The 71,782-nt window shown below is 46.3% G+C and overlaps 1 protein-coding gene across 2 annotated transcripts; it reads right to left on the bottom strand.

Annotated features, from left to right (window-relative positions):
* Window positions 1-22,373: 22,373 nt before the first annotated feature.
* Window positions 22,374-68,285, bottom strand: EFNB2 (ephrin B2). Of its 2 annotated transcripts, XM_058743096.1 has the most exons (5): window positions 67,510-68,285; window positions 45,298-45,581; window positions 28,252-28,344; window positions 27,395-27,508; window positions 22,374-26,053 (listed from the first exon to the last, which is right to left on the bottom strand). In XM_058743096.1, the coding sequence occupies exons 1-5, from the start codon at window positions 67,629-67,631 to the stop codon at window positions 25,665-25,667; spliced, it is 1,002 nt and encodes a 333-aa protein (XP_058599079.1). In that variant the 5' UTR covers window positions 67,632-68,285; the 3' UTR covers window positions 22,374-25,664. The 2 variants fall into 2 exon arrangements, with proteins under 2 accessions (XP_058599079.1, XP_058599088.1); XM_058743105.1 differs by lacking the exon at window positions 28,252-28,344.
* Window positions 68,286-71,782: the final 3,497 nt, after the last annotated feature.

Below are 71,782 nucleotides of genomic sequence, written 5' to 3'. Positions count from 1 at the left end.
TTCAAGCTCCCCTTTCTCTGGGAAACCGGGAAAGGACTTTTGTCACTTCTTATCAAGCCCACGATGGCAGATACAAGTAATCCTCTCATCCCATAGAGGAAACACCTATTCCCTGCAGGTGTGTGGGCAGAATTCACAGGTGCTTCTGGAAATCCAGTCTGGGCACAGGGCTTTATCTCTGCAAAGCACGGAGCCCTTCACTGAAATCCACCTGCCGGCCACGGTCCAGCCCTTGGCAGCTGCCACAGTTAAGGCATAGCCACAACACGAGATTTTACTGAGGAGGGATCACTTTGATAATAATTACTGATCCCATGTCAGGGCGGAAGCCGGTCCTAGAATAATATACGGAGAAACTCATGTTTCTGACTTGGGGCAAACGGGGCTTTTGAAGCCCAGCATTCAGCTCTCAAGGTGATACCTTCTACAGGCTGCCTGCAGAGACAGAGCCCTGGGGAAGGTAGAGGGATCCGTCCTGTGATGGGCCGCCATGAGTGTGAAGAAGACGCTGGGCACAGGGTGGGCCTTGCACAGATCAAAGCCATGCATGAGTATTCAGGTCTTCATTTTGCCAACAGACTGAAGAATTTAAGGGGCACCTGGGTGGCTCAGTCGATTGAGTGTCCCACTTCAGCTCAGGTCATGATCTTGCAGTTTGTGAGTTCGAGCCCCGCGTCAGGTTCTGTGCTTCAGTAAATAAACATTAAAGAAAATTTTAAAAGAACTGAAGAATTCAAAGGTGGAAAGCAGAAAGTTCAAGAGTAGTAGCGCTTAAGTTTAAGACCGGCGAGCGCTCCGCGTATTTGAGTAAAGGCCAGATTTTCCCTCCAGGTTCTACATACAAACACGGATTTCATGTTTTCCTTCAGAAACCCCCAACATGCAGAAAATAAGTCTCTGTTTGATTGATTGGCTTTGAGGTTTGTTTTTATTCTTTGGAAGAGGACAGTGGCACGAGCCTCGCTGGGGTTTACTGGGCGGTCAGGTGGGGGTGCGGGATAGGTGGGGGGCAGAGGAGCCCAGACAAGCCGGGGAGACAGAACCGGGGCACCCGGCTGAACGGGGAAAGGCAGGAACAGGTTGCCAAGTTTTTAGGACGTCAGACTTGCTAGAACATAGGAAATATCTGAATAAAGGGAAAAATCAAGGAAGAATGTTTTCACTTATTATATGACATTTCATACATATGCAAAGGTAGAATAGTGCAAGGATCCCCCAGAGTCATCACAGAATTTACTAATTATCAAGATTTTGTCATATTTGCTTTGTCTGTACTTTTTTTTTTTCTGTGCTCATGTATTTTATACGAAATCCAGAAAAGCGCATTGCCATACTTTTGAGTCTGACAGGCACGCCGATGCCTTATGGGACAACAATGCCATTACGACACCCCACAAAATAAACAACAGCCTCTTGCGTCATCGACTGCCTCCCTTGTCCATAAACCAGTTTCCGCAACTGTCCCCAAAATGTCCTTTTGAAGTGGGGTGGTTCAAATCAAGACCCAAACAAGGTCACTGCATTACATTTGGCTGTTAGGACTCGTCATCATGGGGTTTTTCGTTTGTTTGCCTGCTTTCTTCAAATTCTTGACTCGTGTGGAAATCCCATCACTTTGCCTGTAGAAGGTCCCACATTTCGGACGCGTGTTTGCTTCCCGGTGCTGGTTTTTTTATTACAGCTTTGAGCCTGGATGATTATAAGAATTTTAAAACCACGGGCAGAAATAAGGAAATTTCAAGGAGAATGTTGCAGGACAAAACAGAAGTTCTATTTTGTTTTGTGCTTTAGAAATTTTTTTTTTAAAGTAGTTTTGGGGCACCTGAGTGTCTCAGTCTGTTAAGCATGTGACTCTTGATTTTGGCTCAGGTCATGATCTCTTGGTTCGTAGTTTCGAGCCCCGAGTCGGGCTCTGTGGCGACAGCGAGGAACCTGCTTGGGAAACTCTTCCTCTCTCTCCACCCCTCCCCTGCTGACGGTGTCTCTGTCTCCCTCTCTGTCTCTCTCTCTCTCAAAATAAATAAATAAATATTTTTTTAAAAAGTAGTTTTAGTTTCAGAGCAAATTTGAGGGCAAGGTGGAGGGACTTCTACAGCGCGGATAACAGTCCATTAGGAGATGTGTCTTTTGCAAAGGTTTGCTCCCAGTCTGTGCCCTGCCTGTTCACGCTCCTGACACTGTCCTTCACATAGCAGAACTTTTCCATTTTAGTGTCATCCCCCTTGTCAGTTCTTTCTGTTATGAATTGTACCCTTGGTTCTGTATCTAAAACATCCTGGACAAACCCAAGGTCGTCCAGGTTTCCTCCTGTTATCTCTTAGCAGTTCATACTTTTGCATTTTACATTGATGTCTGTGACCCATTCCAAGTCATTTTTTTTAAAAAAGGCGTAAGGTCTGTGTCTAGATTCGTTGTTGTGCATGTGAGTGTCCAGCTGTTCTCGTGTTCTTTGGGGAAAGCCTGTCATTTCTCCACCATATTGTCTTTGCTCTGTCAGCGTGCAGTCGGCTGTACTGTATGGGCTGTGTATTCTGTCCCACTGGCCGTTTTGTCTACTCTTTCCCTGACATCCGAGCCTCGATTACTGTGGCTCATAGGGAGCCCTAAAGCCGGGTAGGCTCAGCCCCCCAACTTTGTTCTTGATTACAGCAACAATGAACACAGACAAATAAACAAATAAGGATCCCGCCGCATCTCACCTTTATCTTAACGATGTTGCTGTTCTCAGATGGCTCAGCCCCATGAATATCAGAAAGCAAGAGCTGAGCGGGGCAGGCGCCCCCTCCCCCCGCCCCTTCCAGTTTATTCCCCGCTGTTTGTGCCCAACTTCTTAACATCTGATGAATTGTTTTGAGGAAAGTCCAACGAAAACACTCTTGCTTTGAATATGTTAACGTGAATTTAACAAGAAATGGTTAACGCATTATCTTCACAAGGCTCCTTTTTGCCCCCGTCCCCAGAGCAAACCTTTTCATTGAAAAATAAAATTTCTCCAATTTCCAGGGATGCCCATAGCCACGCGGTTTCCGCTGTGCCCTGCGTTGTTGCGCTCCGCGCCCAAGTGTTTCTGTGCGCTCCCAGGATCCAGGGCCACGCCGGCCCCCTCGGGTCTCTGACATTTACTGGGCGTCCTTCCTCAAACTCTCTGTGTCCTAAAGGCCCCTGACGTGTGCTGATGTCCTCGTTACGAATACTCTGACACGGTTGTTCAGTGCATTTCCGTAGGGCGACCATGGAGGAGTTCAGACAAGCCCCTTCCTTCCAGTCTTGCCCATGTCAGCTCAGTTACCTGCATACAGACAGAGCAGTAAGACCGGATGGGCCTGTAGCATGTGCTCAGTCCTGTGCCCGGTGCCGGGAGGCGTGGCCTCGAACTCTCTGCCGAAGTCTCGCAGGGGTCTGCTATGACAAGAGCAGAAACTGAGGCTGGTGGGCGGGGAGGGGCTCACCTCTGGTCACAGGGAGCGGTGGTCGAGCCGGGATCCCCGCAGCCAGTCTGACCGCAAAGCCCCTACGCGTCACCAAACGACGCGTCCGGGCCACGCTGTCATATTGCCACCCGGTGACTTTCCTCCTCGTAGTTTCTGACTCGGGGACTGGACTGTTGGCCTCTGCTACGTGCATTAGCGGCATCAGTGAAACCTCCCCCCGGAAGCATCATACTACCTTGGGAAAAGCAGGCAAACCCATCGTCTCTCTAGAAGAATGTGTGTCCAGTATTCAGATGACCGTATTTCACGATACTTGGTTTCCCTTGATAACTCAGTTTCAGTATAATTGTTTTTTTTTTTTTTGGTGTCTTGCGTATTTTATTTTATTTTTAATCGTAAGATATTAACTTATTCTATAATTTTACATCATCCTGTTATTTTCAGGTGTACGTCGTGGTGATTCGATATTTTTGTCCTCTGTGTATTTTATGTCATGGGTTTTAAAATACTGTTGTGGGTCAGGCTCCTCAGGCTTCACCGATTGCTGACGGAGTTCTCGGCTCAAAAATTGTTTAGGAATCCCTCCTTCACTGCCTGTCCTGGGCCCAGAACTCATGCCTCCTGGGCTATGAAGCAATCTTCTTGAACACGGGGAAACTAGCTTCCCCCTCATGAAGGCGAGTGCCTGTCACAGAGATGAGGCATGGCTTTGCGGCTGGCAATCAGTCGGGTGTCACCTGGGAAGGCGCCCCGCCCGGCCTGAGTCACTGCGCCCAAGGCCGTGGGAACTGACCAGGTAGGGGCACCCACATCCTTTTACAAAGCCCAGACTCCTGGTGCACTTCTCATTCTGACTTCTGGTTCCCAGACTCCACTGGACTCCCTGGCCTTTGTCCCCATTTCTTATTCTCAACTTTCCCTCCTGCTTTGACTCCTCTCCTGGAGCCTGACTCCTGGCCACCAGAACTCCTGTTACCTGCTCCTTGATGAAGCCATCTCTCTAGAATTCACCTGTCTGACCAAGCCCACCCAATCTGACAGAGAGGGGCGCTAGAATAAAGGCATCCTGCAACCGAAATTTGCATGTGATAATGAGAATGCTTCTATTCACAATGGAAGGAAATGCTAAGTTTCTTTTTTTTTTTTTTACTTGACCCCTTTTACCCATTTCTCCCACCCCCACCCACGGCCTCTGGCAACCCACCAATCTACCCTTTGTATCTATGAACTTGTTTTGTTCTTGCTTTATTTCCCATGTAACAGAGATCAGGTGGTATTTGCCTTTCTTTGACTTATTTCAGGAAATGTAAGTTTCAATTAGACGTTAGTGAAAATAAAGATATAGTTTTTGTTTGGTTTTGTTTTCTTTTTAGGCTCAAGGATCCCCAGATAATATCCATAAAACCACCCATGGGCCCAGGTGTCGAACTCCAGCCGTGGATGATGAGAAAGATAACTCATGTTTCTGGGATCGCTAATCTAGGGCAAACAGGTTCCCCGCTCTGCTCACGACTCCGTATTTCTCTAGCATGGCTACCTCCCTCTCAAGCTTCTTTAAACCCCCTGAGTGAGTGTAGAAGTTCTCCAGGATGGTGTGGTGTGCATTTAACAAATTCCTCCGGACGACCAGAAGGTAGTCACCATTCCCTTCCTTTGCTTCAGCCAATTGTAAGACAGGTTCCCGCTGCTGCTGAGTGACCCAGCGTCCAGCGAGGTCCGTGCCTTGTGACTGTCTTCCCCAGGGTGGGGCCGCTGTGGCTGCTGTCTGGGGTGGGCCCGCTGGTGCTATTGGCCCCCGGCACAGAAGGTTCTACCGCTGGTCCCGGTGGCCATCACAGCAGGTGCCAAAGCTGGGAGAGCCTCACGTGGGACCTGAATTGGAGTGAGGCCTTGTGCTCTCACCAGGCAACAGAGATTTCGGTAAAATCGCTCTTCTAATTTGTACATTGCTTTGATTTTCGTTCCTTGTCCAGGCAGGACTCTGATGGGAGCATGTGAACGCTAGGCCAGGGGACTCCCTGGGGGCAGAGTGCTCTGGCCTGAATCACCCCTCCCTGGCACCTTGGCACATAGCCTGAATCAAATTGGGGAGCCCTGTGTCTTTCTGGTTTTCTGGAAATCCTTTCCCAGGGATTCCTCAGCTCCTCACAGACGCAAGCCTCGGGCAGGCCAGCGCCCAGGTCCAGCCCCGTTCTGCTCCCAACCTTTCTGTGCTGCCACATTCCATCGGCAGCCGTGACCGTGCTTGTGTGTTTAGTTCTGTGTCTAAACGGACTGTCGCTGGGGCCTCTGCGTCCCACCTGGTGCCCCCTTTCCTTCTCCCCTGTCCCGGCCACCCATGGAAGCACCGTCTGGAGTGCATCCTGGGGGGTGGAGTCTGGACACAGGCCTACATCCTACCCCATGCGAGAGCGACAAAGAGCCACCCTGAAACTGAGCTTCTAGCTGTCTTTGAGAGAACAGCATTGACTGAGTCTGTGGGGGAGGTCTTGGTAACAGAGGGGGATCTTGCGGTTTCTACAAAATAAACAAAGCCTTGTCGGTGTTCTCTTCATTGGCTTGTTGTGTTAATAATAGATTAGTCGGAAATGGGGTCAGTTGTAAGTAACCGGTAAAGATTATGAAGACAAACCCTGTGGGGGCTGCTAATTTTCTCTTATGCATTATAATTGCAATTTTTAATGGCTGCCCTAAAATGGCTGAGACTTTTAGTCTCGGGTACGGTTTTTAAGAAAGTAAATTCTTGTTGAAAAAACTGGTGTGGGGGCGCCTGGGTAGCTCAGTCGGTTAAGGAACCATCCGACTTGGGCTCAGGTCATGATCTTACGGTTCGTGGGTTCGAGCCCCCGGTGGGGCTCCGGGCTGACAGCTGGGGGCCTGGAGCCTGCTTCGGATTCTGGGTCTCCCTCTCTCTCTGCTCCTCCCCCACTTGTTCTCTCTCTCTCTCTCTCTCTCTCTCTGAAAAATAAATAAACTTGAAAAAAACTGTTTTGCAATATGTGCAAATGTGGAATCATGACGTTAGATACCCTAAACTGGTTAAATGTTACGTGTCAGTCATACCCCAATTAAAATAAATAAAAACTGTATCTTTACGTACATACAAGCTAACGGTCTTGCCACAGACAGTATTGCTTTATGCGCTTTATTAGCCCTTCGAACCATCACCACGACTCTATGAGATTTTCACTATTAGTTTCCTTGCTTTTACAGATAGGGAAACTGAAGCCAAGACCGTTAGAAAGCTGTACTCATCGCGAGGCGAGATTTAAAGAAGTATCACCACATGGATCCAAGAACATTCTCGCATTGTTAACTGCTTCAAGACCTTAACTTGATGCCCATATGACCTTGAACTCCTTTGGGGAATCATAAAACTCCTCTTTCAGTGACTTTCAGATTGTGGGCTTTGACCCCTAGGAAGTTGGGGGAAAACTGTGAAATAAATGTAATGAGTTAGTTTGTTTCTTTTTTTTTTTTTTTTTTTGAAGTATCCAAAATACCAGAAGACATTGCATACCATGGTGGTAAATGTTGTTTCAGGAAACTCTTGTATCAGTCGCATGGTGGGGGGGCGGCGGGGGAGGGTGCGCTAGGTCACAGTGTGGCACAAAACCGGGTTACATTCAAGAGAACTTGACCAACGGCGTCTCCAGGGTTTGAGCTCTTGCTGCCTTACCTGGACCCTGAAAACTCTCAACAACGTCCTCATCCGGGTCTGAGCTAAGGTGTCCTGTCCCCTTGCCTTTGAAGCACGGTGACAGCTACCTTTCGTGGTGAGAACAAAGGACGTATTATCTTCATGGCATGAGTCAAACACAGACCCCAAGACGTGGAGCCGCAGACACCGTGTGATCCACTTAGGAGGATAATCACAGGGCAGCTATGGCAACATGGCCGCCTGGCCCTCCTCCCTCGATGGTTCTTCCAGAGCAGATCTGCACGGGCGTTTCGCCCAGAGTAACCTTGACTCTCCTGGCCGTGAGACAGCGGCTGTGTGCGAGCCTCGGTAGGAGTCACTCACCGAGCAACAGCCCTAACAGGGTCCCCACTCTACACCCTGCCTTGGGCACCCAAGCAAGCCCACCAAGAAGTTTGAAAGGCTCTTGGTGATTGGCCGAACCACCTGTATCCTGTATCCCTCCTGCTCCTGTATCCCTCCTGCTCCTGGCTTAGTCGTCGGCACAGTTGCAGATCATTGCCTGCTTGCTGAATTTGCTTTTGGTGTGTGCAGACCTTTTTTGGAAACCCAATTTGAACAGAATCATTTAAAAAATAAAATTAAGAATTGCTTCCAAGAGATGCATGCAAAGTGTGTAGGTCTTACCCAGCGTGCTTTGGGACTTGATGCAGAGATCCGAGCTGAGAAATACAGAGCGACCCTCAAGAAGACAAAACTTCTGGCTTCATGAGCTCTATTGTTTCAGCCTGATGTGGTAATCTGACCCTCAGGCTCATTCTGGACTCAGCAGTTTCCCCGGCTGTGCTGGGTGTGCAGAAGATGGCCTGTCCCCATACCCAACACTTGGCGACAATGGCTTCATGACGGGGCGTTTTTGTTTCCAAGTTAGCATAAAATTCGCAAGTATGAATCAGTGGCAGAAAATCTGCAAGGAAATTCCCGGCTCTTATCAGGTTGGGAGATGTGAAAATGTTGGACCTCTGGCCATGGCATCACTTTTCTGCTCAACAGCCCTCTCTAGATACGAGATGCTGTTACCCAGACACATTCCGGGGGAGGGCAAAGCCTTTCCTCGCTTTGTCACATACGCCCGCAAACTCTGTGTGTCTTCATTCTTGTCTCTGTAATGACTGCCTGCATTCACTTAGCTAACGTGTGGGTTAATCATGCTCTTAGAAAGCTGCAAATCTCGGGGTGCCAGGGTGGCTCAGTCGGTTGAGCGACCGACTTCAGCTCAGGTCATGATCTCACGCTCGTGAGTTCAAGCCCCGCATCAGGCTCTGTGCTGACAGCTCAGAGCCTGGAGCCTGCTTCAGCTTCTGTGTCTCCCTCTCTCTCTCTCTCTCTCTCTGCCCCTCTCCCACTCACCCTGTCTCTCTCTCAAAAATAAATTTAAAAGGGGCGCCTGGGTGGCTCAGTCGGTGAAGCGGCCGACTTCGGCTCAGGTCACGATCTCGCGGTCCGTGAGTTCGAGCCCCGCGTCGGGCTCTGGGCTGACGGCTCGGAGCCCGGAGCCTGTTTCGGATTCTGTGTCTCCCTCTCTCTCTGCCCCTCCCCTGTTCATGCTCTGTCTCTCTCTGTCTCAAAAATAAATAAGCGTTAAAAAAAAAAAAAAAAAAAATTAAAAAAAAATAAATAAATAAATTTAAAAAAAAGAAAGTAAGATGCAAATCTTTCGTTGGCATTTCGTTTGATTCCTCTCACACCTCCTGTGGGTACTACCATCATGCCCATTTTCTGGTGGGGAAACTCAGGACTGCAGAGCTCATGGGACACGCCCAAGGTTGACCAACAGTGAAGGTTTCATCTGTCGTGATGGTGGAGGTCTGTTGAGTTCCAGCCGCTTGTGCTAAGCTCTGCATCACTTTGGCTGCCCATTCCCACCCCGGCACCCATCAACCCAAGACAAAGGAACGGCCTGCTCCATCAGAACTGTATTACTCCCTGCCTCATACGCTTGGGCTTCTCCGTGTTTCTGTAGGACAACATCATCAGTGTCTTAATCTGCCTGGATAACGTAATCCCCTCCCCCAGACTTAAAGCACCATTTTCTCAAAATAGGTTGAATCATGACTCTGATTATATGAAATCGGATGAAAATGGACACGCATTAAAGATTGTACTCAAGGGGCACCGGGGTGGCTCAGTCGGTTAAGCGTCCAACTCTTGATTTCGGCTCAGGTCATGATCTCACGGTTCGTGAATTTGAGCCCCGAGTCGGGCTCTGCGCTGTCAACACGGAGCCTGCTTGGGATTCTCAGTCTCTCTCAGTAAATAAATAAATACACTTAAAAAAAAAAAAGAGTGTACTTCTCACTAATAAGGGAACTGGTAGGATGCACAAGATCATACAAAGGACAGACACAGTTTTACATCAGGAACATAACACATGTGCCAACTCCGGCAAAGCCAGCCTCTTCCGCAGCCTAGGAGGAAATTGCACTGAGCACCTACCTCTACCAGACAGAATTTATTTCCACGTCCTCAGACGAGCTTGCAATGGCGTCAGTCGTCTACACCTTATAGAGTTGCACACCAGTCAGAGGCATGGAGAGGCCGGAACGGGCTAAGCTGAACGATGTGCTCTCCTCCAGGAGTCTGCAGACCCCAGTCATGCCTGCTTCTGTAAAGTTTACTGGGAGGGAGCCTCTCCCGTTCATTTACTTGTGGCCCACAGCCACCTTCATGGTACATCGTGAAGAGAGCAGAGAGCTCATGGCCAACAAAGCCGTCATGTTACCTGTCCAGCCCTTCATGGAACACGGCTGCCAGCCCCTGGCCGACACCGTGCCTGGTTTCCTGCTGAAGCGTCTCCCTCCCTCATACTGGCTGAAGTTCACCGCTTGGGATGTTATAGGAAGCAGGTGACGAGCAGTCTAGGAATGTCTTTCAGACCAATAACTAATGGCAGGAGATATTTGGTGTGTTAGTTGGCGAGTGCTGACGTAACAAAATACCAGAGACGGGGCAGTTAAACAACAGATATGTATTTTCTCACCGTTCCGGAGGCTAGAAGACTGAGGTGAAGGTGTTGGTGAGAGTTGGCTCCTTTCTGAGGACTGAGAGGGAAGGGTTTGTTCTCGGCCTCTGTCCCTGACCTGCAGACGGCTCTCTTTTCTCCGCGTCTTCACGTTGTCTTCCCTGCGTGCACGTCTGTGTCCAGATTCCCTCTTCTTATAAGGACCAGTCGTGTTGGATGTGGGCCCGTGCTAATGGCTCCACTTGAAACCGGTCACCTCTGTGAGGACCCTGACTCCAAGTATGGTCACATTCTGTGGTCCTGGGGGTTAGGACTCAACATCCGAATTTGGGCGGGAACACAATTCAGCTGATAGCGTTTAGTTAGAGGGGAATTTGTGCCCTCAGGAAGTATACCGCGGGGATGGTCAGGTCAACTATCTACCAATGTGCGAGAATCACACTCCTGGGATTGCGTCCGGAAGCCGTCACCAGCCCACTCATTCTGGGACTCAGTGGCTGTTCGTGAACACCTCCCCTCACCCCTCACTCTCTTCTCTGGCTGCAGCTCCAAATGTAGAATACTAGCGTATGAGCGGGAACCTCAGCAATGATACATTCGATGCACACCTTTATATTATTATATTTTGACTTAGTGTACAAACCAAGAAGAACAAGATCTTACTTTTGGGTCCGATTCAGTAGCACCTTAATATGAAGCAGATGTTGGCTTAAATAACAGGCATAACCGTGAGGGGCAAAGAAAGTTTGTTCTTTCTTTACTCTGGAAAAACTTTCTAATGGGTTTCCCTGTGTTTAAGAGGCATCTAACGATACTGTATGTATAACGTAACGTTAATATTAACGCTTCACGTGTCCGGTAGGGGGTAAAGATTTTAAAAAATCAGCAACCCAGAAGGGCGCCTGGGTGGCTCAGTCGGTTAAGCGTCTGACTTCGGCTCAGGTCATGATCTCACGGTTTGTGGGTTCGAGCCCCATGTCGGGCTCTGTGCTGACAGCTCGGAGCCTGGAGCCTGCTTTGGATTCTGTGTCTCTCTCTCTCTCTCTGCACCCCTCTCTCTCTCTCAAAAATAAATAAACATTAAAAAAAATTTTTTTTAAATCAGCACCCCAGGATCAAGCGTGGCCATAGTGAAATGTATCACAAAGCCAAGACTTCAGATCAGCTACTTAAAGTACAAAAGCACCGTTCAAAGATCATTATTGAGCGCTTATTATCTTTCAGGACTATTTACGCAGGCTATTTCCACGAAGCTTCACAACAGCTCTTCAAGGTGGGTGTTAATAGATCTCTTTTCATTGATGAAGAAGCAGAGGTTCCAGGAGGTTAATTGGCTTTCTCAAGAACCTGTAGTGAGTAAGCATCAGGAGTGGATTCCCACCACCACCCGTCGCCAACGCAAACGCACAGTGTCCGCTATCTCTCGTGAAAGCTGTGACGTGATAGCACTGCGTTTTTGAAGGACCCCTTTTCCAATCAAACCCTGCGTGCTTTGGATGGAACACGAGGGCCACCGCTTGTCGATTTTGCACAGGGAGCAGGACAGATGTGCTGAGCAACATGGCAGGGAGGTGTGTCCCATTAGACTCCCAACTCAGGGTGGGGATAGCTGGGGCCGGCCAAGCCTGCTCTTCTTGCAATGGGATCTTTCCTAACGTGTTTTGATAATGCTCGGGGGAAACCTTTTGTGGCTCAGATCCACGGAACACAAGCCCCGTGAGCTATTTCCCTGCATGTGGCAATTGGCCAACAAGAAAGGGAAAGAGCCTAACAGGAAACAAGTGGACTCCATCTTCTCTCTTCATGGTCGTCAACCGTTAGCTGTCGATTGTGTCCTTTTGCTGAAATAATTAAAAGCCTCGTCCAGTTTCTCAGTGCCCGTGAGGTGAAAAAAATGAAAGTATTCACGGTGTGAAAAAGAAGAAGGAAGAAAAGAGAAGCCAATCATGTTTGTCCTTACTGCTCCAGAAAACGACAGCCAAAGCCTGTTCTACATCTGGACAGGGAAGGCATAGGTTGAATGTTACAGAGAAGTTTTTATTGCCAAAAAAAAAATAGTTTTGCATTGACTTGCTATAAGCTGACATTTTATTGGGGAAAACAAGAAAAATGGGCAGTGTCTTCAGGAGGCACGAGTTAAATAAACCAGATGTTTCCTGAGCAAAGCCCTCTAACCTCTAGAACCTGTTCGTCAGATGAGACCGCTGAAATTTGGGGTCTACTAACCAGGAAGCCTGCAGCGGGTGCAGTTCATGCCAGTGGGATGGGATGTAGGGGACCAGCCAGGAGAATGTAAGCTCGGGGGGACCCGGGACACGTGGCCTGGAGGGCTGGGAGGGAGGAAGAAGCAGGGGTGCCCAAAACCCATTCAAAAAACAGCTGCACCCTTTTCTTAAGGGCTCAGGCATTCGCCAGCCCCTCTGTGCAACGCCCCTGATCTGTTGGCTGAATCTCTATTTCTTAACCCTCTGTAATATGTGCGGACAAGTGAGGGTCAGATGGGCATCGTGGAGGCTGAGAGAGCGGGTGTCCATCCATAAATGGAGACTTTCTGAGCCCCATCCAAGACCAGGTGGGAAACCATACGTGCTGCCTGACATAGGGAGTCCCAGCCCCAAGTTCTAGTCCCGGCTCTCAGCGTTCTAAATACTTGTCCCAGAAAAACAATGTACTAGAGGCATGTTTCCTCATACCCGTTGCTCCCTGTTATCTGATACATGGAATTATGTTTGAGCGTTTACCTCCTTTAACTGAAGAGACTGAGCCCGTAAGAGAGAAGATGTCAAGCTCTTATCAGCCATGTACTTGTCAGCAATCTTGCGTGCGTGCTGGGAAAAAGGGATTCTTGGGTCACTGTCCAGTCCGCATGAGATCTGGACCTTTGGCTTTGGGTACAGGAAGTGTTATTTTAAAATGGAGAATCGGGTGCTTGGGTGGCTCAGTTGGTTAAGCATCCGACTCTTGAGTTCAGTCACATGGTGATCTCACAGTTCATGAGTTTGAGCCCCGTATCGAGCTCTGTGCTGACAGTGTGTAGTCTGCTTGGGATTCTCTCTCTCTCTCTCTCTCTCTCTCTCTCTCTCTCTTTCTCTCTCTCTCAATAAATAAATAAACATTAAAATGGAGAATCAACATTTATGGAACGGCTTTAGTAGGCAGTCGTAATTCTTAGAACACTTCTTTACCTTCCCTCCAATTTTGTTTTTCTTAAGAAAACAACATTTATTTTCCTAAAAAGAATATGTTCCTTTGGAAAACTAAGATTAAAGTCCCAGGCTGTGGTTGCTACACCAATAGAAGCTTTTTATCTTTGCTGCTTTTCCATTTCTCCTTCTAAGCTTCCAGCACATTTTAGGCAAAATGAGGAGTCATTCGAGGGAGTCGGTCCCTCAGTACCCAAAGCCCATCCCCGGCAATTTTTCCATAGAACGATTAACGCCACCTCTGGCTGTTTCCACGTGCACATAGTAAAAACAAAGACAGGTCACAGAGCACACCAAATTCACGAGGGAATTACTGCCCAAATCTTACTAGTTGAAAGTGATATTAGATCCTGGATACTCAGTACAGTTTGCAAGATAACTGCTAGCAAGTAGCTTATACCACGGTCTGTTCTCTATTGGAAGCAAAATGTAAGTCTGCATCGTGATCTCAGCTCAAGACCATGAGTCTGAATGCACGCACACCCTGGGCCCCGAGTTAGTTTCGAATACACTAATGAGCACTGATGTATATATATACACCATCTCTCCTCCCCTCCCCCTCTCTCTATCTCTATCTCTCTTTCTGACATTTTTAATTCCCAAAGCCTGGCACCAAAGCAATATAGTGGCTTAACAATTGTTACTTAAAGAGATGGTATTTTCTTAAAAAAATTTTTAAAAAATATTTATTCTTGAGAGAGAGCAGGGGAGGGGCAGAGAGGGAGGAAGACTAAGAATCTGAAGCAGTCTCCAGACTCTACACTATCAGCACAGAGCCCGACGTGGGGCTCGAACTCATGAACCGCGAGATCATGACCTGAGCCGAAGTCGGACACTCAACCGGAAGAGGTGGTACTAACCTTTTTCATCGCATTTGCCTCTTGTAGGTTTTAAAGGACATCACAGAGTAAAAAATGCAAACAAACTGGAGAAGAGAGGCCGTGGAGTGGAGCGGTTATATATTTAAACGAGAAAAAAATTAAAAAAGGGGAGAGAGAAAATTGGAAGGTAGTCCAGGTGTACCTATCAAAACTCCAGATGTGCAATCTCTTTTATACAGCAGCTCCACCACTAAAAATGTTCCTTTCTGGGGAAAATACCGTAAGATGTTAAGCACATATAAAGTAGGGTCGTAGGCACGTGCTGGGGCAACAGCCGAGCCTGCAAATCTCCTGTCATAACGTGTGAATTTCAGTTCTCTCGCTAGAGCCCAGAAAGTAGCACAGATCAGTGGGGGCCTCTGCTCCCCTCAGTCATTCTGGACCCAGGCTGACCGAGCTCCCACCGTGTTTGAGCTCTGTCCTCTGGAATTTAACCACAAGTGAGGCTGGGGAAAATAGGAGAGCGCGTAAATTATCTGATGAGCTCCACTGTAAATACTCAAGATGTATTGTGTGTAGGAGCCTAAAAACCAAACTTGGCTAGCGGGTGATGATTTAAATGAACTGTGGTATATTATATGTTTTTTTTTTTTTTTAAATTTTTTTTTTTCAACGTTTTTTATTTATTTTTGGGACAGAGAGAGACAGAGCATGAACGGGGGAGGGGCAGAGAGAGAGGGAGACACAGAAGCGGAAACAGGCTCCAGGCTCTGAGCCATCAGCCCAGAGCCTGACGCGGGGCTCGAACTCACAGACCGCGAGATCGTGACCTGGCTGAAGTCGGACACTCAACCGACTGCGCCACCCAGGCGCCCCTATATGTTTTTTTTTTAATGTAAATTCGAATGTGCCAATGAGGAAAGATTTCCAAGATGTATTATTTATTTTTATTAAAAAAATTTTTTTAATGCTTTTTATTTTTGAGAGAAAGAGAAAGAGAGAGAAAGAGAGTGAGCGGGAAGGGAAAGAGAGAGAAGGAATCACAGAATCCAAAGCAGGCTCCAGGCTCTGAGCTGTCAGCACAGAGCCCGACTCGAACCCACGGACCGCGGGATCATGACCTGAGATGAAGTCGGACGCTTAACCGACTGAGTCACCCAGGCGCCCCAAAGATGTATTATTTATTTTAAAGGCATGATGGAGACTAATGTGTATAGTGTAATCTCTATAGAGATAATTTTTTTAAAACATGTATTTATATGCAAGTACATGCAAACAATGGTTTTCTGAACAGATAGACAAGATTCTGTTTATGACGGTCACTTTGAGGAGTGGAGAAGGGGCTGGGAAAGGAAATAACATTTTTCAATTTTTACTTTATTATTTTTTTCTAGGACACATACTTTTTATCAGATGCAAGTACAGTACCGTTTTCATCCAAAATAAAAAAAAGCTAAAAAAGATACAGGTAACAGACTAGCTGATTATATGATGAAATTCTTGTTAATTGCCCCAAGATCGATAACGGCATTATGGTCACTTGAGGCGGATTCCTTTATCTCAGATGCTAAGATGAGGGAAGGAGGTGTCATGGGGTCTGTGACTCCCTTCAAACGCCTCAGCTAAAGAACCGCATGTGTCAGGGAGTGTGTGCATGTGTCTATGTGTCCACAGAGCATGCCCGCATGTGCAAAACATTGACCGTCGAAACTCCATGGTAGATAAACGGGAGTTGGCTGTTCCGGTCTGTCAACTTTTCCGTGTAGCTTTTCCCAAGTAAAAAGCGAAGGAAAATAAAATGAAGGAAAGCGATAAAAAACATCCCGCCTAAGAACAGGGAGCTTCACAGATCTCCCGTCTTCCTACCTTAGGGCTGATGTAGATGAAGTCCAGAGGTACTCACATTAAAATGTCAGAAATCAGACATCAAAAATCTGAAGTCAAGACACATGACAGAGAACAGCGGTGACAATGGTCTGTCAGAGAACAGGTTCTTGAAAAGGATTTCTGTTCGGGCCTATAAAAAGCCGGGCGACCTTATTAAGCATAACCAGACTCTTTAAACTGCTTGATGACTGTCGTAATCACGGTACCTGCCTGGCTGGCTTAAAAAATTCCGCTGCCACATTTGAAACACTTTTCCAAACTCTGTTCTCCAAGTTAGCGTAAGTGAGGCTCTTAAAAACAATGCACAGGGGGATGCAAAGCCATCTGACTTTAATCCATTCTCTTGCGAGCCTGTGAGGTGGTGGTGACTCAGGGAGAAAGTATGTCCCTACAGGTCATTCTTCAGGAGGTGAGGTATGCTGCCATTTCGGTGGACGGCCGCCTCTCCCTGTGTCGTTAATGGTCACCGCACACAGAGGTTTATGAGTCCTGCTCCCTGCATTATACACAGCCTCCGATCCGTTTCCCACGCTCTGGCAACTGTTTGCAACCAGACCCCAGTCCCCACAGGAGGGGTCAGGGCGCTGGAGAGAAAGGGCCCATCGAGGTGTATTTTCCATTGTGGGACCAGGTAGGTCATAGCTTCTTTGGAAACGGGGAAGGGTGCCTCGGCCACGTCCAGGAGATGCCTTTAACACACCTGTGTCTGTCTGCGACATACACGGCGAACCTCGGACACGCACACTCTCGGCGAATGGCGTGTTCTAGTCTTTTCCTGACCCTTAGGCCACAGTGTGGAGGAATGCCTTGGGTGCGGTGAAGGCGAGACTAGCACCGTCCTTATTTTTCTCGGAAATATTGAAGGGAGCCGGCGGGAGCTTATCTGTCCTCTTCCCTTTGCAAGGGGGACCCTTGAAAGGCAGAGACCCGGGTTCCTGCAGGAGCAGCCCCGCGTCTGCGCGTCTGAACCGCGTACGTATGTTCCATGTACCTTCTAGGTCACTCTGGCAAACATCCCAGATGCTCAGACTTCATTTTTTCCCCCTGCTGCTTCCGCGCTCCGTGCTAACTACCGTTAGCAGACATAAAGCTCCCTGCGATTCTTTCCTCAGAACGAGCTAGAGGAAAACTACCAATTATAGCCAAGAAGCAGTCCTTCAAACACACGTACACATTGCAGTGTGGGCTGGAAACCAATTGGAAATGTTTTGATTTGCCCTTTAAGGCCAGAGGCAGGCACTTAAGGCAAACTCCTGAGATGTTTGGAGGAACAGTTATACTAAATTTAGCATCCTAACCAGCCAGTTGGCATAGATGTAATGAAAGATTTAAAAGGAAAGAAATTTAACCCGCGGGAACATAAAGAAATTTAAGCCGCAGGTGATGAAAGTAAGTCTACTAACAGACTAATACTTTTTTTTTTTTTTTTTTTTTTTTTTAAGAAGATGCTCCAGGAATACAACCTCCAGGGGTTGTAACTGTCACTCCTTCCCTTTGGATGGCGTGTGAGATTCCTAATTGTTATTCGCGGAAGATTTGGGTTGCCAACTGGGCTCTGAGCTCCCCATTGGGAGGGATTTTCTCTTTCATGTTGCCCCTCCTTACGTGAAGATGCGTGTGGGATAAGCAAACAAATTGTGTGTGCGTGTCTGTTCACTGGACAGAAGCTTCTAGAGTAGATGAGCGTGAGTCTGCTTGCCCACGTGGGCTCCCGGGTAGTGTCTTGGGCCAGTCTGATGAAAGGTTGGTCCCACTGAGGCTGGTGGCCCCGGTGCTCTTTCTGTCCCTCCGTCATCATTCTCTCCCAACCTGTGGGTGTTCGTTGCTGATGTGCTCCAGGGATACTGTTTCTTGACCTGTTGTGTTTTATAAGCTGCACTCCCAAACCAGGCATGTATAATTGAGCTGAAGCATGGGCAGTCCCCAACGGCATCCAGAGGAACCCACATCCTGAGGGTCGGCCTCGGTGGAGGAAAGGCTGTGCCTGGGTTCCTGCAGGGAGCCAGGAGTTCCAGACAGAGGCGTCCCAGCGGACACGGCTTTGGGGTCCCATGGCACTTCAGCCAAAGGGTATAACGCAATCCAAACTGCATTAAAACTACACATGGAAGACACAGAAATCGGGAGTTACGTTTACGGGAACCTGTCGCATCTTCCTTAGCAGCTTGAGTAACACACAGACTCACCAGATGGGGAAGAACCGGGAGACCAGATACTTACCCAAGTGGAGGGCGTGGGAAGCCACGACCAGCTCCTTCTGTAGCGTTTTGTTGGCTTTTGTTTCATTTTAGTTTTCTCCCCTTGGTGGATCTTAGAGCCAGACGTTAATTTCCACCACGCTCTCAGGTCTCCCTTTCAGGTTGCATTATTGACGCCCTTGTATACAAATAAATGATATACCTGAAGGGCAGTCTTGTTGGGTTTTGCTTAAGATTTCAGTTGATTTTGGGGCGCCTGGGTGGCTCAGTCGGTTAAGCATCCGACTTCGGCTCAGGCCATGATCTTGCACTCCGTGAGTTCTAGCCCCGCGTCGGGCTCTGTGCTGACAGCTCAGAGCCTGAAGCCTGCTTCATATTCTGTGTCTCCCTCTCTCTGACCCTCCCCTGTTCATGCTCTGTCTCTCCCTGTCTCCAAAATAAATAAACGTTAAAAAAAATTTTTTTTTAAAAAGATTTCAGTTGATTTCAAGCGATTGGCTTTGATGACATTTATCCCCCCCTACTGTCCTTGGACTTTTTAAGATAGAGTCCCCATGGCTCTGAAAACAAAACACACATATAGAAAACTCTTGTCATGTATGAAGTACCAATGGTGCTTGGGAAAGAATGGCTCTATTATCAACTAAAAGATGTTTCTTCAGTCATGCAATTCTTTGCCCTAGATAACAGAAGCAGACGTATAAACAATAGAGGAGGTATACCTAACAGGGATGTGTTCCAGATACCAGCATGGAAAGAATCAAATAGTAAGTGAGTGAGTCTGAAGTCTACAAGGAAATGGAGCAAAGCTGGTGGAAGAGACTGCCACCAACACTGCTGCTTGGCCCGAGGTGGGTCCCCACGAAGTATGCACGTATGTACTTGAAAGTTTATTTATTTTGAGAGAGTGTGCGCACATGCGCGTGAGCGGGGGAGGGGCAGAGAGAGAGAGGATCCCAAGCAGGCTCCACACTCAGCGCAGAGCCCGATGTGGGTCTCCATCCCGTGAAGTGTGAGATCACGACCGGAGCGGAAATCAAGAGTGGACGCTCAACCGACTGAGCTGCCCAGGCGCCCCTCCCACGAAGTATTTAAATAGAAGCTGGGGGGGGGGGGGCCTGCTTGCAGTGACCTGAAAACGTGTGTAAATGAAGAAAAAAAGATCTAGTTAACAATTATGAATAAAAGGCTGCAAACCCAGGAGCATAGCGCCCAGTGTTTACCAGCGTGCATCCACTGGCAGTTAGTGTCTCTATTTGAATTTTCCTTCCTCGCCAGGAAGGGGCAGGGGACAGCAGGGCCCTGAGCCCCGTGTGGGATCTTGTTGGAGGGGGTGGGAGGATGGTCAAGGGCAGCCCAAAGTGGGCGGGGTGCAACTGTGAACCCCCGTAGTTCTTCAGAGCTTTGCCCCAGGGATGCCGGGAGAAGGAGCACTTTACATCAAGGCACTTTTGTTCAGCTGAAAGGCGGGCGGCTTTACTGCAAATCGTGCAAAAGTTACAAGTGACCTTCAGTGCATGGGAGTCCCACCCTCTCCCTTTGCAGGTGAGGCGGCTGCGCACAGAACGTGTTGGGACACTCTGGAAGACCGAGGAAGCATCAGTGGCAGAAACACAGCCGCAAGCGAGGTCTCCCCTTTCCCGCATTTAATGCATGTATCGACCATCTATGATGATTGCTCATAAACTGTGTTGGTATTATTATTTCCCTCATACTGTGTACGTCTATAGATGGGCATTCTTCTCATGAGGGTGTTGGCTGTTTTTTAAAATGTAATTAATGTCAAGAATTGTTTTGAAGAGATTTTGTTAATGTATCACAGCATAATGAAGCACGCATCCTTCGCTTCTGGGGTGCGGTTTAATCACTCAAAACTTGATTCCTCCTCCTGGTATGCTATGTTTTATTACAAATAAATACAGTATTTCAATATCCTCCATCACTGATGAATACTTCTCTACCTAGAAAAATCAGTAGGATAGGCAAGACTCTGCCATTACAATGCTGAAAATTTGCCTTCAAGGGGCGCCTAGGTGACTCAATCGGTTAAGCATCCAAATTCGGTTCAGGTCATGACCTCGCGGTCTGTGGGTTGGAGACCCGCGTCGGGCTCTGTGCTGACAGCTCAGAGCCTGGAGGCTGCTTCAGATTCTGTGTCTCCCTCTTTCTCTGCCCCTCCCCCACTCACGCTCCGTCTCTCAAACATAAAAAAAAAATCGCCTTCAAGTACATCTAGAGCATAAATACCACAAACATTATCCGAAACCAACTGGAAACCAAAACCAGCGGAATACACAGGTTAATGTCCTTTGCACAACAGCAGCAATTATGTTTCCTTTTGAGCCATCTGAAGACGTATTTGCTACCCAAGGAAAGAGTAGGGTGATCATCCTTTTATTACACACTTTAGAGAAATGACTTTTACTTCTCTGGGCTGTTTTTTAACTTTCACTGATTCTTCTCTGGGTTAGGATCAGAGACTGACAGCAAGGTGCACAGCAGTTACCTGGCGACTGATAGTTTGATTTTTTTCTGATTTCCACTGGGCACCTTTATCACAGTGTTCGAAGGGGCAACTGCTGTGCCAAAAAGGAACCTGACAATTGAAGAGTGGGATGGAAAAGTGGCGGGTGTGGAGACAGCAGGGACTTTACAGCAGCCTGCTTACCTTTCAGACAGAACTAAGAGCACCTGATTGTGACAAACTCCGGGAGAAGTTTCTGTAAGTGTCCTTCCCGCCAGTTAGAAAGAATACAAGTGGCTGCATTTCACTTCTTAGTGGAGTTCGGCTTGCCCAATTTGGGAAACACAGTTTCGAAAAGAGGGTGGAAACAATGAGGTGGGGTGTTTGGTAATTTAAACTGTAATCTTGCAAAGGCCACGATGTAAGTTGCAAACGCAGTACTTACTTGGCTGTTGTTCTTTCATTTTACCCAGACCGCTCATTAGTGATACTGGTATGTAGGGTGGAACTTTCTGCTTAGTCACTTGGCTGTAAGTTGTGCCCTGGAACTTGGGTTTGCCGTGAAGGGGCAGGTAGGCGCCGCGGAGGAAAATGACGGAGTGGATGGAACTATTATTCCAGCGCCACCTGAAATCGTGGGCTCCTGGAGAAGCCCGGGGCGGGGAGGAGGGGGAAGGAAAGCATTTATGCCACAAACATTTCTTTAGTACAGGTACGCTAGGAAGATGCTGCTGAGATCGCTGCCTCTAAAACCAGCCTTTCGTTGAGGCGTTCTTGGGGGGAGGGTGGGGCTTTTCAAACACTGGAATTCTTCACTTGGCTGTGGCTGTGATCTGTGGCTAGACAGTCTGGAGCATCGGGCTCCTCTGTGCTGGGGCCTTCCCCATCTGGACGCACCCCCCTCCTAAGGTAAGGAGGGGCCCGAGGTAACGCAGCCAGAAATCTGAGCACTTTCTGATCACGGGTAGCTGCTTCTGCCCTGACTGCTGCTCTGCCCTCCACACCTCTGGGTGAGGAAGGTCTCCCCGGAGGGTGGGGAGTCTGCAGATCAGTCTTAAGACCCCAAGCCCACCGCGCAGGGGAAGACATCCCCAACCCCCCGCCATCTTCCGAAGGAAGGCCAGCATTGAAAACGCGGTTAAAGTCACCACTGGCCTCTGGCTTGCTTCAATCTGGTGTCACAAAGCACGATTTCTTTGTACGACGTTAGCGCTGGTGAACATTGGACGCCTTCCTTCCTTCCGGGATCCTGCTGTGAGGAAAAATGAAGGCTTCGACAGCAAACTGCTTTGCTCGAGTGGAAACTAGATTTGGAATTAGGCGTTGAGATAACTAAAGTCCATTTGCCTGCCTCCCTTTCCTCTGGTCACTTACTTAGGTCACTACTCAAGACTGGGGGATCCAGGGAGACTAGGGAGGTTTTCTGTTCAGGACTTTACAAAACTTTATGATCAGATGATTTGTGAAATATGAGCTCGAGTTTTATGGGGAAACCAATGGGCTCCCTCGTGGCCCTCTGCAAGGTTCGCATTCATGTTATGCGAGTGTCCTGATTGGGAAAAAATGGGCACACAGGTGCCCACGGGCAGAAGGCTCTGGATAACTGTTAATTATAGAGAAACAGAGCAGAAAGCAAATTAAAATAAGCGAAAAAAAGAAAGAAAAAAGAAAAGAAAAAGGAAGGAAAGGAAAATACTTTGAAGGCGCTTTTTCCATAGGAAAAAAATATTTTATTTTTTTAAGAACAAATTCAGTTTGAAACAGACGTGGAATGGGACCTCACGGATTCCGTTTCTGGGGGCTGACTGCAATGTGGAAGGAGGCTGGAAACCTAGGACAGGCCATTAAAATAAAATGAAGAAAGAACAAAAATATTTATAACTCAAGCATAATACTGTGTTACTTACAAATTGGACAACGAAATCTTAAATAAATATCCATGGTACATAATTACGGCACAAATATGCAGCAATTTGGCAACCTTTTATACCGTTTTTCTTTTCCTCATTACAGTGCAAAGGGGGGAAAGACACTGCCGTTTAACAAGCTGTAGCTAAATACATTGCAAAATTCAGATTTTATACAAAACATCTTGCTTAGACTTTATAAAAAACCAACATTGCTCTATGTACACAATCTGGGTAAGAAAAGCCATTTCTGTCTTGTTTTCATGTGTATTTTTATTAAAAAGGCGAATAAGGCTACTGTAACACCCCGAATCCATATACAGTAAAATCTGAACCCTATTTACAGCATCTTCAGTTAAACGTTATGGTGCAAATTCCAAAGTCAGGTGACTAGGGATGAGAATACAAGCAAGGCATTTACAGTAACTTTCCAAAGCGGCACCAACTTCAAATAAAGGGAGAGTTGGTAGATTGTCATATTCTGCACCAGACACAAAACAGACGCACAGAACACTTTTCCATTGGTTGCAGGTAACTCTTCATCAAATTCATCTGATTTTTCACAGTTTAGCATATATGACCAAAAGGTAGCCAACTGATGAGACACACATTTGATTTCATTAAAATCAGACTATTTCCCATGTTTCCCCTTCTTGCCCCTCTCCCCCATCCTAAAGGTAATTTTTGATGGCTTACAAGAAAATCTTGTACGAATGCACGTAAAGGAGAGGGTGGGGTGATGGAAAGAATTACATATGTACTGTGGCTGGTCACCATGGCAACCCTCCACAGAACTATGATATAGATATATATAATATATATTGTAGATATATATTATACATATATGTACACATGTATACCACTCACCCACTCACACACACACACACGCACTTTGGACCAACATCATTTTCAGGTTCAGGAAATAGAGAAGGAATAATTTCTGTGACAACTCATTTTTGCAGGCATTCACTGGAGGTCTGAGAACCTTAAAATGCTGTTGCTACATTTTTTTTTTTCTCCCAATTCAGAAAGCAAAGTGTTACCATAGTAACGGGACTATGTTAAAGATGTCTATTTTGCATAGCACATAAAAAGTAGGTTTCCTGTTTACTCGTTTTGTTTCCCAAAAGGGAGGGGCGGGGAGGGGGTGGGGGAAGGGGGCCGGAGCTAAACTTTCAGCCCTAAGCCCCCTCTGAGGGGACCCGGTGGATTTTAGCGAACACTTCAGCCATAAGGCAAGGGAATACACAACACAGAAATGAAATGCCGGAACATCTTGCCACTGTTAAATATACGATGCGGTAACATCCATTTCCTGGTATGCAGGGCTTGTATTTCCTAGTCTACGGTTACGTGAGATGCCTTCAGAGGACTGGGTTATTTTTGTATTTACTCCCGTTATTGTTATTTTTGGAGTGATGTTGTTTTTCCCAGATGGAGCTGTCCAATTTTTCTTTAAGCACTGAGCGTTGGGACCACGTAATTGCCACAAGTGAATTTCACGTCTTTCTGGTGTGATTTGTGTGCAATCTTAAAATATATATTAGTACAAATCTGTCAGTTTCTATCCCTTGTGTTCTATATACCTGTTATAAATATGTGCCATCTTCCTCCCCCCTCGACATCATGATTTATTTCCGTTTTAAGGACTCAAAGAAGTTCGCAGTACGTGTCACCTGGACACAGCGTGAGGGCTGTGGCCTCGCTCAGTACCTCCGCGTCCGCCCTTGTAGCCGGACAGGACAGCACCGCCATAAACCAAAGTGTCGTGAGGCTCAAGTGGGGGTGCGGGGGGAGGGCACTGGAGGGGGGGTGGGGAATCTGACCTACCTTTCACATAGGAGAATGCCTCAATAACATGGATGATGATGGAATCACAGCCTGTTTGACCTTTGGCTTGTAAACTTCTAGGTCAGATCTGGCTCTCTGCTGTTCTCCTAAATGCTTTCCCTGTGTTTCATAAAATGTGATCAGTATAGCAGCTGAGTCTGCTTCAGACATCATCCAAAGCCGACCGACTCTCCTACAGCGCCGAGGCCGTGCGCCTTATTGCCAGTACGACAACAGTCCTGCCCAGATCTGTCATTGGCGGCCCTCCTGGCCCGCCCCTCTACGACAATGCCCCTTTGTCCTACCCAGCGGAGAGAGACTCTGCTCCTCCTGCGCGTTGCCATTTGATCGGCGGATCCCTTCCAAGGCGCCCCACCCCACCGTGTGCGTGGTGTCTCCTACTTGCCTCTTAAAACCTCAGCCAACCAAAGTGCTGTGCTACCTAATTGGGGTTCCCCCTCGACTTTCTGCTCCCGACACACCAGCAGCAGCATTGAACTGCATTTGCAGACAGCCCTCTCCACCCCCACCCCCCATCCCAGCCCGCCCCCTTCCGTGAGCTCCTGGTCTTTCTGGTCTTCCGCAGCTGAAGGCTCCTTAGTAGCAGACACAATTTCTAGAAGTGTAAGACCCATCGGCTCCAGCTGCCGTGGCGCGGGGGCAGGAGACTCCCAAGGTGAGTGTGCCAGCAGTGATGCGGGGTGTGGAGTGAGGGGCTCGCGCTGCGGGGCCCCGGAGGTCGGCAGGGGTGTGTGCAACGGTGAGGACTGGGCGCGGGACCTCTGAAAGCCTCCCCCAGCCAGAGGTCTGTGTGACAAGTCCGGACGCTCCTCGGGAGGGACGCCCAAGGCAGAAGGCGGTGTTTCCAGGCCCCGCGGCCCCCGGGGGACACCTGCCCGGGATGCTCACGGCTCGCCCAGTCCCCCCGACGCCCGCTACCGCTCTGTCGCCCTCGGCTTCCTGCAGGCCCGGGTGACCGCGGCGCATGGCTTGGAGGTGGAGGGGGGAGGCGGGCGCTGCGGTCCCATCGGGCACCTTCCACGCCAGTCTCCCGGCCGGCGGTGGGCGTCTGTCTTCACCGCGGTCCGGGCGCTACAGACTAGGTAAGCTGTCCAACTCAACAGGGCTCTTCCGAGAAGGAGTGCTCCCTCTCCCCCGCCGTGCTCCGGTCCATTCGAGACACGGGGGGGTCATCAAACCCTCCTCAGGGCGGTGGCGGGACAGTGGGCTTCCTCTGGGAAAGCGAAGGCACCGCCGCGTCTCAGACCTTGTAGTAAATGTTCGCCGGGCTCTGGGGAGGCATCTCCTGGACTATGTACACCGGGTGCCCGTAGTCCCCGCTGACCTTCTCGTAGTGGGGGCAGAACACACTGTCTGCAGTCCTCAGCGGGATGATAATGTCACTGGGCTCCGAGCCGCTGTTGTTGCCGCTGCGCTTGGGGGTGGCCAGCGTGCTGAGTGACAGCGTGGCCGTGTGCTGCGGCGAGTGCTTCCTGTGTCTCCTCCGGTACTTGAGCAGGAGCACCACCAGCGTGATGATGATGACGATGAAGATGATGCATCCTGAAGCAATCCCTGCGAATAAGGCCACTTCGGAACCGAGGATGTTGTTCCCCGAATGCCCGGCACTGCTGCCGTCTGTGCTGGAACCTGCGGTCGGGGACGGAAAGGAGCAGCCCGGTTACTGCTGTCCCTGCTCGGATGGCAGCCCCCCAGCCTCGGTTCCCAGCCGCGCGCACCAGGCAGGACGCGGCGATCGCCCCAAAAGGGGACGTGGGCGGGACCCGGGCTCGCCGGCCGCTCTCAACCACAGGTGTCCCCATCCGTCCACCCTTGGGGACAGGAGGGGACAGGCTCCCACGCTTCCGCCCCAGGTCCTAAACCGCCGCCAGCCACAGCAGGTGGACACAAAGGAAGCGGCCACCTCTGGGGCCAGGGCTGACTGCCGTGCGCTGCCCCCCTTGCCCTTCTGGGCGCCGGCCTTCCCGAGCATCTCCCGCTGCCTGCTTTCTATAGACAAGCCCTGCCTGCTGCGCGCTGAGGGGACCCTGGGGCCCTGGGAACACATGCCGCTCGTAACTCCCTTGTATTATTTGATTTACACCTAAAATATATCGGGAAGGCAGCATAAACACTCACGCTGAACACGCTGCCAACCCAAATGGGAAGCACTAAAAACTTGCCTGGCATCATTAGATTATCCATTTATCGGTGTGTCACAAGAATGTGACACATCTTGCCATTGAAAATTAGAAACAACAGCTTCCCTCCACGATGCTTGTAAAGTGGGGGAAGTGGCCTGCAGATGCTGACTGCACATGCCACCAACAGGCACGCTGGTCCCTCACACGAGACTGCTGACGTCGGGGAGCAGCTACCGTACAGAAATGTCATTAGCATGGAAACAAATACATAGCTATCTGCTCAAGGACCGGTACGAAAATGAAATTCAATGGCGGCCAACTTTATCCTGTATTCTAAACTTCAGCCAGTGATCCGACTGGTATTTTATTTTACGCTGAAAATGTGAAACAAAAATGTCAACGGTAACCACTCGAAGAACACGGCATTATGCGATATTTTAAGATGCCACCACCTAAAATGTAGAGGAGGATCAATCAGGCTCTTTGTGGATCAGACATAATTAGGCGAGGGATTAGAACATTAATTACATACATGTGAATATCGGTTCTACGCTACTGTTGCAACAGGCACGATTAAGTGTCTCCAATAAAAATAACTTTGGTCTGAGTGAGTAGTGCTCATAATTGGCACTTGCATCTGATAAATTCTACTCTTCTGAATGGGAAACTTCCGTGGGAAGGAGCAATTCTGTTCTTATCGAGCCATTAATAACAAGTACCTGCGAGCAAAGGTTACTGACTTGGGGAACTACAAGTTAATCCCACTAGTATCCAAGGGCTTGGACTCTGTTCTGCCTCTTGCTCACGGGACCCACGGACGCATCCACACACACTCACGCTGCCATACCTGGATTTGGTTTGACAAAGGGACTTGTCGTTGAACTTCTTCCATTTGTACCGGCTTCTAGTTCTGGGCGTCGTGTCGGATCATTATGCCTGGTTGACCCAGCGGAACTCGCATCTATACGAGGAACAAATGATTACTTACAGCCCAGACACCCAATGAGATCTAGCTCTAAGAACTGCCGCGTGTCAATCTCAAGAGGCACAGACAGCAATGAACGTGAGATTCTTTATGCAAAGTGCTGTGACATACAAGAATAGAGTTCTCCTTTTAAAACGGAACGGTGGTACTACTTATGTCAGAGGTTCAGATCGTGAGGCCATCTGTGGAAACTATAGGGATTCTCGCATTTGGCACGCAGAGCATTGCAGATGACATTTCAATTTAAATGAGCAAGTTGACTACTATACCAATTTCTAATTAGAAGAATAAATCTTTCTGCACAATAGGTTATCTGTGTGGGAAAAGGCTCAGTGAACTAGTCTTCTGTACTCGAGATGCAGAAATGGGCCAAATGGCAGAAACCTAAGTTTTCACTCCGGGTAGCGTAATTTTTTTGAACCAAAGAGGTGTTTTGCTTTTAATAAGAAAAAAAAAAAAAGTGTGTATAGAGATACACGTACACACACATATGGCAATGGACGTTGTACCTGGCTGACCTTAACTGTGAGAAGAAACTCCAATAAAAGAAGTTTGTTACACCGACTTGAGGAAATCTGTCAGTGGCTCAAGGTGCAGAGAAAGATGTGCTTTCGAAACTAGGCTACGAGTGCGTGAAGGTGGGCGTTCACGGCATTGGTGCCACACTCGTTGGGGACTCAACCAGATTATGGTGGCTTCATGGAGCAGGTGGTCTTTACCTTGTCCAACTTTCATGAGGATCTTCATGGCTCTTGTCTGGCACACCCCTCCCTCCTGGTTATCCAGGCCCTCCAAAGACCCATTTGATGTAGCTGATTAAAAATAAAATGGACAAAACAAAAAAATAAAGAAAAATCAGGAAATCAATAAGCCAAGTTTACATGAACATGAAATGTCTGAAAACAATTTGAAAAATAAGAATTCACTCTTAGTCACAAGTTTTTGGAAAGTATGGAATGCTGAAAGCCAAAAAATAAAAAATAAAGAAAATAAAGAAAAATGGATCCTGCCAACACCGCTGCACGTTATGCTATCTGGTTTCAAGTTTACTTAAGCGCTTTCTCCTTCCTTCAGAATCAACTGATTTAGGGTCAGTCCATACATAAAAGGGACAGGACCTTCCAAAAAGCTTACTATTTCAGGGTCGGCCTCAAAAGAGCAAAGTAGTTAATACAGTAACTTTAAAATGTGGTAATCATCGCACAACACCTGCTTCCTCTACTACAGATTTCCTGCTTCGAGAACAATTAGCTCGATGCTCCCTGTTTGCCAAGCATCCAAGTTCGGTAAACACTAAAAGAGGAGACTCCCACACCCCCTCCTTTTCTTTCCCCGCCTTATGTGAGATGAAGAAATATGTTAGGATTCAGGTCTTCCACTTCTGAAGTTTTGTCTCCATCATTTTGCACTGGACTGGAAATAATAAGTGTGTTATCATTACCAAGACCGACCTTAGACAGACTCTTCAACCAAGCTACCTGCGGGAGCACAGCTTGACCGACAGAGGGGACCACGCGCGCCCTCTGCTCTGTCAGGGCCCTGGGGCAACCCTGGGGTATGAGGGGAGATTGTCCAGTACCCACTTGCCTCCTGTTTACCGGCTCGATTCCCTTCCCATTTCAAGAGGGAGGAGGAAGGACAGGACACTTGACCACTGTCAGTACTTTTAAACAAACAGCCTATGCTCCACTGTGTGTAAACACGTTGCTGTTGCGTCTCCTTAGGACGGTGAGTTCTCTGAATAGCGTTGTGACTAAAGCTGTAAAAAGACTGCCAGGTACTTTGCTAAGGAAGAGGACTTAAATTGCAGGTCAAGTTCCAGAAGAAAAAGAAGGTGGAGGGTGCTAGACGTTTCCATTCTTCCAAAGTTCAAGGGGCAAGGAACAGAAGTGTTTCATATACATTTCTGTGCGGTAAATCATTCTCTACTTTGATTATCAAAGGCTGGTCTACTAACACTGTACTTTTCAAGGCACGGAAACAGGGACAGAATTTCTGGTAAAAATACATCTAAAGGCACTCTTTCAATGGGTTGTTTGTTTTCCAAATGGTGGACCGGCCAGCAAGGTCTACATGCACACATAGAAATACGTGGGCTACAGAGAACGCTCTTGAGTTACAACTTTTACTTTCACTGCTTTGAAAAACAATGGCTGCTTCTTGTGTGTATAAATATCTCTGTGCTTATCTGAGTGTTTCCTTAAAGTTTAGTCTTACGATCAGACCTCACTCCTCCGCTGACACTGGTGCCGAGTTTCTCCTGGGAAAATGGGCAAAATGGCCATAATCATTCTGGGGGTAAAAAGCAGACAGTCTTCTCTTGTAGATTGTTGAGAAAATGTTTGGCAGAGAAGTTAAAACAAATACCTAAAAACTTTATATGTCTCTGTGAATCTAATAAAAAAAAAATCATTTTTTTCCTTCCCTATTTCTCTACCCGCTTTCTCTTTTCCCTCCTCCAGACAGTTGCCTAAATTTCAAAGTGTCCTTTCCTCCCAAAGCCATGAAACAGTGTGGCTGTCTACGTGCAGGCACTGTTTGAGGTCAGGTGCAGAACAATGCTATCATCTCTATTTAATCTTTCTCAAAAATTAGATATGTTTTCATGTAGAAAACCCTGGAAAGCTGAGGTCTAGCCAATGGCTTCAGAAGTTTACTTAATTCAAATGGAATCTCAATGTTTTCTATGCTGTAGGCACATAAATGCACTTTCATGCAAAAGTGCACCCAAATGCACAGCGAAATGACCTCTTTCTGACTAACGGCTTCACAAATATGTTAAAAATACGATCTGAAGGGTGGTGCACAGAAAAGGCGGGCGGGGGGAGGGTAGAGCTTTGTTTGTTTGAACCTGGAGGTCATAAGGTCAAAGATTCAGATCTGAAGGAGAAAAAACAATGAATACCAGAATGGGGAAGACAAGACGTGGTAGAGAAGAGTCACCGTGGAACAGAATTCAAACCTGTGTGTCCTCAAAGATAAAAGCTTCTGACTGCTTCTACCAAGTCCATTTGGAAGCAGGAGGGCTGCACCTCATTTCAGTGATTTTTTCTTTTGATTTTAATCTCTAGGTCACTGCCCTTTCTGAATACCAATGCTTCCGTGCAGAGTGCTTGTGGGTGTGCCCTGAATGCTGTCCAAGTGACCCCCAAATGTAGAGAGCTCCAAGAATTCGAATTAAACTGCAATCTGTAATTTAGCATCCACAGACCATAAGACAGTAGGAGGAAAACTGTGTAGCCGGAGAATGAATCTGCTCTCCATTTTTAACAGCTGAAACTTTTTTTTAATTCCTTGAGGGAGGAAGAGCCTTCAAGCCCTGAGCTGCACAGAGGGAAATGGGAGCTTGTTTGTGCCTTTGCCTGGTTCTTGGAGATCAGAGGCCGATGCTGGTTTGGGGGGCGGGGGGGAGGGCGGTGGGGGTGAAGGGGGAGGATGGGCCAAGAGGCAGAACACTGTGATGTGCATTCCAGACGCTTGCTTTGTTCCCCTTTAAGTCAACTTGCAAGTTGCAAAGGTGACTGGAAGATATTGGAAAATTCATTACTAACGTTAACACAGAATCCCAGATACCTGGTTGTTTAAAAAGGGAATGAACTATAAAATACAGCTGGATGTTTGCTGTGAAGGAGTTTTGCCCTGCCGTATGGTAGCCATGACCCGAGCGGTCCCAGAAAGCCTGGTTGGAAGATGTCAGCAACCAACTGAAGCTTCAGAAGGTTAACTTTCTAGCAAGCATAGAATAATTTAGAGTGACTTAAACTTACTTTATATTTGATTCTGTAATGAAAATTACCCTCACTCTTCCCTATGACCTCCTCAGCAGGAAGTGTAGGGAGCATCGCTCTCATTCTAGAGGTCCTCCTGTCTGTCCCTTGCCTTGAGCAAGGACACTGACAAGTGTCCTGTCCTGATAGCACCTCCTTATGGCAGTCAGCTCTGAAATAAAGCCACAAGATTAATCCTCTGAAGGCATAGTAGTGGCTCACTCTGAAAGACAAGAAAGTGCTAATGCTTGGGGAGAAAATCTAATTCCATTTCAGGAGACAATTTGGCAATATTTTTTATTGTTGATCTGAATATATTAGGAATTTTTGACTTAGAGAGAGGGTAAAAATAAATTGCTACCTCATTATCCTTCGCTTTTCTTTGTATCTACCAACATTATCTAATGCTGCCACAATTATAGTATTCCTAAATAGATGAAATTGCATTTAATCATTTGGAGACAGAAAAAATAACCCTGTTACACCTAAGCTTTTAGTGCCCATTTTTTTTTTCTTGGTGTAGAGAAAATATAGACTTTATAAAATTAAAAATTACTAAGCAAAGTTTCTCCATCCAGTTAGAAAATGGGCTTAATAAAGATACATGGGCATTTTATAGCCTGCTTTTAAAAGGCTTCTGCTTCAGGGATCTAATTGCATGTAGTAAGTATACTGAAATTACCAGATTGTTCCCCTGGGGCCTGATTTCCAGTGGGTGGAGATCATTACTCAGCAAAAAAGTACCCCGAGTTCTCACTGCCTAAAAGTTCTTCACATCTGAAAACTGCACTGCCCCACATCTGTGGCTTCCCATGAATTTGCACACGGACCTATATCTGCAGCTCCTACTCCCTGGCAATGGTACACTGGTTATCCAGGGAGAAAAAAGAGAACCGGTGAATAAAACAGACTAAAGGGGCAAGAATCTTTCTGGCCGTGTTTTCTAGACTGTGCCCACAGAGAGGAAGTAAGAGTGCATTTTAACATGTCTTCATCTGATGGCCACTGCCCCACGCCCCGGGAGGCTCCACTCTGTGGCACTGGCTTTGGGCGGTTTTCAGTCTATCACTTCGGTAACCTTGTGCTAATCAGATGGAGGAGTCACTGCTGGGTTGGTACCGTTATATGGGTCTCATTCACAAGGAGGTCAGGAAGGAGGGCAGCACAAAAAAAGTCTGCAGGATAATATAACATCACTAGGAAGGAATTCTTGGCTATTCTGGAAAGGATGAAAAAACACACTCATACTATGCAGGTGATTTCAAACTATTCTCAAATGTAGCTTCCTGGGATGGGGCAGGGAATGGACGGACACTCAAAAGCAAACCTTTTTATCCACTTTATCAAAGCAGTCTACCAAAGGAGAGACAGATAATAAGCACAGAGGATCAGGAAAGCCACAGAGATCAGTTTCCTAATAAGAATAGAAACTATAATGTATATAAAGCTGCACATATTTGCTCTTACTTGATGATGAAACAAATAGCACTTTGTGACAATTCTCTATCGATATCATCCTCTTTGCATGACTCTCTTCCATGCATGTCATGATATGCTGGCCCTGGTAATTCTGATTTCTTAGGGCCGGTCTTCCTGCACGTGGGTCTTTCTCCTTAAGCTCAACACAGACTCAGAAGAACCAGAAGCCTATCACCTGACAATCTGAGGAACCCAAAGCAGCAGAATCAAGTAGGAAACAGAGAAAGCCATGAACTTCAAAGAAACATGACACACAAACAAGCTTACTGTCTTCTACCAGGGCTCGCAATTCTTGGAACGTCTAAAGGCTAAAAAAGCTGGAGTGAGATGTGTCGGTTGAAAACTAAGGAACCCGATAAAAATGTAATTGATGACTGTGAACATATAAACCCGGGAAACTTAGAGCATTGTCCTTAACACCCTGACAGCAATTCAAAGTCAAAATGTCTAGTATCAAAACAGCGATTTAATTTCTAGATCTCAAGGTAGTTCGATGCCTTGGCTATCACAAGGGTCCTTTCAGATACTGAGGAGAAAGATTCTACACATGGACATGATAGAGTTCAGTGAGTGCCAAAAATAAATGCCTTTTTCTGTAATTAATAAAAACTTCTGAAGCAGAAACAACTGTATAATGTGCCAAAAGGAAGGAGAAAACGTCCCTTTTTCTAGCTTCTTCTCACGTGTTTCTCTTTGTGGATTTATAGTGTAAGAAATGAGGAATGTGTCATCATCAGTTTCCAAGGGCTTCGTTACTTCTCCTTGCCAGAACGTTCAGGAAAATTCAGCATGATTTCAAGGCAAATGGCATTTCATCCCATAATACCAAATTTGCCTTATCTTTGCTATATAAATAAATGCTTCTTAAAATTGCCTCAATGTGAAGAAAAAAAAATACAGAGGAAGACATTTTCAAAGTGAAATATACATCCACAAAAAAGGTTGCTTTTTTTTTTTTTTAATCTCTACTTGATGTGACAGCTCTCACGGGCATTTGATTACCTGATTTTTAGTGTGTGGGGAACAGTTCACAGTTCAAACACTGTATAAGCTACTAGTGAGGTAGGATGTGTGTGTTTCTCCCCTAAGGAAACATTGTTCCAGTATGATAAGAAGAATCACTTGAATTAAAACCACATCACTGTGGTTGTGTTTTGAAATTTTAAGGCAGCAAATCATGCATTAAGAATTAATAACTGGCTTAGCCCCGGTGACTTCTACCCAACACAATTAATTAGTTTCTCTGCTAGACAGAACGATTTGGAAAAATGAATTTAAAAAGGGAGTCACAACTTAGACCCTCCCTCTTGTATTCTAGCATTAAAATAGGAGTGAAGATACCAGGTATCAAATTTAAATGGGTGCTCTTGAATAAAACAGTATAATTTTATTTCCTTAGTTTCAAATGTTCATCACGAACAATGATAGGATATTCTATTGACTGCTCAGGAAAAAGAGGCGGTTTTAAAAATGTGTTAACAACCTTGAAACAGTTTAGTAAACTTTGTGCGTTTACTAGAAGATTTAATGACCGATATTGCCACTTTATATTAATTTGGGGGGAAGAGGGGAGGTAAGAGGTTACTACGTAAACTGAGTATGAAGGTGCCAGTGTATTTATTATATCTCGTATCTCATATACCGCATGAGACTTGGACACTGAGGGAGGTCAACCTATTGAGAGAATCGTAACAGCATAGAGTCATCATATCTAGAACATAAGAAATCCTATCACAGCTTACTCAGAAAATCTTTTAACCATCACGAACTGTATACAAAGATCAAGTTAGTGGCAATCATGAAAGCTGCTAAGAGCCAGTTAGTGACCTTTGAGAACACAGTCCCGAAGAGTCACTGATTACATATGACCAGACTGAAAAGGAGAAGCAGCGACCATGTGTGAGTGTGCGTGTGTGTGCGTGCATGTGTGTGCGAGTGCATACATAAGGGGTATATGTTAGTGAAAGGAATACCCTCCGGGTTCCAGCAGTGTACTGACGTTTTTCTGACAAAGATCAAACAGTCCTAGCAATAAATTAAGTGTCCGTATTTTTACTAAAGGCCCACTAACCACATGAGACTGATTATGGGGTTGTTTACTCTGTTTCCCCTTAAAAATACTGCCTCCAACACCTTAGTGCCTTGATTTTTAATGGAGAATTCTGTGGAGAGAAAACACCCCTTTCTAAGTCTAGGATTTTATGGCTAAAAGCTAGGATGATTTATGTATGGAATCTTTCATTAGGTAAAAAAAAAAGTTTCAGTAAGATCTCAGAAAACAAGTTTTCATCTAGGTATGCTTTAAGGGGATTTATCTTATTGTCACAACAATTGAGACAAAGTTAACATTCTAAGGATGTGTCAGTCAACAGTAAAATTACCTTTATACACGAGAGTCAACCTGAATATGGGCCAAAACCCACTAAAAGGAATTATGTCTTATTTATTTTTTAAAAGTTTATTGATTTGAGGGGGGAAGGGCACTGAGAGAGAGAGAGAGAGAGAGAGAGAGAGAGAGAGAGAATCCCAAGAAGGCTCTGCACTGTCAGCACAGAGCCTGACACATGGCTTGGAACTCACAAACTGTGAGATCATGACCTACGCGAAATCAAGAGTCGGATGCTCAAATGACTGAGGCACCCAAGCACCCTAGGAATTGTTTTAAAAATAGGTGGCCAGGGGGCGCCTGGGTGGCTCAGTTGGTTGAGGGTCTGACTCTTGATTTCGGCTCAGTTCATGACCTCACAGTTTGACAGTTTGAGCCCCACATCAGACTCTATGCTGAAAGTGTGGAGCTGCTTGGGATTCTCTCTTCCTCTCTTTGCCCCTCCCCTACTCACTCTCTCTCTCTCTTTCAAAATACATAAAATAAACTTAAAAAAAAAAAAAAAGTGGCCAGATACCCATTTCAATAGACTGACCAAAACTCAAGTTAAAAAAAAATGGCAAGAATGATACAAGAGTTCAAAAGATAAAACATTATTCCCGGTTGCCTACATTGCCTTACTTAAGCACTCGGATTTGTAAAACTGAGAACTCCCGGTCAAGACACTGTGATATCATCTCATCCAAACATTCTGAACCGTGGAGACACATGTGTTTGAGTGAATTATTTCTAGCCCACAATTCGCTGCCCACTCCTGGGTTTTTGACAGTCTTAATCATTAAGGTATCTGTGTGGAGATATGGAAATGTCTAGATTGCAAAGGGTCGGAGTACAGAGTTCATGGTGGGGAGGGCGCACCTCCCCCCAACTTCTTGCTCATTCTACTGTCACTAATCGGATGCAATGATATTAATGGCCCAGTAATTGGGAGTCTGCAGCACTGAAGTGGAAAACATCCATCTGAGGCAGAGTTCATCTCTGGGTGGTAAGACTTCACTAGTGACTGAATTAATGTTTGCTGACAGTTTAGAATATAGCCCTGCGGATGAGAGAATGTGCCCCTCTCCATGGCACACGCGTTGAGATGGACGTGACGTTATTTGCTTTGACCATCTAGAGACCGCTGGTAACCCCAATAAAGTACCCTGTCTGAATCTGCCCTACACCTGAACCTTATTCCATTCAGGGGACATGTTCTATACTCTGGGAATCCAGAGCAATTTTCCACATGTTTGCTTCAATAAAAGAATACCTTCGTCTCTTGGTTCAACATCAGGAACAATGAGACTAGGCTACTTCACTGATGCAAAAAGCTGTTTTCAAAGCAGAGCTGTTGTTAGTAACACACAGCCTGGCTCCCTCTGTAATGTAATCAATTATGTTTCTTCCAGAGGTGCTGCACACCCACCCATCCACCCACCCTCTGTCCATCTGTCTGTCCGTCCGTCCATCCATCCACACTGCAGCATTTGTACTTGGCTAAGGAAATTTAAAGTCTCATTGCCTCTATTTGTATATTTGAGAAATTAAAAAATTTTGTAATTTTACTATTAAGCAACTTTCCATTGAGGGGCACAGCGGCACAGTCTGATTTGATTAACAAACAGAACTGACGGGGCGCCTGGGTGGCTCAGTCGGTTAAGCGTCCCCCTCTTGATTTTGGCTCAGGTCATGGTTTCACGGTCTGTGGGATTGAGCCCCGTGTCGGGCTCTGTGCTGACAGCGCAGAACCTGCTCGGGGCTCTCTCTCTCCCCCTCTCTGACCCTACCGTACTCAACGTGCATGCACTTGTGCTCTCAAAAGAAATAAACTTCTTAAAGAAAAGGAATGGAGTTGATTAAAAGATCTACAAACAAAGAGGCCACGTGGAAGAATTGACACTCTGTTATTGCAGCCGCCTTTTCTCATTGGCCCTTTTTCCTTTCCTACTGCTCATGGGATGGTCTTTGTTCGACTCTGGGGCCTATGATGGAAGTTAGTTCTAGTCACACCACAGACCACAAGGCACAGGCTCTACACGTTTCAACCAGCACAGAGATCGTTCGTTATCTGGATCGTGTGAGCTTCTTGGTACCGCTATGTGCCGTGTGCACACATGCCCTCTCTCTACTGTCCCTGTGTATGTGGCGTGCACACAGGCATAGCTCTTTACAGCGTGTGTGATGGCACGCATACGTGTAAGACCTTTCCTCTCACTAGGCGAGAGACCCAGGAGCACCGTCACGGACCAATGACGCTGGTCTAAGGCCCCCCAGCCCTGGTCTGAGTTTGGACTCTAGCATTTCATGGCCTTGGGAACTGCCCACACCGTTGAGGAAGTACTCATACTTTCCAACCTCTGGTTTTCTCATGGCGATAAACATTTCTCTGCCGCGTTGTTTCTGAGACTGCAAAGTGACAGAGTATGTGAAGCCACAACGCTTTCCTTTATGCGACCAAACACCTGGCCAGGGATCTCAGAATTCGGGGAACAATTGCACGACTCATAAGAACTGCACAGGTTTTCTCAAAGTGATTTTTTTTTTAATGCCTGTCTATGCCTCTTGGCTATTTTAAAAAGTGCTTTAGTTTGCTTTAAATTTTGATCTTCAAGGTGAATATTTAAAGGCTATTAAGAAACTCGTTCTCTCTCATGCTTGTATTAGGTCTCCAGTATTACTCAGTTATTTATAAGGCTAAGTGAACTTTCAAAAAGCTATAAATACAGGTGTTAGATATTAACATGCATTTTATGAAACTGTAAAGGCAGTTTTATTCTGAGCGATTCCTAAAGAATTCCACTTTTCACATGGAATCTTCTCATCTGCTCTTGTTCTGCTTATTTTGCACATGAGGTTTCTCAGCGTCTACCACCCCCCCAACCCCCACCCCCTTCAACGCCTTCCCATTGCTTTAAGACTCGGTTGTCTTTTTCTTTCCTTAGTGGTTTTTGGGGGTAAGGAATAGTGTTCACAGGACTCTCTCTGTCTAGCTTAAATGAGATAACCTGTCACGCCTGCCCAGGTGACACCATTGGATGTGAATGGAGTCCCATTCCATGCTAGCCTTGTCCTTCTGCACCCTGGGGGATCCATCGGGATAATTATCCCAACGGCCATGACTCCATCAGGCCCATGAGCCCAAAGTTTCTCAGCACAATGTTCAGTTAAGCAGAAGCTGAGACTTTATTCCTCAAGTGCAAAGAATGTGAGCTTTGTTCGTCTGAAATCCAATAAGGAGTCTTACTGATACATTCTGGAAGAGCCTTTGGTACAGTCAGAAGACGATTTCACATTATGTTAAAAAATAACAGAAACAACACTTCTAATTATCAGGCTAATGAAATACCTTTCCCAGCCTGTCTCAGTGACAAGGCAGCCCTGACACCCTTCTCTCTAGGAGGATATTTATAACACGTTAGAATGTTGCCAAAATTATCAATAAAAACACAGCGTTTCCTTTGTGTGGCAGGGAACTGAGACAAAGCCCTGGCAAGGTTGGGGAAATGCAAGTAGAGAAACGATTCCATGGACAGAACAGTCCTCCCGCTCTGTCTCTTCTGGGTCTTACAGAGGATCTGCTAACAAGCTCAGGCAATTCCACCAACAGAAAGATACAGAAATGCATGTTTCTTCAGAAAGGAAGCCCAGAGACAAAAGAACTTTTATGACACTCCAACAAGACGAAGAGAAGAGATCTTATAATTAAGTTACGCAGCATTCCTGAAACTTGTAAACTCTCTGGAGTTTCATTTTATGGATGGTTTGCAAATAACTTATACTTTGCTAGCACATCTTCCCCGCCCGCTAGCTTGCAGGAAAGCCTGGCTTCGCCCTTGGGCTCCTGCCTCACACACTCTGCTCCAAGGGGACCCCATGGGTTGTACTTACTGGGAGCCAACCTTGGAAATGAGCACTTTATATAGATCATGCATTTCAATTCCTGTGACCCTGCGCAGGCAGATACAGTCAGCATCCCCAGTGCACAGATGAAGAGATTGGGGCAGAGGCTGGTTAAGTTACCCGCTGAAGGGCATTCAAGAACCCACATCTGTCTGACTCCAGACGCACACCCACCAAGCTGATCTGTCGCTCTACGTGGCATGTGTAGATAATCCTCCAGACACCCAAGGGTCTGATGGACAGTCTATTACAAAGATGACAGTTGTAGGGGCGCCTGGGTGGCTCAGTCGGTTGGCCGTCCAACTTCGGCTCAGGTCATGATCTCATAGTTCGTGGGTTCGAGGCCCGCGTCGGGCTCTGTGCTGACGGCTCAGAGCGTGGAGCCTACTTTGGATTCTGTGTCTCCCCCTCTCTCTGGCCGTCCCCTGCTCATGCTCTGTGTCTCTCTCTCAATAATAAATATTTAAAAAAAATTAAAAAAAACAAAAACAAAAAACAAAGATGACAGTTGTAGGTTAGAAATAAACGTGTTTAAATGCTGGAATTTGGCAATTATATACAAGGTATAAAGATAAATCCTCACCCCAAAGTCAGGGGCTTGAGTGACAGGCTGATACGATCATGTCACTAAACTTGATGGAAGCATAGCTTTTGCTACGTTTATCATATAAAATAATTCATGAAAGAAAACCCGTAATCATTTTACACAGACCACACATTCTCACAGAGCTGAAAAGAAATCTACATGTACAAGGATATTCGAAAGTTCCCACAACTTTTGTGCTGGCGAAAGGTTACGATACACCCAGTATATTTTAGTGTCAGCTGCGAGACCTACTATTCCCCGAAATAAAGAAGTATGTCGAAAACCCAAAGGGAAAACAAACCCAAAAGGAAGACAAATATAATGAATATAAATACAAATGTAGTAAATGCAGGAAATGGAATCTGCTGTTCCCCTGCTTTGATTTCTTTAAGGATAGTATTCTGTTATATTTGTATGTAAGCATTTTGATTTATTTTGCAATTTTGCTCAGAAGTGAAGTCTATGCCTAAAAAATAGCAAGCAAAGCTGACTGTGGAGCCTTCCAATTTTATATGCTCTGATTTAAAAAAAAAAAAATTGCTTTAGAGAACTAAACCAATGGCCTAGGAAATGGTGACTCCTTCAGACTTGTCTACTGCTCCCTAAGGAAGATCTTCCCAAGGCAAAGAAAGGGAGAGGCAGCTTTGGGAAGGACCGCTGTGAGTACGGCAGGGTGGACGTTAAAGAACAACCTTTGATCAAACCATCGTTGGAAATGACGACTTTCAGACTATTCCACAAGTCCAAATCTTGGCTACGGATGTGAAGTAAAACATCGTGAAAGTTACATAAGGCTAAACTGGGGCAGGGGTGGGGGTGGGGGGGCTCGCACACGTGGTCTTTGTCACACGGCTCTGCTGCGGCCACTGTTCACTTAAAAAGTATTAACACAGCGGCACTCACTCGTCATTCATGTCTGACTCACATAATTTTGGAGGTGGGGTGAGAACCTCTTTGTAGGTATTTTGCAAGGTCCTGTGCTGAGCCTGGATAACCAACCTGCGGAACCTTCGTGAAGTCGGATGTGGCCTAGGGCCAGAAAACTGCTGACTCATTCGGCTCTGGGTTGTCGTCTCTAAAAAGAAATTGGAAGCCAAGCACAGAGAGTATCTACAAGAAAAGTCTAGAACACAAATATGGATGAAGGCTGAGAATACAGTTAGGGAGGTTTTCCTTCTGCATTAATTGGACTGTTTACCAACAAGATAGAGCTTCCCTTAAAAATGCACACTTGAGAACAGATGGTTATTTCACAAACTTTAAAAAATTTTAAAGGCAAAATAAAAGTAACTATAGGTTACACAAAATAATGCGTACTATGCTTTTAAGACAATTGAGACTCGGAATGTAATTGGGGTGCCTGGGGGGTTTGGTCGGTGACGGGGGTCCAACTTCAGCTCAGGCCATGATCTCTCAGTTTTTGAGTTTGAGCCCTATGTCAGGATCTGTGCTGACGGTTTCGAGCCTGGAGCCTGCTTCGGATTCTGTGTCTCCCTTTCTCCCCTCCCCCATTTGTGGTCTCTCTCTCTCTCTCTCTCTCAAATTGAATAAAACATCAAAAAAAAAAATATGAATGTGATAAAGAATAGGGGGCTTTTTCAGACCAAGTGGCAATAACACCCCCCTTTTGAGTCATTTAAGATTAGGAGATTTTTTGATGCAAATTAGGCCCAAGGCTAATTACTGAAATAGGTCACTTGAAAAAGTCAATTCTAAACATTTAGAAAACCCACATATATCATTTTGCCACATGTCAAAGCAAATAATCATCTATGAGAAGAACTAATGAGGAAGCGTATCATTTTGTCACTTCCTAAGGGAATTTAGTGGATACTTAGTAGGTTTAAAAATACACATCCGGGGCGCCTGGGTGGCGCAGTCGGTTAAGCGTCTGACTTCAGCCAGGTCACGATCTCACGGTACGTGAGTTTGAGCCCCGCGTCAGGCTCTGGGCTGATGGCTCGGAGCCTGGAGCCTGTTTCCGATTCTGTGTCTCCCTCTCTCTCTGACCCTCCCCCGTTCATGCTCTGTCTCTCTCTGTCCCCAAAATAAATAAACGTTGAAAAAAAAAAATTAAAAAAAAATAAAATAAAAATACACATCCAATTAAGAATTAATATTTACTTCTAAAACTCCAAAGGGTGGTGACTATGTTCTATATCCGGTAACACTGTAAATCAAATTAAGTGTCTTTAAAGAATTCATAGCAGATCCTGTCCATTTCCGTTGGAGGAAAGACACGTGGACAAGAGACCCTACCCTGGATGTGTGTTTCCAGCCCTAAGATGGTTTGGAACTGCAGCCCTCCATCATGGGCCATAACAACAACAATAAAGGAACATTCTAGAAAACAAATCAAAATTCAAAGAAATAAAGGGACTTTCTCCTTAAGCACAGGCGGCAGGACTGGAACCCAGGTCTCTGGGCTGCTGGTCCAGTGCTCCTGGAATCAGTTTACCTAGGGAATTAGCCAACACCTCAGGACCCCACGGGCAATCTGGCCCCGTCCCCTCTGCGGTAACTCGACTCCCAACTATCCCTTTCCTTTTTCCTTCCCCTGAAAAGGAACCACACACAACGGTGATGGTGTTAACACTAGTACTCTTAGTTATGAAGGTTCTGAGACGCTAAGATTTGGAGCTGAACACACTGTCCACATGACAGCATCCTCCACGCCAACATTATTCACTGTCTCAAAGTGAACCGATGACCTGAAGTGTCAAAAATACATTTGTAAAGCTGAGTACTTTCCAGCCTGCTATCTTGACTGGTGCTATTTTAAGTCGAGTGGGATTCCTGGGTGTGTGTGAGTGATCGTTGGAGGTGGAAATCAGTGACTTCTAAAAATCCTGAAATTCTTGAAGAAGCCATGGAAAGTCAGCACAAACTTTTTAAACTATTTTAAAATGTGTGCCTCTCGTCTCTCACCTTCTTTCCTGGTAAAGCTGTCTATCCATGACCTCTGCTGTGGGGGTGGGATAAGAAATGAGCTTCTGGCTTTTCCCAAGTCTCTGCAGTGCCTTTCTGTGTGTGCGACTTGACAGGAGTCCCTCAGCTGCCTAGTGAGGGACAGTCCCCCAGGTTGGCCTCTCAGCCCCAGGCCCTTTCCCCAGGACCCCCCACAACCACCCAGTGCCAGTGCTCAAACAGCCTCTCACCGGTTCCCACTGGAAACCCTTCACTCTATTTTAAGAAAGATTCTTTTATCCCAGGCTACCACGTGGTTTTATACAGCGAAACTTAACTCTGAGGCGAGTCCTGGAGGCCAGCGTAGCTTGGCTACCTGTTACTGAAGTTAATGATGAGTTTTTATCAAAAGAAAAACAGTAAGATATACCATGGTTGCATAGATTAATAGTATAATTTTAAATTAAACTGTGCTTCTAATGTTTGTTTTTGAGAGAGAGAGAGAGAGAGTAAGCAAACATGAGCAGGGAAGGGTCAGAGACAGAGGGAGACACAGAATCCGAAACAAGCTCCAGGCTCTGAACGGTCAGCACAGAGCCCAACGCAGGGCTTCAACTCACAAACTGTGAGATCATGACCTGAGCCCCCAGGAGCCTCTAGACTGATTCTAAATACACACCTGTCATGTGCTGATGCCAATACCAAGCACGCAGTGTTTGTGTTCCTGCCTCGGACCTCAGACTGAAGGCTAAATCCCACCATGTGTGCTGAAATCCCACCTGTGCTCAGGGGGGGACGCAGAATGTACAGAGCCATCTTTATGAAGTCATCATTGAAAATAAGGGGGCAAAATCTGGGTCTGTTGGCTTATCTCCATGGAAGAGCCAGCTCATGGACTTGGGCCGCACACACAGTTCTAGTAATAACACAGGGGCAGTGGGCACTCGACGGTGCCCCCTCTCAGGCACTGCACCTGCCCTCTCCCACCTCCTCTGGGCACCAGCCTTCTGTGTGAATTCATCTGAGGTCAGTTTCGGCTCCCTGCACTAAAACATTAGGGTCCTTGGTAAACAGTCTTTAAAAGTATTTTTTTTTTTAATTTTTGAAAGCTTATTTATGCATTAGTTTGAGAGAGAGAGAGAGAGAGAGTGCAAGTGGGGAGGGGCAGAGAGAGAGAGAGAGAGAGAGAGAGAGAGAAAATCTCAAGCAGGCTCCATGCTGTCAGCACAGAGCCCGATGCAGGACTTGAACTCATGAACTGTGAGATCATGACCTGAGCTGAAGTTGGACGCCTAACCAACTGAGCCACCCAGGTGCCCCGTGAAAAAGGTCTTTAAAATAAATAAATAAATAAATACGTAAACTGCTAGACTTCCAATAGCTCCATTTATGTTACCTAATAACTTTTATATTTTCAAAGATTTCTCTATTGTTTTGTATCATTTACCACCCCACCTGCTTGTTTCTTCCATCGGAATGCTTTTATTTTCATTTTATGGTAATCATTCTTTGAAATCTATAATTTACCCCCTTTCCTTTCTTCATGGTACTTACTCTTGCTAAGCTACTCTCTGGGTGTCACATTGGCTTAAAGATAGGTTTTTAGTCTCTAGTGTTTCAGGTTTGCACAAAGGACAGGATAATTAGACGGCTATGACCATCTTCATTTTAATAACTAACGTGGTAAAAACTAGTGTACTCTTGAGTACCAAGTAAGTCAGGGAGTTACTGATTTTGCACACTAAAGAGTGGCCGGCAGGTTGAGAAAGGCAGTTTCAATGGGATCGAGAGAAGACGGTGGGCGTGCCCAGCGGAGAGCAGTTCTGCATTCCCTGACGGACTGAAGCCGTGGTAACAAGCGAGCAGACATGGGACCCAGCTCTGAGCAGAGCTTTAAACCAAAGAAATTAAGAAAAACATATTTCATTGCTTGAGTGATGTAACCAGCTAACCTCAGTCACCCAGATTGCACTCTTGACAAAATCCTGGGCCAGGAACAATCTTGCCTTTGTGCCAACATGCAATCTGCCCCTAGGGGGCATGTGTTTGGATGTGTGCCTCCTCGGCCTTCACAGCTTCATGAAGGGAATGCTAGTTCAGATGCGACCGAAAGGATACACAGTATGTTTCCTGAAACAATGTGTCATTTTACTATGTAGATAGAAAAAACCAAACCAAAACAAAACTAATTCATTGAAGAAACCCAAGTTTTTGTCTTATTCTTCTAATTGTGGTTTGCCTAAAACACCCTTCCTTCGAATCTGGGAGTCCCATGCGGAAAGGGTACCATCATCCCACCTTGTTTATTGTTGAATCCCTAGTGCTATGCAGTTTCTGGTGCAGAGTAAATACTAAATGCATGAATGAACAGATGAATGGATGGTTGGATGGATGGATGGATGGATGGATGGATGGATGGGTGGATGAAGAGAAAAGTCATTGCACAAGATTTACCTATCAGATCTCACCAATGGTCCTTAAAAATGTTTTTGTCAGTAGAGATGCTGAGAATATTCATATATATCCATTTATTTCAATACTCTAAAAAGGCTAGGAGGTTTTTTCCTCTTTGGGTATTTATATTATCGAGTACTATGAGTATAGGGTCCCTCATTCAATTAAGGTTTCTTTAAAAATGGACAATTTTCAGCAAAGAGTCTCACCAAATTATTTGCCATAATAACACTTAAAAAAATTGATACAAACCTATTTAGCTTACCCTATATTCTGTAAAATAAATGAATACAATTATACTTACATATAATGTAATAATCTCTGTTCTTCTGAAATTCTAGACCCCAGAGGTTAGGGCTGAACTCTTGAAACTTGATGGTGAATTTTACATCTTGGTCTGGTCTGGCACAGTTGAGAAGAGGGGTATTTTCCTTCTTAATAGTGCATCGATCTGCTTGCTCTTTATCAACCATATAAACTTTATAATATTCATACTGGCCAACAGTTTTAGAGTCCACTTTGGGGCAAATAATATCCAATTTGTCTCCTATCTGTGGGTATAGTACCAGTCCTTGTCCAGGTAGAAATCTAAAAGCATTAAAAAGAAAAAAAAAGGCCACTGAGTTGATAAACATGAACAGTATTCACAATAATTACAATACAGCCACGCAAGGCCAGTAATTCCAAAGCATACTTTTATAAATCCACATTTGTATTCATCCAAAGTATCTTAGTTCAGATCATCACGGGGTGAATGTATTTAGGAACCAAGCTTTAAAGAAAAACAGTCAAAAAGAAACCACTCTCCTTACTCCCGAGTAGGATCAGTCAACCTCCTGACACTTCTTTTTACCACCTCCTCGCTTGTAATATTTCAGGACTCCTTTGTATAACTTCACAATAACTTTTCCTCGGTGGTGAGTCACACCTTCACACCTGTTTGTTATTTTTTAAACCATCGGCAGCTTTAGTTTATTGGGCATGCCACAGAAAGATGGCAGGGATTCCAGGGAACAGTGGGTGCACTCACACTCTGTTGTCCTGTTAGTTTCCATTTGCTGTTGATGTTAATTAACAGACAAGTTTCATCAAGAATGTTTCAAATTACTTATCGTAATTAGTGAGCCACTGATCAAACAATGGGGTTTTTATTACACCGAACAAAAGAACTGTCTTACAAACCCATAAAAGATAACCAGAAGTAATTCCCTCGAGTATTGATTCAGCTGCAAGATGAAGAGTCCCCAAATTACAAGGACAGCCACTACGGTCCCTGCTTCACAGACCTCTTTTTCTGCCTTGAGATGTATTTGCTCCAATTAATTCTTAGAAGCAAATCTTCAGAACTAAGATGACTGAGACAATATCCCCCTGGTGCTTACAGCTGAAAGCTTGCAGCTTCTCTTCTCTTTTCTCCCTCTTGCTTGCCATGCTGCTGAAAGATCTTTCTTAATGGGGAGTTTCTCTGAGAAGCGGACACAAGAGCTTTCTAAGGAACATCCACCTACAAGTGCTAACACTAACAACACACTTAGAAACCCCATCTCGTTCCTCCCTCCAAGCAGCCAAGCCTGTAGGCTCATTAAAATACTCAAGCCCAAGAACAAAGCATCACGTCTGAATCCTTCCAATCCAACCCTTTATTTAACCAGGGAAGCCCACCAGCCATGACAATGAATGGGTCATAATTCACAGAAAGAGAGAGAGAGCAAGCGTATGCATACCTGGATGATGAGGCACCCCAATTTCAAATACACAGTGAGGATACAGGTTAGGATTTATGCTAATGAATGGTATTAATTTTTCTGAAAAGCACATGAGGTTGTTATGAAGCATCAAAGAACATAAAGAAATTGTGGTACAGATTTATATTAAAAACCAATACTCTTTATGGCAGGAAAAACGCACGCTGCACACAGTTTATCACCTTCCTCGGGAATGTGTTATTTACAATCCTGAAGAGAGTGTGTGTGGTTCCTCCTCCCTTTCTTTCCCCCAGACTCCTTTAGCAAGGACATGGCATTCATAGAGAGAAAGAAAGAGAATCTAACAAAATCTTTCTCAAAATGAGTATTTTTTAGAACAATGACAAACTTCAAACAACCATGTATGCACCTTGAAGAATTTCTACAACTTCTGACAAATGAGGGTCACCACTAGTCAAGAGCCTCTCTGTGACTTTTTTGGCCATTTGTACGGTTTTCTGGGGAGATGCTTTGAAAATTCAAGTCCCAGGCTATTGCCCCCGCCTCCTAAGTGCCAGTGTGCTCTCTTCTCGGCAATTCTGTCTTTCTTGTGGGTAAAACACAACTCTGGGTTCTGGGGGGCGGACTGAAGGGCTGAACCAGAATTTACTCCTGCCCCTCACAGCGATTCTCATGTGTTCTTGTGGTCACGCAGTGGGGGCAGGATGCCTGGCAGTCGGTACGAACGAAATGTGCTCGCCTTCCTGACACATCCTTTTCCTCCTCTTTTATTCCTTGACCTTCTTAGGAAATATTCTCTGCGTCCAAGAACCAGGGGCCAATTCCTGCCTGGGGGTGCCCAACGCACTCCAAACTTTTTCTGTCCTAGGTCTGCTCCTCGGGGAGCTGGCAGAGAGAGAGAGAGCAGCACATGTTAGCTGTGTTAGAAGTATTCCTAAACCACAGCTAAGGCCTGCAGCCTGCAGGCCTGGGTCTGCCTCCTCTCAAAGCACTGGTCTTCACCATCAGCTGTGACCTGGGACCATCTCCCCAGGGACTCGCCCGGGCTTTAGAGACCAGGATCCTTCGCGGCCAGATGGACCCACCTTCTTGTGCATCCAGTCAATTACCTCAAGGAAATGTGTTGGCTCTGCCCCCTCCCCCCCAGCCTCGGATCACGGCCACTTATCAGAACTTGCCCGCATCACACCCCGTATGTCACTAAGCTCTCTCTTCATTCAAAATGCTCCCTAGATTGTGTATCCTTCATGAGAGGGCTTTTTTTTTTTTTTTTTTTTTCCTGGCTTCACTAAAGAATCACTGCAGATTTCCTCCCCACCATGTAAGTAACTGCTTATGATGGTCTCTTCACACTCCCCAAACGCGAGTTCCAGCTTGGGCTGTGGCTGACGGGCCGAGGCCACGAACCTACGACACACAGGCCGGTCTGGCTGTGAGGACCAGCATGTTTTAGACTGTATTCTCAGAAGGCACAAATCACCTAGAAACTGGAAACTGTCAGTGATGAGGGAGTGACGTATGGGGAGGGTTAAGCCATGGGATGGCCTGGCAAAATGAAAGAGAAGGGCAGAAATCTCGAATTTCAATAAGCCTATCTGATATGCTCATAAAAACTAAATCCCGATGAAGCACCCTATTGCAAACACTTTGCAAAGTGTCTGTTTGCTTTTCAGAACACACTGTGGCAAAAAGTAAGGCGATGATTTGATCCTTTTCCCTTTCAAGAATCCCTTAAACGAAAAAAAAAAAAAAATCCCTTAAAGAAAAAAAAAAAGAATCCCTTAAAGAAAAAAAAAAAAGAATCCTTTAAAGGCCCAGCACTTCAGTGTTTTAAAGGTATACTTATTTTATATATATATATACACACACACACACATAATATATATTTGCACATAAACTGGTTTATATAACATGATTTATATATAATATAGTGTATGTAACATAAAAATATATAATGTATATAAATACACGCATACATATAAACTGGTTAGCACACCAGTCATCCAACTGATGAGACTATGGTTTCTCAGTGGAAACGGAGAGCCTGAATCATACATTTCTTGCCTACATTACCCACTGTGCACCGTCAAACCTCAGAAGCTCCTTTGCTTCCCAGGAACCCTCAGTTTCTAAGGCAACATGAGAGCAAAAAGACAGTCAAGTGAGTGTAACAACTAAAGCAACCTATTTTGTGCCAGATGCGCCGAGCGACAAAAGTGTAAGGCTCTCCTCACCAGCAGGGCACAGTCTAGCTCCCTGAGGGCAGGCAGGTCCCGTGTGTCTGAATACTGAATGCCCGAGGGCCACATATGGTAAATGCTCAATAAATTATGTATTCATCGACAAAATAAGTAAGAACTAGTGGAAGCTAAGAAAATGCACAAAGAAGTTCAAGTCCAATTACGTGCCATTGTCTATTTGTGGATCACAGGCATGGAAGAATTCTGTAGACAGGACCCCCGGGTGTTGGGACAGGGATGGACTGAGATGAGAGCAGGGATGGGATTTCCAAGACCTCATTCCAGGCCTGGCGGTCTTTCTGGAGAGCACAGAGCAGTGCAGACTGAGCTTGTGATCCATTCTTTCTGGGAGGATCTGTCAGCATGGCAGTCTTGTACAATCCCTTCCCATCTAAAATGCAGGGCACTTAGCCCCTCCAGAGTCACTAACAACAAAAACACCGCTGCTTTGGAGAACTTATTCTCGGCTACGCACCGATCAAAGCCCTTTACATCACATTATCTTCATTTAGTCACTGCACACGTACATGACATGCCAAACAGATGAAGACTTGGCTGTGCCAAACACACGACACGACAGGAAAAGCCCCCTTCCTTTGCACACTTTTCAGTTCTCGCTGCATCACATTACAGCATAAATCTGGTTTTGCGAGCCGCAAGTTTTTCTAAATTGAGGTTTGCATAGATAAGCCACGAGGTTAAGCAAAATGAAGAGAGAGTCAACGGGACACACAGGCTTGCAAGTGCCACGTGGGGCCTAACTCCATGCCAGGCATGTGCCTGAAGCCTGTTCCAGATGTGGTCAGCTGAGACCACGGCTCACAAAGGCGGCCATCTGGTAACCCTACCTGGCCCAGGAGGCTGTGAGCAAACAGGTGGGGAAGAAACCGACCAACTCTATGAAATTTGTGTTTTGATTAGAATGCCACGGACGGTCTCCTGACAATTCATGAGAATCCAAAATGTAAATGAAAACAAAATGGGGTGAATTTCTTAATACCACTTTTGAGTGGAAAACAATGCGTCCCATGTGTTAACATCAAGTCGGTAACCGTAGAGTTATGCTTTTGAAGCTGGGTCATTTATATTTGGATTTTACTACCTCAAGATTGCTGAGAGACCTTAATAATAAGTCAGACTACACAGCATAAACAATGCCCTGAATATTTCATAATATTTAGTAATACATTTCTCCTATTTTGACTTAGGAAGTATTCAAAAAAACCCACAGAATGATGGGGTGGCAATGGGCTAATTTCAAATCACTAACCTGGCTCTCCACGGTGGGGATCAGATACAGATTTCTTTTTGTGTGATGAAATAACCTTTACCTTCTAACCAAAAGGAGCACAGAGGAAAAGCCCCAGAGGTACAAGCCATACCACGCAGGGGAGGCGGTTTTTATTAAACTATACGCAAACAAAAGTAGGTATAGGTGTCACTTAATAAAGTCTGCCGATCTCTAATCCCAAACAGAAAACAAAGACCTACAGGGCTTCGTGTCCTAGATAGGACAGAGACGGCTCTCTCTCTGAGCCAGGCTACTCTTCTTGTTGGGAAGGAGAAGTCACATCTCCTGTCCATCAGGAGACCTGGGGCTCAGGGCTGCTTCCTGGAGTGGCGCAGGCTGGGCGTGTCAGTGGAGGGTTCCCCAGAAGGCTCTAAGAGGGGAAGGCTGGGCATAAACAGGCAGCCTCCATGGTTTTCCCCAGTGAGTCATTTCCAAGCAAGACAATAGACGTGATGGCTTTGAATCAAATATAGAGACAATAACGGAATAAAACAGAAACCCTACAAAGGGTTTCCGAAGTTAAGCTGCATGAAATGAAAAGGTCTGATAGCAGAATGTTTTTTATCTTCTGATTACCTATCAAATGTAATCCAAGTTTTTTTTTTTTTTTTAAGTTATTCAGCAAACCAGACTCTAGTATTTCCCATAGGGAATACTTTGAATCAATCTAATAACTGAAATTAGACATTAATATTTAGTAATCTAAATTAGATCTCTAATAATCTAAATTAGACATTTCAAGTTCATATTCATTATTGTAGAAACTATTTATAATACAGCTCTCATGTGACATGATATTCCTTAATGTATTAATAATCCACACTGGGGGCACCTGGGTGGCTCAGTCAGTTAAGCGTCTGACTTCAGTTCAGGTCATGATCTCACGGTTTGTGAGTTCAAGCTCCATGTCAGGCTCTGTGCTAACAGCTCAGAGCCTGAAGCCTGCTTCAAATTCTGTGCCTCCCTCTCTCTCTCTCAAAAATAAATAAAATGTAAGAAAAAAATGTACTAATCCCACACTAGGTATCCATGCTTAAAAAACCAGAACAACAAACAAAACAACAAACAAAAACCCCAAGCATAATACATTTGAAGTATAAACCAGCTATTTCAGAGTTCGAGGGTCACAACATGCAATTTTCTCTGACAGACCAGAACATCACACGTGTGACCTCAAGTCTGGATTCTTCTGTTGACTCCTGTTATGTTACCAGGACTCAGAGGTGCCTGGGAAATAATCGGATGGAGGCAGGGGGCACCCCATCAACTTCAAACCCTGGCCAGATGGAATGCGAGGATCCATGGGAAGCCAGGAGCGGAGATACTTAGGGATAGCTGTGTCGGGGAACCACAACTGCACCCCTAACCCCAAGACAAATGCCCCATTTCCTCCCCTATCTGGTCCCGTATTTGTCGCTGACCATGACACCCACACCTCAGGACAAACATTCAATGACTTCCTACACTTTTCTTTGGAGTTGCTCACCCAAAATGAACCTAGAAGAAAGGCCAAATTGTGGGATGGCCCCTTGATGCTGCTACAGTCTGTGAGAATCTACATGAAAATCAGAAGGCCTGGTTCTCCTGGGGGAAGCAATCCTGGGAAGGTCGACTGAAGACTATGCCAAACTGCCGTATAAACAAGGGCTACTCAGTACATGGGAGCCGAATGCAAAAGTACCACGCTGACACTGAATAACAGAGATCAGAATAAGATGTAGACAGGACTGACCAGTTTCTGTGTCCAAATAACTGGGTTGGGCAAACCCCCTCCAGCCAGACACGATGACAGCGCTTCTAATGTAAAAAAGTCTCAGTCCGGGTCCAGAGCCATTTGTATTTGCTACTATGTACCTAAGAATCTATTTAAACATCTGATCTTTCTGCATAAGTAGGGCAGGTATCATCCACCTGAGAACAGGAACCCTGTCAAATCCTGCCAATGGGCAAACTGGGGAGACTGGGGACCCACCCATGATGTGCTTGCTACCTAAGGAGCACGCGACTGAGCGAAATAAGATTCATAAATGAACAGAGGTTACTTTTTTTTCACGGAGGACTGATCTTTCCTTTCGTTTCAAAGTTACATCAGAGTATATGGTCGCGGCCAATTTCAGCTGCAAACATGCACGCTTACACAACGTGCCTTACGCCATTCTGCTTACTCTGCTGACGACACAGAAAACATACACCGATGATCCAACTGAGGGCCTTTACCTGAGACTGCTTTGAGCTACCGGGTGGTAGATTTAGGGTGACTTTCAGCTTTCTGCAGTTTTCACAATTTTCTGCAGTAAACATTAAGTGCTTTTGTGATCAGACCTGGGACATCACATTCAGTGTACAGAGAACAAACTGTAGCCTGTTCCCGATCAGTCTTTCCAAATGCTGGTTTTAAAAAGAAGCACTTAAAATATTTAAAGCCTGCAGACGTTTTAACCTTTTTGGTGCACTTCCTCAGAAAGTAACTAAATAAAGTTATTATGGGGGGAAGTGTCTATTTAAGAAGTCAGTTCCTGAGTCCACAAAAGCTTAGTAATTAGTGCACAACCAGTGTATTCACATGAATGAAAAATACGGGATGGGTATGGTTTATGCTGAATCATTGCACTGCAGAACTCTGTCAGTTGGCTAACATTTGAGGGAATCTGAGTTCCAGCTTCAGAAGCAGGTTTGGCCCAGGAGCTGGCACCAAAAATCACATCCGATCGCAGAATGGGTTTATTTGCACGCTGGAGTTCTTGATTAAGTACGCTTTGCATTTACTACATTTTGGAAAACGTGCCCTTTTCCCAGAAGATGCTCCTATTTTTAATTAAACGTCAAAGGCTGCAGAGAAAAGGAGTGGGTCTGTTTGTAAATTAGCCCCTTTTGAAATCTGAATGAGAAGGAGCCCTCTGCAGCTTGGCTGGCCCCTGGTGGGGCTTTCTGGTCACCCCTGACAAACGGCTCTGGGTTAGCCCAGGCCCACGCGTGACCCGGAACGTCACTGTGCCCTGGGGGCCTCCCACGTCCACATGGGCTATTAGAGCATGGACACAGCAGCCCGAGAAGATCCCGTTCAGAAACACTCTGCACCAGAAAATAGAAATCCTGCAGAAGCAGGACTTCAGTTCGTATGTGGATTTCATCAGGGAGCAGAATATACTCCTGTTGTATCACTTTGTTTAACGCTAGATTGCTGCCACGGTTTAAAAAGACCAGCTCTCTGAGTGCCCCGCACACAAGTGTTTCTTACAAAGGGAATAGATAAAAGCAGGGCCCATGGTAGACAGAGGCAACATGGACCCGGAGAGATACTTGGAAAAAGTTTCCTTTTTGTGGATAGCCCTTTACTGCCCCCTTTAGCACTTTCACATCAGAACAAGATTCTGCACAAACTTTCTCCGAAACCAGAGAGAGTGGGGTGTAGCTGTGGGGTGTCAGCTTTATCCAGAATTAGGTCACCAGATACCACGGCTTGGAGTAGCAGGTTAAAGGGCGAGTGCACCACGATCGTGTCAGTGGCTCTAAACCTCCAAGAAATAAGGCAGTCATTGGAGGTCTTAATTGACATTTTCTGCTTTAATTCGAAAGTGTATGGGTGCTGGGACAATGGCTTGTTTTCACAGGTGCCCCTTCTTTCACACTTTTCTCACACAAATATCATCTGCAACATGAACCTGATTTATTCAAGGAAAACAAAAGGGGAATAAAAGCAGGCTGTACAATCTGGGACCATTAAAGTGTTATAAATCTAAGAGCTGAGTTGGGGGTGGGGGGTGAGGGGAGGGGTGCCTTTCAAGCTTCACACCAATGACAAGCACAATCTTTTCCAGAAAAAGAAAGATGAGAAGCAGAGAAATCGCAATGCGCTGTGAGCCGGTGGATGAGCAAACCAGTTTACCAACTTTTCAAGGTGAGGAGTGTGCCTCTTTGTCTCTGTACACGCTGGAGAAAAAGCATTCAACTAGAGTCTAAAGGAGAAGTTTTCTTTCTAAAATCCTAATATGCAAAGCCAGAGGCCTCACTCTGGCCAATGACCTCAACTGGTGCTGCTGAGTACTTTTATTTCAACTTAATCCACTTCCCTGTCGTCCTACAATTACTGTACGAGTCAAAATAATATTAAGTTTCACAGCCTGCAATGCTGCACAATTGAATGAAAACGGACTCCTTTTGATGTTAATCTTGTTTTTTATTTGTGACATAATGCTCAGACATTGGTGGCTAAAGTGAATTTTATTTTAGAATGTTCAAATATTCTCATGGTTTAGGTTTCCATTCAGGAAAATAGCGCAAGTTATTTATTTAAGTTTTATCTGTCCCACTGTAATAAAAACTTCCAAGTCAGAGGCCAGTCTACAGCAAGCTGGGGTTGAAAAAGTTATCTTCGCACACTTATGATGAGCAGCGAGTACTACAGACAACTGTTGAATCACTCTGTTATACACCTGACACTAACGTAACACCATGTTAACTATACTGGAATTAAAATAAAAAACTCTATAAAAAAAGAGAAAAAGATAGCTTTGTCTCTGTAAGTCAGACACTGAGCGTGTCACTGTTTTCTTTTCCCAGGTTCACAGAGAGGAGCTGATCTCTGCAATGGAATTAAAAACAAAGATTGGCCACTTACAACAATAGCAACAAAACAATAGAGGTTTTTATTTATGGAACTGATCTAAGCTCCCCCCTTCTCTCAAAACTTTCAGAAAAGCCACCCCATGAAGTCTGTAGCTCGAGAAGGCAAAACTGGGGTGGCTGGGAGGCGCAGTGGGAAAGCAAGAGGGAAGTGAGTCACCCAGGCCAACTCTGTCCTGCTGGCTCATCCACGCTGGTCCCATTGGCGAAACAGGTATTTCAGAACCCTCAGAGGCAAGAGACGCTGCGAGCGTCTTTCCCAACTGGGATCTGTTTGCACCTGTAAGGTCTTGTTCCAAACGTGCTATTAGCAAGAGTCTATAAAGGAAGGTGGGACTCCTGCTATTTATAGGTGAGGCACCAGAAAGAAAAGTGGCTTTCACATCCATACAGAAAGAAATTCAAGGGGCATTTCCAGATGGTTCTCTGTTGTTTTAGAGAGAAATGTGTGCATCCCCTTGCTCATCTACTTGAGTGGGAACATCACAGACATGAAAGGCACATGTAAATCACAGAAGGGAGTGGTTTGGCATTTTAAAAACTGGAAGGAATGGGATTAAGATCTCCGCGCACAGCAACATCACAGTCTAGAGTGTGGGCGTCTCTTCCTTCCATCTCCTTCTTCCCCATCATCACAGTTTTTTTTTTGTTGTTTTTTTTTTTTAATTCCAAAGAATCTTGCCTATTTAGAAAAGCAATTCACCCATGTTTCAAGGGTGAATGAAAAACCTCTCCCGTTTGGTGGGGAAACGGCACTAAAAGAAAGAGGCACACCAAGAGGGTCCAATTCCTGCTCTTCAGGCTGGGGTGTGACCCCGAGAGTGAGCCTGTTGTGTTTACTGAGGAATGCCCGGCCCTCCACCCCACGGCCTTGCACAGAGTGGGCTGCTCAGAATGAACACTTGGATAAGTAAGGTTTAAGAAGAGACAAAACTCGCTTCTCTCCTGATGGAAGCCTGCCAACACAGTTTACAAAGCTGTGTGCCATCGCTTTACAACCAACCACCTAAACGCCTGCCTCCTGTGCCCTTCCTTCTTCCCGGGCTCCGGAGGAGGGTCAGGGACAGGTGTGCTGGGGGCACTGGGCCGGACACAGCCCAGAGTGGGGAAGGGGGGAGGGAAGGAGGAAAGCAGGTCCCACGGCGGGCAGGTGGGTCCTGCTGACATCACACAGGAGTCAAACCTGACCGGCTGGAGACTTGCACGCAGATCCCCCCGAACGGTATTTTATGAAAATGTCCACGGCGCCCTGCTCTAACTGTGCGCAATACATTTCCTGCTCTGTCGCCACAAGCAGCTCGGATGCGGCTTCACCAAAACACAAAAGTGCACAGGAATTCAATACTCTTAAGCTATTCAAGCAGGCCGCGTGACTGAGTTAAACCGAAGGACACGGGACACGGACAAACGAGGAGGACGCCCTGGGCCCTGAACTCTGGCCTGGCTGAGACCTGTAGCCGGCTGCGGGGTCCGCAGGTGAGCAGACGGTGAGGTCAGGTCCTGGGGAAGTTGAGGAACCTCCTTCTGGAGGCAGGAGAGGCCCAGGCTGCCTGGCTTCCTAAAACAAACTGCTCCGAACTCGCAGAACATCAAAAGCCAGATGGGATATACTGAATGGATCCACAGGCAAGAAGCCAGAATCCCAGTTTGCTGTAGAAATAGGCCTGGACTTGATTTGAGTCTTCTCAGCTCTGACAAGCTGGAAGCTGGCCCGGGTCCCAAAATCCAAAATAAAATGGCATTTAATTGTGACTAGACTCTAAAAAAGATGTCATCCTATCTCCTTAGCCTGACACACACCCGCGGCACCTTACCAAATGCAGCCCTCCTCAGGAAGCCGACCTCTTCTCCCAGCAAAGAAATGATCAAATATTTAAAATTTTTAAAAGGAAATGTTAATAGTCAAAGGAATAGTACTCGATAAATGCATTAATATTACATACTTTCATAACGGTCTAGTTTCCATTGGGTAGGACTTTGTTATCAAAGATTCAAAGGATCCATTTAGAATTGTAATAGCCATCATGGGAAAGGTTATAAATCAAGATCGACATGGAAAGGATTATACCTCAAACTTTTTTTTTTTTTTTTTTAAACCCACCATGCATGCACTGTTTTTGGTAAACGTAGGCTTAATTTAGTTACACGATTTCTAATTACTCCATGCCATCACATGAGAGAGAGAGAGAGAGAGAGGCAGAGAATTAAGAGAAAGGGTCCCGGAACCAGAGGAATCAGGTTCAAACGCAGACAGTACCACTTATTAGCCATATGACTTTGGGTGAGTTAATTAATGTGCCTTGGTTTCCCCACCGATATCACAGGAGTCATCAAAGCACCTCCCTCAGACAGCTACCGTGAAGGTTTAATGAGTCAGTATTTGTCAGCTGTTGGAGTAGCATCTGGCACATGGAAGGAGCTCTGTACCACTGTGGTTACCAACAACTGTGTCCACCAGGTGAGGAGGTTTCTAAAGAAGTAACATGTAACATTAATGCAAAAAATGCTACTCTTCTGCCCATCCCTACAGGTTGCATTCACGTATGTGTTCAACAACACGATCTCTTACTCCATCCTGTACTAGGATCCACAAAGCGGATTCAGCCCAGGCTCTGCTCAGTCCATGGTGGAGAAACTGATTTCTTCAGTGTTATAAATGTTACAACAAAGCATCAGGGGTCGGGTCAGGGAAGAGAGGAGAGAGCTCTCTACTTTATGGTAGAGAGGAAATAACGTGCTTCATATAACAAAAAAGTCTTAAAGAGTGAGTAGAAAGAAGTCTGGCAGGTGAACCCAATACAACACAACAAACCTTGAAAGGTGAACATGGCATTTTGTAATCTTTATTCACATGTCATTTTTACGTATTCTGCATTTGTATACGGTAGGCAAAGTAAACCATAGCCAGGCACACAGATATTCAATTAGTTTTTATTAACAATAGTTGACATTTATGGCTTCATTGTGCCAAGCACAGAGCTAAGCTCTTTTAATCCTGACCACAATTTTATTACTCTTTTTATTCCGCACTATTAGATTACCGCCTCCATTTTAGAGACGGGACACGGAGGTTACTCCCCTAGTTACACAGTAAAAAAACAGCTGCACTGGGACCGGCCCCAAACAGCCAGATTCCGAAGCATGTACTCTTAGCTCTTAACTCGGTGAAAACAGCACTTGCCTGGTTGTCTTTGCTAAATCAAATCGCCCGACCTTTCCGTTACCATCACATGCGTCTTGAACCAGGAGGCACTGCTAATTGTCCTATTAGGAAAGGTAGCTGAAATCACTGTTGGCATCCCCCCATTTGCCTCATTTGTAGGGTCCGTCTTTGAGCTACGCTCACATGTATGAAGTGCTGTGGATGCTCATGGATGTACCCTTGACGGACACACACGCACTCTGAGCTGTGGTGTTACTGCTCTGACTTGCTTCCTGCGTATTTCAGAGACCTCCTGGGATGACACCTCCACCACAGCTTCCCTCTCCTTGCCTCAGAATTTAAGTCTCTTGAGGGTAGAGACAGTCCTTTCTCTCATCAGTAACGGGGCCTCAGAGTTAACAAATGCCTGTTGACCACATCAATGCTTTATCCACTGGGGATGACCAAGATGATCCCTATGGCCTCCAGCAAGGCAAGGACCACAGGTTTCTTCAAAGATTCCAAAACAACCTTAGAAAATGATGAGCTAATGTTGAGCTGTTTCCAAAAAAAAAAAAAAAAAGAGGTGATTGAGGGCAGTGGTTCTCAAGGTGTGGTCTCAGAGTGGCATCAGCATCAGCTGAGAGCTGGTAAGAAATGTAAATTTCAAGCCCTGCCCAGACCTTGGGAAGGTAGAACTCCCGGGGTGGGGTCCAGCAAAACCCTGTTTTAACAAGCCCTCCAGGTGACTGTGTGCCCTCAAGTTCTAGGGCCGCTGCTCTGGAGGGTAGATCTCTAGTAATAGGTGCCATTTCAACACAACACGAGCAGCCATAAACACACATCTGGGTTGTGTCTGGCCATCGGACTAATTCTTATTGGATGTCACCGCTGGCTAGTAGTAGGTGGGGGGGACTGCCAAAATGAAACAGCTCTTGTCCCCACCTCTTAGGGATAGAGAGGGCCCTAACGGGGATTAAGGCTTGCAGTATGAATTATGACAGCACAGTGTATAAGGTTTTCTATACCCTAGTTATTTAACTAAAGTGCTGTGGGATTATGGAGAGAAGATTTAAAGAAATTATGTCTGATCTGTCATAAAGAGGGCACTCATCTAGGGGAATCTGTAAGCTCTATTAGACAGTCCATTATAACGAAGATCCATCTATAGGAAGGAAGATCCTTCCTATAGACAAGGGGAATTCAGGGCTAACAAGAGCTTGTTTTTATCTAAGATGTACCCCCAATTTAGTTCTGGTAGTTAGATAAAAACTGGCATTTTCTAACTTCTTTGGCAGGGAAGTTACATTCTGAGCTGGCCCTGAACACGACCGGCCTGGGCCCACTCATTCGTAAGACAGTTGTGACTCAAGGCAAATGTTTCAGGCCACTGTGAGCCAGCTCAACTAGTGGAAAGAGCAAAGGACCATGATTCAGAGGCATTTCATCAGGTGGTGGAACCACGCTGTGCCTCAGGTCACCCGTGGAACCATACAGACTGCAGAGGAGCTGGAAACTCTGATACGCCAGAGGTGAGGCGTCCTGAAGGGAGTGTGGCTGGGGAGTAATAGAGTGGGCAGACAGCAGGGTGTTGCACCTGACACACACACACACACACACACACACACACACACACACACGGGCATTGCATTACAAGCACACACCCCGTAAGTACCACCCAAGCCAAAGGCCCGTCCGCCATCACTTTCCTCCAATACAAACACGTTGCCTCTACTGGTGTCAACAATGAAGAGTGGCACTCATTCTGGGGTGACATGGGAGGAATCCGTACACTCTCAGCAAGTACTGGAAGACCTCTACAAGGACTGGAATTAAAACTGGACGTAAATGAGCTTACATTGGGAAAATAAACTGGACCATTGCATGGTTTCACACAGAAAGCACGAAGCCTCAATAGCACTGGAGAAACCAGAGCTTTCAAAGCAAAGCACGTCACCCGTGGTTCATTCCGAGCGTCCTGAATGTCTGCCCGCCACTGAGCTCTTGGAACCTTTACCTATCCGTGCTTTTAGAGAAAGAACATAGTAAACTATTAATACTTCACTGCAGCCTTTTCCCCCTTCATATTCTGGGTAGAGAATTACTAAGGGCTTGTTTTTCCTTAATGGAGTGTTCTCCTACCAGTTTTTTTTTCCTTTTTTAATTCAGCAGGCACGCACTCACCAGCCACAAAATGCTTTGAACTAGAATTACACGTTTGAGTTTATACAGGAAAAAGGAAAATAAAGAGGCCCTGCCAATTCTCTGCAGGAGCAGCAGGATGAGGTTCACCTGGCACTCAGCGTGCGTGGAAAACGTGTCATAACTGATCACCTCCTTTTTTTCACCGGCACACCAGATCCAACCATCCTTATCTCTAGGATTGCTGAAATACGCTCATGCAGGTAGAAGGAGCGGCCTGAACGCACCACATGTCGGTCAGCGGACAGAGGCAGGGCTCCCCGGTTCCATGTAATCACTTTAACCCCCGTTCCTAGCAGAAAGCCCGAGGCCAGGGCAATTCAGCTTCTCCTTTTGTCATTTGCCTGCCATAAATATGCACCAGTCTGCATATGAAAAGCTGAAGGAGGCCGCAAGCTTGCTGGACATTTATCATGCTCTGTTCCCTGTTAACAAGCAAATACTTTAGCTGAATGGGCCATTAGCAATCATTGTCAAACGTAGAATGCAAGGTGCTTGGATGTGACCAGCTTGTAAATTAGGGGGTGTCCCTTCTCTTTGGTGAATCTAGACAAGTGCAAAGGATCTTTTGATATAGATTACTGAATTAGACTGGAAAGGAAGGTAAAGTCCGCAGGCACTGGACCTGGGTGAGTGCAGGTGCAATAATTTTTAAATTGTTTGTGACCTATGAAAGCTACATAGTAATGACCAGAACAAACAGGCGACAAATCCCAGCGCCAAGCAGAGGGTCGGGTCGGCTGAGCATTAGGAACCAAATCAACCCAATGGGTCTGGAATACAGTATTTACGATTTGATGCAGATCTCAGACGCTCACAGGAGGAGTTAGTCTAGAAGGACCCCATGTTGCTGTTAAAGGGAACAGCATGGAACCCTCTTCATCCACTCCATCAAGAAAGGCACTGGGGGTGTTTGTAGCTTTTGGGATTGTCAACGTCTTAAGGGTTCAGACTCTCCTAAAGAAATGCTGAGACTCTTCTAAAACGCCAAACAGGAGGCAATAAAGCAAATATTTCCTCTCTGGCCCGACCCGACTGGCGGATGTCACTCCGCTTGTAACCCAATCATGGTTTTGTGTTTTGTTTAAGGACTAAAATGGAAAGTGTGGAAGGCAAAAACAAAAGTCCAGTTTACTCCCAAGATTGTTCAAGACAGAAGGCAGTAAGACCCTACAGCACAGCGATTCTTTTTGCGTTTGTTTTTAACTTTCAAGCGGAGCAGCGCTAACACTTTACAATCCTATCCTTAGGTGAAGGGCAACCATCCCATTCAACTCTAAGGTGAAAACTCACATCCATGAGTAAAACATCCTCTAGATAGAGCCCATTGGTTTGGTCCTATTGGATTACTGCTGATTTGAATGAAAACGCCCCCCACCCTGGTACTTATTGTATTACATATTCTTTTCCAGGGTGGGAAGGACCAACCTTGGAGGAGAGGTCTCTGGCTGAGGGAGAGGGACAATATATGGAAAGTTTACCTTTGCTTCTCCCATGCAGGGGGATGTGGCACTGGGTCTGAAACATGGCTACAATCCAAAGGTCTCCCTTTCTTTGCGGGTAGCGCCAGCCTTACCTTCCCCTCTGGTTTCTGAGCCTTCCCAGCATGACCCTGCCTCAAGCCCAAACAGATGTAGGCAAGGACCGCCAAGGGCAGTTAATCCTACAGAATGGCCGCCGCTGTCAGGCCAGGAGTTAAAAGGGAAAATCTTGCAGGCTTTCACCGCGGCGCTGATCCGAAGTTTTAATCAGCCCCATATCTCAACCGCTAGGAAAAAGGGCGGCCAATGAAATCTACCTTGGCCATATTATCCACCATCAATGAGCAAGAACTGAGCAGCTTTTCTTTGCTGCTTGAACCATCCCGGGCCACAAGTAGGGCTTTCATACTTTCTAATCCGAGTTTCCAAGTCTGTGTGGTTCTCACATAATAGCCAACAGCCTGGAGCAAGGGCCTGCGCTTCGACACCCTTTTCAGGGACGTGTCATTTCCAACATCAAGCTAATCTATATGTTGCCATGGCTTCACCCTTTATCTGCCTTTACATCTTATGAACTGCATGGATTTACCACATTATTTTTATCTGAAAGACAGAAAATGGTGGTTTTATTGCCATACAATCAGATTACTGCCGCTGGTTTCTCTATGCCTTTTTACCATACTTCAATCAAAAGGGATCAGTTTCTTTATACTCTGCCCTTGATTTACATTACATCTGTAAAGACCTAGTCTGGGTTGTAATCCCCTTATTAACTATGACCAGGGTTGATTTGCCTAAAAATAAAAGCAAATTGTGTCAGACCCTTTCACTTTGTTTTTGATTCGGAACTACAAAATGGATTACTGAAGAAATCTTCAGAGTTCACACGGCTAGCATAGCACTGAATTTAAAACAAGAATTAAACAAGTTAAACAGGGGGCCGTGTCAACGGTTTACATTTTCCATCATGGGAGAAGGACTGAGTTCCTTATGTCTTTGTATTCTCTGGCTTTACAGAGACAATGAAGCCACAGGAGTTTTCCCAAGCTGTTCGGAACACTGTCCCCTTCGCCATCCTTCTCTTCGCTTTTCTTCTATCCCTCTCCCAGCCCCATTCTAATCCCATCCCTAAAAAAAAAAAAAAAAAAAAAAAAAAAAAGGTTGGGGAGGGGGAGCTCTTCCCTGAAAGAGCTAATTCCTGCCTAGAAGCTTATAGCTCTATGGGTTCTGCATATTTTAATCAAAATATTTTAAACAGTTGAACACTCCTATTTAAGGCTCTCCTCCACTGCACAAAGGCTGAGCTCATAAGCAAATCTATGTAGATGTATGATAAGTGACCTGAAAAACAGGCCCTTTATGTCAGCAGCCAACGAAAGCAGAGATTAGACAGACAGAAGTGCCATTTTCATCACTATTTTTCTTACAAGAGCCCTGCTTTTTGTCTACTTTGTGAAGGAACGGTTTAAGAATAAAGTTCTCATAAGACGGTAAAGAAATATCCTTCCTACAACAACAACAACAACAAAAACAAAAATATCCTTTTTTGCCGAGGGTCCACAGTCTGTATTTCCTTTCCCTGCCACTCCCATTCCTATGACGCATGGCTGCAGTCACGCTGGGATCTCAGATCGTCCCCATTAGGCAGACGCTCTGGGAAACATCACACTAAGGTAGATGTCACCCTCAGCCTCCTGCGAGCCACCCAAAGCGTTTCAGGGGAAGGCAAGGTGGCAGGGATTGACTTGCACCCGCTGCTGCAGTGTCCCTCTGAGGATAATTACTGTACTGATCCACCAAGCAAAGGATTTCTCTCAGGAAATTTACAGACAAGAGGTTTTACAATAAGTAATCGAAATGCACCGATGACTCTTCAGCCAACTCCACATGGAGAAACCATGCCCATCTATAGTTTTCAGCTGGTCCGGGGGATGGTGGCTAATCCACCTGTCCTTCTCCTTCTGCCCAGGACTCAGAAACGTTCGGGAAATTTGCAGTCATTTGCATTTCTTTACATCCATAGGACAAGTGTCAACAGCTACGCTTTGTGAAAGATTTAGAACCGAGTGCTTAACAAATCATCTTAACCTCCAGCTCCCGTTTCTGAGGCTTGAAGCTGTAATTGGCGAGGTTAAAAAGTGCAGTCCCTAGACACACGATTCCCAAATAAATTCTCTTCTCGCCTGAAAAGGAGGCGACCAGGCATGTGGTGAGATATCGCTTTAGCTCCGTCTTTGTGCTCGCCCTGGCTCAGTTGTCCTGTGGAACAACGACAGTCCATTACCTATAGTTTATCATCCTGACAAAACGTGAGGAATGTGGATGGTAAAGCACTAACAATTTCACCCCTGGTGTTTTGTGCTTTTTTCTCTCTATATTAAAACCGACAAGATTAACCCAAACGCAAACTGTGGAGCATAGTTCAAGGGGCTATTCAATCCGTGTTGAATGTGCATTTGTTTATCTACAAAAATAAGAATTTCAGACACAATGGAAAGCAGGCTGGCTTATATATGGTATTGAATGGACTGTTTAAACAGCACTATCCTTTGTAGTTTATTTTATCAATCTCTGACAGGTCCGTATTTATTCAGAGCCTGACTGTGGTGGGGCCCACGTATCATAGGTTATCTGGATATTATCCAGCCATTCTTTTGTATCAAGTCAATCAATACCAGGAATTCAGCATTCTGCAGGGAAAAATGACATGGGAAAAGAAAAATGCTTTGCTAACTAACCAGTATATGGTGCACAGGGAACAGTCCCCCTAGCCAAAAGAAATTAACGCTCGGCTGAAATCTTCAACAAAGTCAGTGCAATTCATTGTAGAATACCACACCAATACAGCCTTGCCTCTGACGTGGGCATCCTTTTAGAAGAGGCCACTATTTGATTCTGGCAAAAACATCACGCTCCTTAAAGCTGTTCTGCTGAAATGTTAATTGGGAATGAAAGCTAGGCTTTGCTATTCTCTGCCGAGTTGGGGTGGGGGGTGGGGGTGGCGGAGAGGCTGAAACAACCTGATGGGCAAAAACTGAGGCAAGCCTACCAGCGCCTGTGCATGAGATGTGGGTGACCCACCTCGCAGGGCCGCCGCTAATGTTTCAGCATACAGAACTTCTTTTGATTGCTGTATAAACTCTCGGGGATGGGAGCAGCAGACAGTGTGATTCAAGGAGTTATGGAGACAGTGAACTTACAAAGGATTTTCTGGACCCTGCATCCAAACAGCTGCTCACGCTCCCTATGTCGACCACCTGCTAAAAAAGCTGACCTCCGAATGAAACAAATCTAATTACTGATGGCTGCTTCATTACAAATGAATTGTTCCACAGTTCATACGAACTGATGTGAAACTTCCATGCATTTGATTACCTTCCTGCCACATTGCATCTACTGACTGAAACTTTTCCCTGGAAATAAATACGCAACTTCCCCAAATAAAGCAACCCCTTGGCACGAGGGGTTTTTATTCATTCTCCAACTGAGAAAAGGCTCTTTCATATCATTCCTCCAGGAAGAAATCTTTCTGACCTCTCGAGCTAGCATTCACAGTTGCATACTTTCTTAAGTAGACCTTTTCCAGGGACAAATTATCCAGTCCTCCAGGCAAGGCATTATCATGACAATTTTAAAAGAAATTCTACTCTTAAGGACCGGAGCCGTCATAGCCAACAGAAACCTCATCAGGGCAGGGAGGCAGGCTTCTCCAAAATGCAGGCCTCCAGCAGGTCTCCACATCTGTGGCCAAAGCACAGAAAAACAGTAATCCTCATCATCCGGACGGTGAGTAAAATACCAGTCGCCTGCCCCCACCCCAAATACAGCAGGAAAAGAAGATATTGATGTCCGTGGTGGGAATAATCATGGTTCTACATTTTTTTCCAAGAAGGTTATTTCTAATCTTCCTCCGGGATACACACCAAGGAGTAAACACGGAGACACATAGATACTGAGCTGAGCAATGGACGGCTTAATGGGAGTTTCTTCCGACGAGATTTAAATGTAAATATTAAATCCTGGTGGAGGGGAGCGGGGGAGGGGAAGCAGCCTCCCCAAACAATCCGTCAGTGAAAGTGCAAAGTGGAGGGAGCAGACAGCCCAGGGGAAGAGGTGAGGGCTGGCGCAGGCAGCATTGCGCGTGGAAGAGTGACCTCTGTAGGCGCAAAGCGAACACTGGCTGGCCTCTTCCCTGCTCGCCCAGCCCAGGCTCCCGGACCGCCTGGCCCGGACGCCGGCTGCTGCACGCGGGGCTGAGCCCGGCGCCTCCCCGCACCACTCGCTGCCTCACCACTCCGGATCTGCGCTAAGATGTCACCGCGACTACTTTCTCAACAAATACAAATCTTATGTTAAGGGAAAACAGCAGTCCCTACAAGACCAGGCGGATGGGAGGGGACCGCACGGAGTAACTTTTAATGGGGAGCAGTGTTGCAAAGTGCCATGTAGCATCATGCAAGAATGTGTTTAATCCGATTTATCGCTGTGACGTTTCTTGCCTTTGTAATGGGGAACTCTTGGTAAACATGTTGGCAGATTTGAAATTTATCACTTTTAAAAGAGTGGATGCAATTCTTTAATTAAAATGTGGTTTGTAAATCAATCCCTCTTCTCTTTACTCCTAAACCCATGGCCAACTTGCCTGTCTTCAATTAGGCCATTGGTTTTCCTTCTGATCTCAAAGGCTTACTCCAGGAACCGGCCAATGTTTCCACACTTTCCCCAAGTTTCCCAAGGCTAAAATCCCATGATTCTGTAAGACATTTCTGGATCTGATTCGAAATGTATCGTAAGGAGGAGTTAATACGCAGAACTGAATGTACAGGTAACTAATTAGGAGTCACCGCCGGGTATATTTAGGGAAGAATCGCCTTTTCTAAATTCTAAATGTGTCGTATGCTGGTAGCTCCCACTGAAAGTTAATCTTCACGAGGCCTAGCTTTCTCCTAGCTACACTGCTTGATAAAACCAAGTCGGATCCAAGGACCCCATTTCTACACAGGCTTCCCAAGCGCCAAGGCTTCAGGGGCCGTGTCGACTGGGCAGGGCCTTAAGCTTTTGCAGAAAGCGCCCTTAAAATCAAGTCAACTAACAGGACCGCGCAGAGTTCGGGGCCACTGGTTTAGCAACGGAGGGAGAAGCCGACGTGCAGAGAGCTCTCCGGGAGAAGCCTAAGGCCCGTCTCCCCGGCGGGGAGGAGAGGGCTCTCCGCCCGATTTCTCCGGTAGAGCTGGCGAGCTCCCCGCGCACCCTCGGGCAGGCGGCGGGGGGCCGAGGCGCGCGGGCTCCGGGGCGCAGAGGGCGGCGGGGGACCGCAGGCTCCGTCCCCGGGGGCGCGCTCCTCTGGCCCGGGCTCATCGCCGCCGCCCGCCTGCGGGGATCTGACCGCGCTCCGGCGCTCCTGGAGAGCGCAGCATCCCCTCCTCTCCCCGCAGCCCGCCAGCGCCTGCGCGCCGGCCAGCCCGGTTTGTGGCCATGTTCTCCGTCCTCGAAAAGAAGTGAGGGTCAGGTACCGCCATCGGATACTTTCCCGGACGTGACAGCCTAGCCGCCGAGGGCTTTTTAGCACCCCCCCACCCCGGGAGCTCATGGGGGAAGGAAGGCGGGGAGGGCGCCCCTTAGAACCAGAGCTCCGGCTGGAAAGCCGAATGAAGAGTTCCACCAAGTAAAATGTGGCGAGGGTGGGGGCCAGGGAACTTGGGGTGCGGGGAACCGGGGTTCCAGACACAGGCTCCGAGGCTCCGCGGCTCAGCCCTTCCTCCCGCCCGGAACGGCGCAACGCGGCGAACCCCCAGGCGGGGACCGAGGGGGGAATCGCGGACGCCACTTACTTGGAGTTCGAGGAATTCCAATAGATGGGTTCTAAAACTATCGACCTGGAAATGGCAGTTCTGCATAAAACCATCAAAACTCCCCAGCAGTACTTCCACACGGAGTCCCTCCTCGCGGCCATGGCCAAGCCGCTCCCAGCTCCGCGCACTCCGGACGACGGAGGGAATGGGCGCAGGCCGGAGCCCCAATCCTCGGGGCACACAAGGGGGAGACGGCAGGCAGCTCCGGGGCGCGCCGAGCAGCTCCAGGCGTCGCCGAGGTCGGGGGGCGCTCCGCTCGGGGCCCTCAGGGCGCGGGGCGGGAGCGCACGCGCGGGGCGCGGCGGCGCGGCGGGCTCGGGGCTCCGGGGCGCCGCGCCGGACGCAGCTCGGACGGCAGGCTCCCGTGTGGCTCCAGGGTGCCGGGCGCGGGGCGGCAGGGAGGGCGCGCGGCCGGGACACAAAGGCGGAGAGACGACTCGCGCCGGCGGCGGACGCTGCGCTCCGAGCGGGCCGCCTCGCACTATAGATCCAGGGGGGTGGGCAGCGGCCCGAGCGCGCGGGCGCCGCGTCGGCGCGGTTCCATGTCCCGGAGCGCGGAGAGGCGAGAGGCGCCTGCGGGCGCGCGGGAGCCTCCTCGGTCTTCGCGGCTCCCGGCCCGCGGAGCAAGCAGGAGGGCCTCGGTCCCCGCCGCGGGCGCCGGACGCGCGCGGGCCTTTGTGTGCGGGGAGGGCGCCGGGACCGCTGTGCGCGCGGCTCCTAGCTCCCGCCGGCGCCGCCGTCCCCGCCGAGGAGAGTCAGCGCGGCCGGCGCGCTGTCAGAGCACTATAAACGCGGGGCCCCGCCCCACGCCGCGCAGCCCATTGGCCTGCGGCCCGGCAGCCGCGCGCCGGTTGGGCGGCCGACCCGTCCGTCATCCACCCCCGCCCGACATTGGGCGCCGCGAGGCGGGGCGCCGGCTGACAGGTGAGCCCCGCCTCCGGCTCCGGGCGGTGGCGCAAGAGGAGCGCAGCCGGGCCCGCCAAAGACCCGGCCCTGACGCTTGCACCGGCGCCCCTCAAGCGGCGGGGTGGGGACGCTGTTCGGGACGGTAGAGAGGGGAGAGGGGACAGCACGGGGCCACCTGTCCCCGCGCCCAGCACGCGCCTTCATTTGCCGGGCAAGCATTCTAACTTCAACAGAGAGACAACGTCGAGGGCGAAACTTTCCCTGCGGAATGGAAGGCTTTTCCCACGGGTCTCCGTGTTTTACACGGAGTGTGCCCTCTGCGGGACCGGCTCACACCCTGTACGCGCATCCCTTCGCTGCCCCCAGCAGCCGTCCGAGCGTTGTGTTTCACACCTGACTTCGGTATCTAACGTCAGCTCAGGCCCGACCAAAGTCAACGGGGGCCAGGGATGCAAACGACTCCTGGGGACGTGGCGCCAGCGGGGCGGCCGACAATGGGTCCTGGCCCCGCACCCTCCGCACCTCGCTCCGGGCGTTCCCTGCAAGTGTCGCTGGCCCGGCCGCGGGACCTTCTCCTTAACTAGTCTCTGGGACACACTCACGCCTCCCCAAGGTGACCGAGAATTTAGGGTGACGGTGACAAATAACGCCCAAATGGAGAGGTGGCAGGAATTCTTCACTTTGGTTCTCGGCAAGTGCTTTCCCAAAGAACGCCTTGGACGCGCGCCACCGCGCCGACGGCTTCCACGGACCCACAGCGCCCACTAGCGACCGGCCTGACTTCCCTGCGGGCGAGAGCGCGACGGCCCGCCCACCCGGAACCAGACCGCCGGGACCCAACCGCGCACCTAGTCCGCGCCGGCAGCTCCTGAGATGACGGACAGCAGGGAGGACTCGGCAGAAAGAAGGCATAGTACCCACGTACAATTCAGTTTGAATAAGAGGAAGATACGCCGTATGCCCCCAACATGCTTTAAAATTTTTTCTGTGTACTCCAGGATTTTTTTAATGTTTCAGACGCAACGAACCAGACGGTATTCCTGCAAGATGTTTCTTTAGCTAAATTATCTACACTACATTTAAAAATATACATGGTAAAACATCTTGTTTGGATATTTACCAGTATTTCCTTCACTCTTCTTTATAACCACGTTTGAGAATGTTTACGCTTTAGTAAGTATTCCTTTTTGGCAATACTAAACAAAAGTTGATGTACGTTTCTACTGGGAATGTAAAAGTTTTGTTAAGACTAGTTTAAGATCGAAAACACTATGACACGCGAGGTACCGAATACATTCATTCATATTATTCCGGGTAAATCTTTGAGACGAAAACTATTTTATTTTCTCTAATTGCTAGTTTTAAAATAAGCCTCCTATTTGAGGATTTTTTTTTTTTAAATGCTCAAATACTGCACACCGATTTGAAGTCACGGACTGATTCCCTTGAAGACTAAAAAACCAGGAAGGGGCAGATAGTATTATTCATAACTTTATCACAAGGGTTAAAAAAGGAGTGGTTTTAACAAATGTCCTAAAACATTTAAGGAATTCGTTTGAAATTTAATGTAAAACTAGTGATTTTCTAAAAGAACTAAAACCGAAACAGTACCATCCGTTTCATATTTAGCAAAGTTATTTTGTGAAATTTAAATGGTGACCTCTTCGCTCCCACATCCTCTCTCCAAGTAAACTAGAGGAAATAAAGGAAATTTGCATGGTCTGAAAATAACCCTGGCTTCCATTTTTAGTAAATCAGATATTCACACGTCCAAAGCATTTTACCTTGGGTAAAATGTAATGTAAAACTTGTTTTTAAACAAAGTGTGTATTTGATCAAAAAAAATAAAATCCTACACAAAGATTACCACTGTGTAACTAGGGTGTGAATATTTATCAATGTATTTTCAGTAAACATGGATTATCTGTAGAGACTAGGTGAAAAACATCAACAGTAACAATTTCAAGGTGAAAATGTTCCTCTGCTGTTTACCATAATTTCAGTTCCATTAACCTGTGAAGGAGGAGAGGGTCGGGAGCCCCTGCCCACCCCCACCCCCCATCAAAAATCCTTGTGTAACTTTGGACTTCCCAAAAACTTAACTACCAATAGTCTTGTTACAGAACCCTTACCAATAACATAAAATCAGTCACCACGTATTTTGTTGTTATATGTATATTCTGTATTCTTATAGCAAGCTAATGTTAAGAAAAATCTAAGGAAAACACATTGAGACCACTGTATTTATTGAAAAAAATCCCTGTAAATGGAACCACGATTTCAAACCCAAGTTGTCCAAGGGGCAACTGTAATTAAAAGCATCATCTCAAGCCATTTGTGTCTATATCTGTACATATATGCCAAGCAGAAACTGTTACATCAGCATGTTACAAGACAAAGTTCAAACTTTAATAGATGCCAAACCAAAAAGAACCTAATCACATCAATTTGATACGTTTGTATTTGGATTTCACTTTATGATTAAAATTGTAGGAAGAAACAGTTATTCCTGAAAATCCATAATTTTACCAGTACATATTTAACCCCACCAAAAAAAAAAAAAAAAATGGAAGTTTTATTTCAGCTGAGGAAGTAACTTCAACTACTTCCAAAGTTAAAGAAATTTCTAAGTCAGGTTAAAACTTGGGGCATTTCAGATAGTCAATTATAAAAGTCAACAGAAATATAAATTTGAATATATAACGAGGTAGCAAGTGTAAATTTCAGTTTAGAAGATTAAGTTGGCAATCAAGTTTACCCAAGTAAATGCACCTTGGTAAAGTCATGTTCCTAACCCCTTGAATTCCTAAACATGCTTTGGTCTTTAGACCTTATGGATGTTTCTTACATATTCCTTGTATAGTAATCCATCAATTCTCAGATGTACTTCAAAAGACATCTTTAACATAACTTCTACAAAAACAAAGAACAAAAGCCTTATCTAAATGTAACATTACAGAGAAATTACTGAAATTTGATATACATGTTGATTAAACATCGTCCAAGCCATGAACTTCCCGTGTAGCTGTGAGCCTCTACTACTGTTTCCTGGCAATGCATGCGGTTTATTTCATAAAGGTCACTGAAATTTTTAGGACTCTTCTGCAAATGATACAGCTCAAATTACTCAAAGGGAAGACCTTTCAAAACAAGAGTAAAATAAAAGTCTTTTCTTAGTAAACTTTGCCATATACTCCTGTGTCATCTTTCTGCTTCTAAAATTCAGTTTACACGCATCGAAGCCTCTTAAATTAGCATCTACTTATGAGTTTGGTAGGCAAAAGTATTAATTATTACACTGGGCTCTTGGGCCCAAGTTCTAAACTTGTCCCCAAGTTTAGTGACA

Source organism: Neofelis nebulosa, chromosome 1, assembly GCF_028018385.1.
Source record: "Neofelis nebulosa isolate mNeoNeb1 chromosome 1, mNeoNeb1.pri, whole genome shotgun sequence".
NCBI lineage: Eukaryota > Metazoa > Chordata > Mammalia > Carnivora > Felidae > Neofelis > Neofelis nebulosa.
This window is presented reverse-complemented; position numbering and strand designations above follow the sequence as displayed.

Excerpts from the sequence above, each read along its gene's own strand:
- EFNB2 (XM_058743096.1), bottom strand. The coding sequence starts at position 67,631 with ATGGCCGCGAGGAGGGACTCCGTGTGGAAGTACTGCTGGGGAGTTTTG. Across the intron at positions 45,582-67,509 it reads TGGAATTCCTCGAACTCCAA|ATTTCTACCTGGACAAGGAC; the intron begins GTAAGTGGCGTC and ends TAATGCTTTTAG. Across the intron at positions 26,054-27,394 it reads CTTTGTCAAACCAAATCCAG|GTTCCAGCACAGACGGCAGC; the intron begins GTATGGCAGCGT and ends CCCCGACCGCAG.